Below are 71137 nucleotides of genomic sequence, written 5' to 3' on the forward strand. Positions count from 1 at the left end.
TTTTGTGTAAAGGACACCGCCTGCAATAATGTTCAAATGTAAAGGACAACCAGTGTATTATTTAAACTTAAAGGACACCGCCTACAAAATTACTGAAACGTATAGGACATAAAGTGTAATTTTCTAAAAGTTTTTATCAATTAAAGTGTTCAATCATGTTTTTATGAATTTTACAAATAACTGAAAATTCCATATAAAAGTACTAGAAAATCCACAGTAGAATGGCGGGCAAAAGAGCAACAAGTTGCGCCGCAACCCACTTTTGAATAGCAAATCTGATCTTACTTAAAACAAAACCTTGGTTCCTCGACATCGAGAAATTGTTGTGTGCGACCCTCTGCACTTTGTCTAGGAAACCGGTAGCTTTGGGACCAAGGGAACCAAATGTATCAAAAGCAAAGGGAATGGATACATGTGGGTTCTCAGCACAAGCCTTTTCATGCTTAGCAACTTTCTGTGATCGTGCCTTCAACACAGCCTGGCTAGCCACGAACCTATTTTCCCTAAGGCCAACAAAGGGGGACACTCCAGTAAGGTCTAGGCGTGTTTCCCACATGACCAACCAAACATGAGAACATCCGCTGAGCGAAGAGTGGACCTCCCTTCATGCGGGTTTGACAAAAAAAATTACAGGAGCCTTTTTTTGCGGAGATCCCTTCCCGATTAAGAATATCCAATAGGACATCCCAGTCCAAGTCATGTCTGTATTTAAAGCCTGACAACTCCTTGCAATGAACCGCATGCTCCCTAAAGTTATCCAAGTAAACCTTACTGCAAACTTGGCAAGGCTTATCAACGGGAAACAAATGGATCATTAACCAATATGTAAGTGTCACACCCCAACCAATGGCGGAAACATCGGGATGAGACGAAGTGTGAAGATTGCTAGAGTCATCATAACGCTATTTGTGACAATATTTAATAAACCGATTTCATTTCATAATTCTTTTGTCAACATTACAGAGAAATCAAATAACATCAAGTTCAAAGGAAATACAGTACAACATAATCAACATTGATACAACGATTAAACCTAAACGTCTATATGTGTATCTAGGCATCAACGCTACTTCATTTCATAGCATCATCGTCCTCAACCTGTAACATATTTAAAATAAAGTTCAATGCAAAAGCAAAGGCGAGTATACAAGTTTGATACGTACATAGCAAAAGATAAGTTTGAACAATTCCTCATAGCAAGCATGTGATTCAAGATAAACATTTAAACATGGCATGTGTCTAACATATGGGTCGTTAATCCTATAGCGCTACATATGTCACGGTTTGGCTCGTACGAAGTTAATGATAAGTTCAAGACATAAGAATCACCCAAGTTTAAAGTATCAAGCCATCACGTATACAAGCATGTTATAGGAATGTTCATGTGTTTAAGCAAAATGTTCATGTGTAAGTTTGTTGATAGATAAAACATGTTACACCCCAAAAGTGATAAAAGTAAAAGGGGAATACGAGTATACTCACAAAGTTTGCATATGTTTTCCGATTATCCAATGTGACAAAGTTGCCGAGGTTGGAAGGTTGAATGCGTAAGGGTTTAAGTTCAAGCATGTTTAGAGTCGAGATTTGGAATGAAAGTGACATGAAAATATTATATCAAAATATTCATCTTCACACATAACACTTGTATGACACTTGGTAACCTCATGGGTTATAATGATTTTATGAGTTGAACACCCATAAGAATCATAACAAGGTTTAGGTCCTTAGATGATAACCTACTACTTTGACAAATGAATATGATTTCAACATCAAAGATTCGAGTGTACATAGATAGTATGTAGGTCGTATATTATACACATATTATTAAGTCCAAATGTTCAAGTATTCAAGTAAGAGGTAGAAGATTACATCTTCATTTAGGTACCTCAAGTTGAGTCATGGGTGTCATGGATGGGGTAGGAAGACAAGGCTTCCATTTAGGTACCCCTTTGATGTTCACCACTACACTTGATGTAAAAACAACCAAGGAGGGTCATGAACTAAGGTCTTTACATGTATGTAAAGTAAACTAACTAATAGAAATCATCAAATCATGTGAGGATTGTATGTTTGGACAACCCAAGTTGTTCCATAATCACTCATGTATCAAAGACTATGTTTGACATGATTTGTGGGTTGAAACCCTAGACAAAACACCAAGTTTATGAAGTTTAATCCTCTGATTTCAAATGTCTCAACCTTGTTTTTAAGCTTAACCAACCATGGGATAAGTTGTAAGCATTAGGACATAGGCATGGGATGTGTTAGACACAAGTTGCATAGGTTTAAACAAGTTTTGAAGAACATAAAAATCAAACAGAAAGTTTATGGACTATTTCGGGGCATTTCCAGGTATGATTTCTCCAAGGAGAAGTCTAGGAATCGAACCCCATGATTATCCAAGCAAGTAGGAAAAAGAATCAAGTGAATCGGATAAGAATTGAGTGAGTTATGCTCATTTTCGTGAAGGGGTGTCAATCTGCTCGAACCTTTGCTTTCAGCTACGGTTTGGAGGATGTTTTGAGAGTTTTTAGTGTTGCAAAAGTGGTAGGGAGGCTGGTTATAAGTGGTATTTATAGGGGGAAGGATTAGGGTTTCAATGGGTTGGGCTTTGGAAGTGTTTAGAAGGGGTTACACCTTGAAACTAGCCCACAAAACCCAACTATATGGGGCTGAATTTTGCTGAATTGGGGCTGCCATATTTCTTTATTTTTTTTTTATTTTTTAAAACATTATAATGAGTAATTTTGTTAATTAAGTTGTGTAATAATATGCAACAATGTTTCCCCTAACTTGTAACAAGGTGAAATATGAAATAAAACATGATTTAACTAGGTAAAAAGTGTAATGTACAAGTATGTAACATGTTTGTAAGTGACAAGTATATGTCACATATTAGATGATTAACCGTTGTATAAATAAGCATATTATTAGGGGTTTTTAGGTATCAACAATATAAGGACAAGCGTGGACATGCATCGTGAATAAGTATAAGTATGAATTACAAATAAGGATTCGATGTACAATGAATTCGAACGTATGAACATGTATGAATATGTAGATGGTGAATTTAAAGAAATACGAATTTTATTTATGATCCAAGTCTCGGATTTTACAACGAAAAGACGACTACAATAATACAAGATTTCCAAAAATAGCATTACAAGGCGAGCTTTCTTTATTATGGAAAGTATGAAAAAGCAGGGCGTTACAGTAAGAATGGCCTGATATTCCACGGCTGACATGTGTTGCCTTTCAATGGGATAACAGTCAGAAAATCTTGAGCATGAGGGCCTCGTAGACATTCTAACACTCTTTTTGGCACAGGGATAGGTTAAACTTCTCTCCCAAACTCTGGAAGATTTTACTATATAAGGCACTCGCCAAAGTATTTTGGGCCTTGGGGGGGAGGGGCAGTGTCCTTATTAGTGAACTCGCCAAGATCAAGATCGGGAAGGGATCCATGCAAACTATCCAACGCACACCCATAATTGGAGCCTAACCCATCAATACAACTGTCCCACAGAATGTGGTCCTGTAAACTCCAAGATTGTGCCCTCGAGGCCACGAAAACGTATGTTGCGTAAAAGCCTAAACCCCTAGAACGAATCGGCAAGGATGCCAACATCCATTGAAAATCCCCGAAAAACAGACCCCCAGAAACCACAATATCCTCGATCGCATCCCGGAGGCCTTTGTCGAAAATAGTAACAACTTCTCAAAAAAAAAGAATGACAAATTCGTAGGCCAAACAACAACTTAGCAACCCCCATATAAGAGCGAAGTAAAAGGAGCTCGCATTAAGGGTCCCACAAATGAGGTAGACATTGCATAAGCTCCACTGTGCATGAAGTCCTTCTCACAGCCAAATTGCTGATATAACCAACGTCCTGACTACCCCCCCCCCCATACCAGAGAGAAGTAAAAGGAGCTCGCATTAAGGGTCCCATAAACGAGGTAGACGTTGCATAAGCTCCACTGCACATGAAGCCATTCTCACAGCCAAATTGTTGATATAACCAGCGTCCCGACTACCCCCCCCCCCCCCGAGGAGTTTCACACCCAACTCTGGCTTCCCAATTCCCCTGGGAAACAAGCCTTCCTTCACTTTCACCCCATTACACAATGACCAAAAGACCTCAGTTTTCTTGATGATATCCAAAGCTTTAGCCACTTCAGTAGTGTCTCCCCAAAAATTTTATAGCATTTAGGATCCATTTGAAAGAACATTCAATCATATATTTACATATTCAAACATCTTATATTTGTTATGCTTTGTTGAATTCTATTATACTTTTGCCAAATCATTGTAATCGAAAGTTTTCAAGTAATTATTATTTTTTATTCCCATTTCGATTTGTATCGTAGTTTATTTTAGCTATTTGCATATGATTATATATGATTTGTAGATGTGGCAACTTCAACCCATTTTCTTATGAACATGTCGATTTAGATTATGTGTTTTTCCTAGCGGGTCAAACGGTTAAAAATTAAACAAAAGTAATCTAAAATAAGAAGATAGATCGATTAAATTTTGCCTAAGTTAAACTTTAATACAAATAAATATATTTAGATTGTTATATTTTAATCGGAAAGTAAAAATCTTTACTCATATTTGCAATACACGTAACTTTTTACCGAACGATATATTCCGATCAACAATGGTACCATCATTCATTTTTATGGCTTTTGGTTTCGGTACGAGTCGCTTTCGATACAAAGTTGTGTTCCAAAAAACGAGTACTTCGTTTAAGTGTAAGATATAGAGACTATCGATACCGTACCAATACTGTGACGAACCAAACCAAACCAAAACGATACAGACCGAACATCGGTATTCGTATCGTAGTATCGGTATTTGTGTTTGTGGCTTTCGATCGATGTAAAAGACGACTTTAGTCATACAACTTTTGTGTAACGAAACCATCATAAATATTTTTTTTGTATTGTAAACTGTACAGAGTACCAGTGGTGTCACGAACCAAACAATATTAGTATCGTTATTGGTGTCACTGAACCAGTTGATTGCTTGTTTTTATTGTTTTCCAAAGATGTAAAATACATGTCAGTATCATTTTGAGCATATCATGACTTTAGTCTTGCGACACACGGGAGTTGGATAAAGATTTGCCTTTTCAAACGGTAAGTTGTAAGATTTCAAGTCCCACGGTTGTCAAAAAAAAAATGTAATCTACGAGTAGAGTTGAAGAGTGTGTGACTGATGTGAGTTGCCATAAAATAAATATACGACTTGTATACACGCATCGGGATGGCAATTGAAGCCAAGCCGATGGGTAAACCCGGCATATTTAGGACAAGTAATTAGGTATGGGATCCGGTTTGTAATTAGTTTTTATTTTTTTCGCGGGGATGGGATGGGTTTGAATTTGGTGATATACATGTCTACCCAACTCGATTACCCGATAAAGTGTGTGCGTTTACCAAATACAGTTTCTTTTATTTTTAAAATATATGTATATATGATATGATATATCAATTACCTATATATTAAAATCTCAATTGAATGAACAGTGTTTCACTAAATATATATAGTAATAAAAATATAATTGAAAGAATAGTAACATCACTAACGAATGATCAAATGGTATTGGGTATCGGTACTGGTATCGAATTTATCAAACCAGGTGTATTTTCGATGCCGATTCGGCACCGGTATTCATCGGTTTTTACCCTCAAATACCGTTGTCGTACCAGTACCAATCGGTACCGAGCTGTACCGTACCAGGTATATTCGGTACCGGTACCCACTTTTGGAGATTTCGGTAACAGTATTTTCGGTACCGGTTGGTACGGAGCTCATCAAATCCTGTAGCAATGCAAGTAATTGCACCGTTTAGATTACTTTTCGTACAATAGAATTGAATGAATAGTAACATCACTAAGGAATGAGCAAATGGTATCAGGTACCGGTACCGGTATCAAATTACCAAACCGGGTATATTTTCGGTGTCGGTTCGGCACCGGTATTCATCGGTTTTTACCCTCAAATACCAGTGTGTACCAGTACCGACCGGTACCGAGCCGTACCGTACCAGGTATATTCTGTACCGGTACCCACTTTTGGGGATTTCGGTAACGGTATTTTCGGTACCGGTTGGTACCGAGCTCATCAAATCTTGTAGCAACGTAGCAATGCAAGTAATTGCACCGTTTAAATTACTTTTCATACACATAGTAAGTAAACTGTATTTCGTTTGAATGAGGTTTCATACACAACAACTATTTTGCTTTATTTTTGTCTTTTTCTGTAATGAATGAATTATAACATGTAAATTAACTTGGATATTTAGATTATTGATGAGCAAATCGTATCAAATCCTGTAATCAAACCGGTATCGTATTGGTACCAAATTTACTATACCAAATCATTTTCGGTACCAATTTGGTACCCACCTTTTGGCGTTTTCAGGATCGTTACATTCGGTTCGACACCGGTCTAGCACCATACCTGTATTTATTGATTTTTACCTTCAAATACCATATTGTATCGTACCAAGCATTTTCGGTGCCGGTACCTAATTTCGATGATTTTCCGGATCAGTACTTTCGGTGCTGTTACCGGTACCGAGCTCATCCATATTTTAACGTGTTAGCACCGTAAGAACTGAAAACAACCAAATTTCCAACGTGTATGACGTGTGGGTCCTATTATTATATATTATGTTATTTAGAATCGCTTTTTTAGGACGAAGTGACTATCCTTTTCACGACATTTTTATTTATGTTTTGATATTCAGTATCTGCTTGCCGTTACCGACACACGTTTTGCAGTCATTGTGTCCCCGCCGCAACGCGCGAATAGAAATCAACTAGTTATTGATAATTTGGGATACATTGTTTTTGTCATCTTTGCATTTGAGTATTTACTATATATGCATTTAGTTATTTTATCCATATACATTGTATTTATGTGGTATTTTTTTTATTGTGGTAATGTTAAATGTAATTGATTGGTAGTTATCCGATAGATAATTGACGGGTTTTGGTTCGGGTATGCTAACAGGTTTACCTGAAACCCGTGGATACACATAATACCCAACGATAATCACCCCATAAAAAGTCGACATGTTTTGCGATGAGTTTGAAACAAGCTTATCTAATCAGGGGTCTGGAGTAGGGCTGTTCAAACCACGCGACGCTCGTTCGGAAAATGCTCGTTCGATTTGACGTTCGGTTGTAAACGAGCAGCTCTGCTCGGTTCTGTTTGTAAACGAGCCAAGCAGAGCATGAGCAAAGGTCCGCTCGGCACGGTTCGACTCGAATTATTATTTTTAATTAGAATATATATATAAATATACACAAACATATATAAACATGTATATACACATATATAAGTTATAAATATATATACACCACACCTATATATACACACATACATATATACTTAAATATAAATTAAACTTATAGTTTTATATATACCACTCTAGGTGAGGGTTATCTTGAGAACGCTAAATATTGCGAGAACCGTGAGAACGAATAAAAAAACCAATCAAAACCATTTTTTTTAATACAAATCTCATTGTAATTAAGATACAACATCAAAAAAAGAATTTACAACATCAAATAATTCATTTCTCCTTTCAAAATCACTTTTTTTAGATTTTTTTGCATAGGTGTAAATATAACAGATTTACACATGTGTAAATTTTCTTTTTTTTTTTACGAATTCACGTAAATTTAAACGTGTAAATTAAATTTCTAACATTGTATTCGAATAATAATGATAAGTGTCGAAAAAAAAATTGAATTTGATTCGGTTTTTGACCAAGTTCTCACGGTTTTTTCATTTGTTCTCACGGTTCTCACAATATTTAGCGTTCTCATTTAAATCCTCCCCTGCCACTCTATTATATTTCGGTCCACTATATACAAATTTACAACTATATGTATACTGACTAGCCAAATCACGTCAATAAAAAATTAATATCAAATCTAAAAGTTAAACCCTTAACCGATAAAGGACAGTTTGCTCATCGCCTCAATGTTTCATGTCGTTACCTTAAGTCGATCGTCTCCTGCTCTCAACGTCATTATTCGTGCAATACGATCATCGCCTTGTCGGCGACAACATTGTTATTCAAAAGAAAAATATTATGCTATAAAATGTATCTGTTTTTTAAAGACATGAAAACTTGAGACCCAACATTATCACTATCTCTCTCAACAAATTTAACTCGGACAACACAGTTGTCCAAATCGCTCGAACTTCACTCGGAATATTTATTGCTCGAAAAATATTCGCTTGATTTGAAGCTCGGGTTTAAATGATCCGCTCCGCTTGATTCGGTTTGTAAATGAGCCAAGCATGAGCAAACATCCGCTCAATTCAGCTCGACTCGTAGACAACCCTAATTTGAAGTTCGAATTACCTAAATATGTCCCAAACCCACCCCACCCACCCACCCCATCGGCCATTGCCATGGCGGTTGGAGGGTTACATTTGTAATTACGCTATTACCCCTTGGTCATCAACCGTGAACAACCAGAGCACCACCAACACAGCAGCAATGAGCAGAAGCAGATATTTTGGGCTCTCGAACCCCTTCACCTCCAATTCCACCACCACCATGTTCTTCCAGAGGCTCTTTGCCATGGCTAATTACTCCTCTTCTTCCTCACCTAAAACCTCCATTCAAGCTCTATACGACACCTGTAAGAACAACTTAACGCCCTCATCCTCACCGTCTCCTCAACTCATCCACGATCTCTCTTCTAAACTCGGTATTATCATTATTATGCCCTAATTTCTATTATGCATACCTCATTGTTTTCTTAACTTCGAATGATTTTGTTACAAGTTTATTATTTGTAAATGTGAATTGATATCACTAATTGACTGTGCTGATTCTGTTGCTAGACTGTTAGTGATCAATTTGTTGCAAATTGGAGATTAATTTACATTAGAAATGATTTGGTTTTCGATAAGTGATAGTTATAAGCTTTAAGAGAGGCTCAATTAGGCATGAATGTCTTTGTAATTCTTATCAAATGTTAATGTGTTATCTGATGATTGTGTGTGTTTATATCATTCATTTTCATCAATGTATTATGTATACAGGAGTTACATGATGTGTGATAACTATCACTATGTCGTGTTAGACTATTAGCATATTTGAGTAATTAATTTGATTGCATATCATCATTACATGCTTATATGTAGCAGATACTTCAGTCATAGTTTAAGCTCTAAGAAAGGCTCAGTTAGGCGGCATGTGTATCTTTGTAATTCTTGTTAAATGTTAGTGCTTTTTATGATAATTGTGTGAGTTTGAATTATTTGTTCAGATCGATCTAGATATGAGTTACATGTGTGATAGCTTCTGTATATAGTATTAGACTATGTGTGAGGTTCATTGGGGAACACTAAAAAAGGGGGGAACAGTGGGGAACCGACTCAAACGAACTCCGATTGGACTCATTCCAGCGGCGTTGGAACCGTCTCGTCGAACCCTAACTAGGATCTCTTAACCCTAAACCCTAAATTATAACCCCTAAACCCTAAATATATTAGGGTTTGGCTTTTAGGGTTTAGCTTTAGGGTTTAGCCTTAGGGTTTAGCTTTAGGGTTTAGAGTTTAGCTTTAGGGTTTAGAGTTTAGCTTTAGGTTAGCCTTTAGGGTTTAACTTTTAGGGTTTATAGTTTAGATTTTACGGTTTAGCTTAGGTTTTAGCCTTATTTTTTTAGCTTTAGGGTTTAGAGTTTAGGAGTTAGGATTTAGGGTTTAGGGTTAAGAGATCTTAGTTAGGGTTCGATGAGCCGGTTCCAACGCCGCTGGAATGAGTCCAATCGGAGTTCGTTTGAGCCGGTTCCCCGTTGTTCCCCACTTTTTTAGTGTTCCCCAATGAACCTTCCCCATTAGACTATTAGGCATTAATATATATGATTGATCAATTTGATTGCATATCATCATTACATGCTTACATGTAGCGAATACTTCAATGATAGTTATAAGCTCTAAGAGAGGCTCAACTAGGCATCAGTGTTTTTTGTAGTTCTTTAAGTGTGTTAGTTTGAATCGTTCATTTTTAGATCAATCTAGATAGGAGTTACATGTGTGATAACTTCAGTATACACTATTAGACTGTTAGCATATTTGAGTAACCAATTTGATTGCATGAGATCATTACAAGCTTACATATAGAAATATGGCATATGTACATGATTTATATGCAAAAAAATAGTTATCTCTTTGAGATATGTGTAAACGGATATTTGCATTTGACATTATTAATTCATTATGTTAATAATTGAGAAATTGGAATATGTTGTATCCTAGTTGTTAAAAGCCATCGCCTCTTGCGCCTAGGCCCATTTTTCAGGCGAGGCGAGGCAGTTGCGCCTTGAGTCGAAGAAATTGCGCTTTAATTCTCCAAGTGATGGTTCAGGTGCACATTCATGCGAGATTCCTAGATTCCGGAGAGTTTCCGGCCAAATTTTCTAAATTCCGGCAAGATTCTCGCCAGATCCGTACTTTTATCCAAGGAAAACTACTTTTCTACACTAATACACTAATAATATTTTAGAACCTTTGGTACTAAATAAATGATATAAAGTGTTATATAATAGATTTTGTTTATTTTATTTAAAGAATAGTATTCTTTTTCTAATACATAATATATTTTTAATTTTTTTTCATTATGCGCTTTATTTTTCTCAGGCCCTTGCTTTTTTTGTGCTTTGCGCCTAGGCCCCAGGCGAGGCCTATGCGCCTTGAGTGCGCCTAGCGCCTTTAATAACTATGTGTTGTATGATTTATTTCTGTTGGGGAAGTATTGATGAATAATGTTTTGCACTTTTGCAGATACGCTTGGTCCTGCTGATGTTGGGCTGAGAGAGGAAAACCAAGAGGACGATCGAGGTCATGGTTTTTCTATGCCTAATATTCCCAGTAGGATAGACCGTTGGGCCCAACCGATAACATATGTGGAACTAAGTGAAAGCGATAGTTTTACTGTAAGCCCTACTCTTTCCCCCCCTTTTCACTCACAAGTTCCAACTCTTTTTAATATGGGGTTATTAGATTTTATCAACCCCAACTATTGGCTATTGGCCGTTGCCACCCTTAAATATCACTTTGACGTCCGTCACCCCCAACTTAACACTTAGTGTGTTCTGTCACCAAGTCGTTAACTGATCACTAACTTTTGATCCTGTTACTATACTTTTGGGGGTGTCATAGGGATCTTAGGACACCCCAAAAGTATAGTAACGAGATCAAAAGTTAGTGATCAGTTAACAACTTGGTGACAGAACACAATAAGTGTTAAGTTGGGGGTGGCGGGCGTCAAAGTGATAGTTGGGGGTGGCAGCAGCCAATAGCCAATAGTTAAGGGTTATAAAATCTAATAACCCTTTTAATATGTGCTAGAATATCAATAACCGCTAATAAAAGATTATCAAAAACACCATTGAGAGAAAAAAAAATAGAGGTTTGAACTTGTTTCATAGTAATTTCAGGCATGTTTTAAAAGACGACGATTTTGAATGCAGATGTGTATGTTTTGCTTCCCCACTTCCTCAGTTATTCCGCTACACGATCATCCAGGAATGACTGTTTTGAGCAAGGTCTTGTATGGTTCCTTGCATGTGAAAGGTTATGATTGGGTTGAACCACCTTGCATCAAGATTTCAAAGGGAATTTCTCGAGCTCCAGGTCCTATTCTGGAACTTACCATGGACTTTCGTTACTATTAAAATTAACATGTTTTTTCTCCCGTTTGTTATTTCCACTCTCATTCGTTATACATCTTTTAGTACTAATTACAGTTTTTAATTACATGATACGAAAACAGCAGAGCGTTATTAGATTTCTGTAATCTCCATGAATTTTGGCTTCTTGTTAGAGGTGGCAATTTCAATCCCCTTACTTCTGAATGGGTTTATTTACGCTATGTTTTGGCTTGAAATGGATCAAATAAAAAAGTTAGCTGAACAGGGAATGAGTTGAAACATTTCCTAAATTGTATTTTGAGTAAAGTAAACGGATGGTTCCTGTGGTTTACCAAAATTTTGGATTTGGTTCCTGGCTTTCCAAAAGTACACGGATGGTCCCTGTGGTTTGTACTTTGTAACGCATTTAGTCCCCAGCCAAGTAGCCAACAAATCTAAAGGTTTTAGCAGGTCCAAGTTAGGGACTAAATGCGTTATAAAGTGCAAACCACAGGGACCATCCATGTACTTTTGGTAAAAGCTAGGGACTACATGCATCACAAGTGTAAACCACAAGGACCATCCGTGTACTTTTACAACGATAGGGACCAACTACAAAATTTTGGTAAACCACAAGGACCATCCATGTTCTTTATTCTTGTATTTTTAATGCATACAACCGGCAAAATCTGTTGTTAAAATTTTACATTATTACTTTAATTAATGATATATGTAATCATAGGGTAGGGATAGTGTACATTAATTCAGAAGTGTGAGAAGTGTATTATAACACTATATAACACCATATAAACACCGTATAACATTATGTAACGCCATATAACACTATATGACACTATATAACAATATATAACGCTATACATCTATCATAGACATGCTATCAGACAAACTATAGTGTTATATTTGTTATATAGTGTTATATAGTGTTACATAGTGTTATATGGTGTTATATGGTGTTACATATTGTTGTATGGTGTTATATAGTGTTATATATAGTGTTATAATACACTTCTCACACTTCTGGATTAATGTCCAGGATCCTCTACCTGTAATCATATTTAAGCATAAAATATTTATAAGAATAAAAAAAAAATGGACAAAAGAGGTGTTTGTTGGTCAAACTGTAATAATAATGCATTTTGACCTATAACCTCTTAGCCAACCGCCCATCTTGCATCTCAGTTTCTTTGAATGTCAAGAATTATTTGAACGGATTGTTGGTCTTAAATTTAATTATTTGTATATTATCATATACAACCTTCACATCTCAATTTTAAGTATAGAAGTGCCGAATGTTGATGGAATTCCTTTAATAGTTAGGTTAGCAAAGCTGTCTGTGGACAAAGTTCTTTCTGCACCATGTACTACTTCAGTTTTGTATCCAAACACGGGAGGAAATCTTCATTGTTTTACTGCTGTCACCTCTTGTGCTGTTCTCGACATTCTCACACCTCCATACGAAGAATCTGCCGGCAGAAAATGTACTTATTACCGTGATTACCCCTACTCTAGCTTCCGTAAGTTCTTACTCTTTTTTGCACGCGAATCTCATTCTTAGTTTTGTGAATTTTAATCAGATACTGTAAAGGTAGCAATTTTGACCCATTTACATATGAATTGATCGGTAGGGTTAAGTTTTACTTTTACGTCATGTTGTCCCGTTTGAATAAAATTCTGTTTCCATAGGAAACGGAGATGAGCCTATTGATGGAAAAGAAGATGAGTATGCATGGCTGGAAGAGATAGAGACACCGGATGATCTCTATATGCGACAAGGCATGTATGCGGGCCCACCTATTCAGATCTAGAGTTCATCAGTTACTGGTGGCTGGTGAGTGCTTGCTTCATCTGATACTAACTTTAAACTAAACTGTTTTGGTTTAGTTGTTCAAGTGGCGGCTAGGACTAACTGTGTACCTAACCCCTTTCGGTTACGTAGGTTTGTGACCATGTCGGTTTAGCTGAGTGGCTGCATAGGTCAGAGACCAAGGTGGAGGCTTTTTATTAACCATGGTTTATGGTGCATAGTCTACATGAGCCCAGTCAAGGGTGTGAAAAGTAGGAAGCGTGGTTACTAAAAGAAAAAATTATAAATGTTTTGTATTTACTAAGGCTTAAGTAGTAATACTTGTTTTTTTAGTCATTATTATTTCTTTTAACAGTGTAGAAAAATAGTGTGACATGCTGCTCGTTGTTCACTTGTTCATACTTATGTAGAACCCCCAGCGCCAGACTTTTCACCGCCCTCTTCTCAACAGTGGTTTATTTTAATTAAAGAGTGAATTTCAAAAATTGTCCTTTATCTTTATATCCATTTTCAGACGCTGTCATTTATGTTCAAAATTGACGAATTTTGTCCTTTACGTTTTCATATCATACACGTTTTGTCCTTTGGGCCTAACTCAATTAGTTTTTTCAGTTAAATTTGGTCATATGCTTTGCACATGAGCGCATTTTTGTCAATTCAAAGGTAAATTCAACGGCAGATTTATAGCTCAAAGCTTCTGCAACCTTTGAATTGACAAAAATGCCCTCATGTGCAAAGCATATGACCAAATTTAACTGAAAAAACTAACTGGGTTAGGCCTAAAGGACAAAACGTGTATGATATGAAAACATAAAGGACAAAACTCATCAATTTTAAACATAAAGGACAGCGCCTGAAAATGAGTATAAAGGTAAAGGACAATCCTTGAAATTCACTCTTAATTAAACTTTGTGCGATAAACCAACTTTTTTTTAACTAGATCGACAGATATATTGAAAAACAAACTTGACACAAGTATTCCTATTGGTTCATAAGAAAAGAATCCATGGCAATAACATTTTGTTCATCTCCAACAAAGGGGCCAAAAACAGATATCAAAAGTACAAATACAAAGTTTCAAGCAACAAAACATGCAAATAGCTTTTGTTGTCCACAACCCTTCATTTTGTTATTTTCGGAAATAGTAAAAGCCTAGTAAGGTTTACAACTCTAATTGCAGAGCTGGATAGTATCTTGCTCCATATTTTATTTCCGATTTGGCGTTCAATTCTCATGGAGATCTGAATGCTTCACCTGCATAGCGGACATTTCCAAGTTCCTCTTCAATGCGCAAAAGCTGCACACAAACGAATAAAATAGATTATTCGACATTCGAGAGGTTAATCGACTCCCATGGTAACCAACTCTCCAACGATGTAATAAAGAGATTACAACCTTAAAGCCCTATTTATAATTAAAGATCAAAATCCTAATACTTGAGGGCCAAGTAACCTGTCGCCCAAGTTTATTTTTAATTAAGGGTGTAAATTAGCGAGCCATTCATGAGCTACTCAAAATCGGATCAGTAAAAGCTCAAAACGAGCCGAACCCCGTGATAAAACTGATAACACCCTTGATCAAGATAAAACTTAGCAAAACCATACTAATTAAATTTAAGTCATAGCAGTGTTCCTTATGCTTGTATTTGTTATATATCCATAAGCTCCTTCGTAATCATATCTTTCAACAACTTTTGTAATTTGTAACAACTATGACCATATGTGGCAAGGCGAAATGGACCATCAGGTCTTTATTATCCATATTTTATGAATATTTAGTGCATTAATAGAATTACGAAAGTAAACTTCCGTTTTGCTCCATGTGGTTTGGTCACTTTAACGGTTTTGACCCAAACCTTTAAAAATAGTCATTTTCCTCCAATAGTTTGCTATGGTTTTTCCATTTTGCTCCCTGCGGGGAGCAAAATGGAAAAACGGACAATTTGGATGGAGTTAGAGGCGGGGAGCAAAATGGAAAAACTATAGCAAACTATTGGAGGAAAATGGCTATTTTTAAAGGTTTGGGGCAAAACCTTTAAAGTGACCAAACCACAGGGAGCAAAACGGAAGTTTACTCAAGAAAATATTATTACGATAAAAATTCAAAACTATGAACAAAATGATTTTGAAGGTATGCCTTAAAACCCTAGACTACTTTCACCCGTTACCCTTTTAGCCAACACTTTATCGACACATTTGACCCGTTTAAGATCAACACAATCCAAATGTAAACGGGTCGAACTTGCAACCTCTAGTTGATCACCATATACTATAACATATAAAAAAACAATACCTGGTTATACTTGGCCAATCGCTCACTTCGGCAAGGAGCGCCCGTCTTAATCTAAGAGTTGAAAAAAAAATATAATGTTTAATATAAATAACACTGAAAAAAATAATGATGATGTAGAGAAAAGATGAAATTAAATGACACCTGTCCGCTAGCCAAGCCAACAGAAAGATCTGCAATGAAGTTATCCTCTGTTTCACCACTACGGTGGCTAACCATCACACCCCATCCTGCAGCTTTTGAGTCAAGAGCTGCTTGGATAGATTCAGTTACCGTACCTATCTGGTTAACCTGAAATAATTTAAATTAAAGGCGTCATTAATTAAAACAAATTGACTTTACGCAACATATTGAAAACTGATGAAGCTATCAAGATCAGAGTTTTTTTTTTTTTTTTATGTGACAATAATATATAATTCTTGTACTTGCCTTTAATAGCAGAGCATTGCAGGCCTTTTTCTGAATACCTTCTGCAATTCTCTTCGGATTGGTGACCAACAAGTCATCCCCAACAAGTTGGATATCGACGGAAGATTGTAGTGAAGTCCACGAGGTCCAATCATCTTGGTCAAAGGGGTCTTCAATCGATACAATCGGGAAATCTCTCACAAACTCTCTATATAGATCACCAAGACTTGGAGCTGAGAGAACGTGAGCTCCATCATTTGGTTGTTTCTTGAAATTGAGATCGTATTTACCATCTTTTGTTAAGAACTCGGAAGCAGCAACATCCATTCCTATTTTAATCTGCAAAAATTCTTTTCGATCTCAACAAGTGTGACAGAAAAGATATGTAAATGGAATATGAAAACCGTTATATGTCGTTTACCTTGCCGGTGTAACCAGCCTTTTCGATTGCATCAATGAGCAACACGAGGCCTTCCCTGTTATCCTGGACATTGGGAGCAAAACCACCTTCATCACCAACATTGCATGCATCTTGTCCGTATTTTGCTTTAATGATCCCCTTCAGCGTGTGATAAACTGTAATTATAAGTCAGAAAGCTAGCACCATTAGCGATGAAGCATAATAAAAGTGATCCATCGGTCCATCCATAAGTTAATAGTTTAAAACTGCAGCCTCTAACCATGATGCATAAAGTAATGAACTGAAATGACGATTAATCCTAAAAGATTCATTGGAGAATATGCTAACCTTCACTACCCATACGTAGAGCCTCAGCGAATGAAGTTGCGCCAACTGGCAATATCATGAATTCTTGCATGGCTAGATTATTGCCAGCATGGCTACCTCCGTTAATCACATTGAATGCTGGAACTGGCATAACAAGCTCTTTTGTTCCTGATATCTCTTGAATGTGTTTGTACAACGGTATGCTTTTTGCTCCTGCACCAGCTCTGCATGCACTGAGGGATACTCCAAGTATTGCATTAGCTCCGAGTTTAGACTTGTTTGGAGTTCCGTCAATCTCTAGCATGATGCCATCAAATTCAGCTTGATTCCTTGATGTGAAAGAAAAGAATCAAATTATCATTCTATTACAAGCTATTCTAGTCATTTCATTTGCTTGCTAATTTCTCTATTAGGCGTGTAAACGAACACGAAAGGGTCTTGTTCGTATTCATTCTTTTAGATTTAACAGAACAAATGAACGGACACCAACACTTCAAAGAAGTGGTTTTCTAAACCAACATATACAAACGTAATGAACAAACATAAACAAAGAAAATGAATGTGTTCCTATTCGTTCTAAAATTTGATTGGGTTAATGAGCCGATTAGTAATACTAACAACTATAAATAGCATGGTTGTAGAAATCGCTAGTCGCTAGTCGGTCGGTGAGGTGGGGACTAGCGATTAATCGGGGGATTAATCGGATATATTCGGGATTAATTGTAATTAATCGAAAATTAATCGAGATTAATCGGTGATTAATCGGGGATTAATCGGTGCCTAGTGGGGATTTTTACAACCATGATAAATAGATTCAAATGAATATGTAAGCAAACATAAACAATCATAAACGAACACACATAAAGGCATGTCAATAAACAAATATAAATGAACTACAAAAATTGTTCATATAGTTAAATGAACAAAAAAAAAAAATTGTGCATGACTTCGGTGCTATTTTTTTTTTTTTTCTGAAAAGCTCTGCGCAAGCTCTTCTGTCTGCGCCGCGCAGACATTGCCACGCGCAGACTGTTTATTTTTTCAAAGACGTTTCATTAAAAAACGTCTGCGCGAGCTCTTCTTGGTGCAGACTTGGCCCAGCCACTTCTAAGATCTTCTAAGGTCTGCAGAGAGTTAAACACCACCAACACCGCCCATCACCGCCACCACCCACTACCGTCCATCACCACCACCACCACCACCACCACCACCGTCCACTGTCCATGTCCATTTGTTTATGTAAACGAACGTTTCCAGTAAATGTTCGATTCATTTACAGGCCTATTATCTGTTCCTACCTATCGGTTACAAATGTTCAGTACTAACTAACCAAAAGGAAGCATAATTAGGGCAAATCAAACAACAAATGAACATTATAATAACAAATTGAGAAGATAATCATATGTAAAATCAACATATACAATGCATATGAATAAAATAACCCTCACCTGACATCCACACCAATAAGTTTGGGTCCTAACACCTCATTAATATTCTTAACAGCATTAAGAACACCTTTTCCGCCATAAACACTCTTATCACCGTCTCTAAGCTCCAACGCCTCGTAGATTCCGGTAGACGCTCCACTCGGAACCGCAGATCGGTACAGATCATCAGTCACCAGATCAACCTCCACCGTCGGATTTCCTCTGCTGTCAATAATCTGCCTCGCCTTCACCGACTTCACCGTCGATGATTTCGCTGCCGATACGGACGGAGACTGCGCAACCGAAACCGAGTTCCGAACAGTAAACTTCGTAGGAGATCTACGTGAAACAGTCGGTAGGTTAACGAACGGTGATGATAAGGACGGTTTGGAGGAGAGGAAGGGGTTTGAGAGTGAGGTGGTGGTGGTAGGAGGTGCTAAGGCCATTGAAGGAAGCAGAGAAGTGTGGTGAGTAGTGGCGGTGAGAGTGTTGAAGAGGTTTATGATGAAGAATGTGTGTGTGTATTAATGGAGGAGGATGTATGGGAAAGTCCGCCGTGGGTGGCGGCGATTGCAGAGTGGTGTTTATAAGGTGTTGGTGGTAGGTGGAGGTGACGATGTTAGGTTCTTCTGAAAAGCCAAAGGCCAGCTGAGGTGTAATTTTTTAATAATACTCTCATCACACGTGGAAAATAGTTACTTGAGTGTGTATGATTTTTGAAAAATTGCATGAAATACGTTTGTTTTTTGACTTTTTGGTAAATGGACATATTTAAAATCAGAGCTAGACTATGTTACGGGCAATATTTTAAATACCGGTATGAACCGGCCGGTTATACCGGTTAAACCGGATATCGGACACGAGTCCGGTACGATAAAGGCCGGTAAAACCCGAATACGGTATGTCTTATGTACCGGCGGTAAATCCGGTTTAACCGGTTCAAATCATTGAACCAGTTTGCATTATCTTAAGATTTGATTTCTTAATTTCAATAAAATACAATATTAAGGTAATATTGATCTTCCATATTTTCGGTAATTGACCTAGTGACTTCTATTCCAATAGTTCGTCGTTGTTGAAATTGTTACTCACCTCATACAATGCAATATTGTTTGTAACTAATAAAAATATTCTTAAAATGCTTCATAGTTTACAATAAAAATAGTTGTTTTTAGATAAAACTATGATCTGTTACATAAATCTTAGTTGACATTGGATTATTTTATGAGATGAATTTGTATTTTATAGAATTTATATGGTTAACTAGTAGCCCGGTTCAACCGCCCTATACAATCCGGTTCAACCGGTTGAACCATTTTATAGCACAACCCGGTATAACTTAAAAACCGGTTTTTAAAACATTGGTTACGGGTCGATAGTTTGCAAGGGTGAAAGAGGGCATTTTTAAATGGCTCGGGATGGTACTCGGGTTGAAAATTTTTGCTAGTGAACTCGGGATGGTATTCGCGTCTGGTGAACTTGATGCTGAAGCCGAAGAGATGACCTTTACAATTTTGAGTGCTCTATACAATTTAGGTTCATCAAGTTTAATATGGGCAAAAATAAGGTGGCACTCACTCATTGGTGGGTTCATTAGGTTTAACTAGGATTGCCCATCACACTTTAAATGGATTAAAATAGAGTTATAATGAAGTTACAGACGTGGTGAACGGGTGGATTGATGAGGGTTTTTTTTTTTTTTGGATTATGTATTTTGTATCTTTTTAATTCTAATTTTAAACACATTGATGAGTCTACTTGTTTGATTTTGATATGATAAATTCCACCACAACTCAAACCCTGATTATTTCTATAGTAGGTTTGTATCGTCAATAAACCATACCAGTCAATTTCATGGATTCACCTCTTCAGATTGAGTCTTCATTTTAAAGCTCGAGGTCGATCCAGATCAATGAATCCATGAAATTGACTGGTATAGTTTATTGGCTCCAGAACAATGGCAGTATCAAAGTCTGAAGATGAAGAATGGAATGTTGAGAATCATGATGAGATGCATAACCATTGAGAAAAGTGGAGATGAATTAATGGTTTAGGGTTTTAACTGTGAAGAAAAAGGGTTATAAACATCATTTCACATATTACTAACAGTCATGCAACCGTTGACTTGACGGAGGGTCCAAGATTGATGCAATCAAGAAATGTCAGGTGTAAGGCAGCAAGATTTTGGAAATAGGGGGTTAGAGCAAGGTTGGAGAACTCGCTAGTCGCTAGTCGGCCGGAGAGGTGGGGACTAGCGACTACTCGGGATTAATCGGATCGGATTTTTTATATGTAATATTTAGTTTCATGTATACATATACACATTTTTAGGTAAATATGTTAAGTAACTAGGTTTTGACTCTTACTCAACTCATTTTTTAAGTATACAAGACTAATTGTTGGAATTCACATGGATTGGTTGGAAACTGGCCGAAATTTAGAGGTTTTGGCCGGAATATATAGGTTTTTTGCGGGAATCGCCGATTTTTGGCCGGCCGACTAGGTCCGACTAGGTCCGACTAGGCCCGACTAGTCCCGACTAGCGATTAATTGACCAATTAACGAATAATTACTCAGTTACTTACTGGCCGACTAGTGATTAATCGTCGACTAGTCGCTCACTAGTCGCGATTTTTACAACACTGGGTAAGAGTATCAGCGACCCCAAACCTCAGGGTGTAGAACTGCAGTTTACTCTTAAAATAATCAAAACAGTTACAGAAAAACCATATTAGCGTTTGTGTAATAAAGGAGCTTTTGTGAAATGAAGGTCAAACTTTTTGGTCTAAAAAAGGAAATTTAGTTTGTTTTAAATAATTGATTTTACATAAGAGTTGAATTAGTGGGTGTAAACAAATCGAGCAAAAATCCTCAAGATCGGTTAGTTAAAAGGTTGAATATTAAATGAGCCCAAGCTTAAATTGAAGTGTATTTGATGAACGAGCTCAAGTCCGAGACTAAGCTTTATGGGTGAGCAGAAAACCGAAATAACCGAACCGTAACTGAAATAACTGAAAAAACCGAACCGAAACAAAAACCAACGGTTCGGTTTTCGGACTTTTAATAACCGAAAATTTCGGTTTGGTTTTCGGATAATCATACCGATAAGTTATAATACTATGCCAAATCCATATATTTTTATGTTTAAGTTGTTTAAGTGTTTAACGAATGTTACTAAAAATATTAATTTTATTCTAGTTTGTTAAATATTTATAATAGAACATTAACATGTTTATTTATCATTAAAATGATTGATCTATTGTTTACAAGAAATAACAAAATTTAACGTAAAAATTAAATTGTTTTCAAAGTTTTATAAAAGAAAACGTCTTAACAAAAACTTTGGAGAAACATTAAAATAAATTAGAAAGTTGGGTTTATGTGAACAATTAAAAAGACTAAACGTTACTCTATATCTTAAATTTACTGGTCGGTGCACAAAAGACAAACAAATTTACATTCGACTTTCTAAATTGACAAATATAGCCCTTAAACTTTATAAAAAATTCTAAAAACTTTATAAATTATCATTTTTACCCATTTTGGTTCTAACTTTTCAATTTTACCTCCCGTATACTCAATTTTTAGGTTAAAGTCTAAAAGTTATTTTCTCACATGGTTATTTTAGGTGAGTGTCGGTATAGATTCATGTTTCTACGTAATTTTTTTCATGGTTATTTTAGGTAAGTGTCAGTATAGATTCATGTTTCTACGTAATTTTTTTCGAAAATGAGTCGGGTCAGATATAATGCGTTCTCATGCTTATTTTTATGTATGTTTAAATTGGTCTACGTTTTGACATTTTAATGTACGTCTTGGTATAAATTCATGTTTGAATGCAAACTACATAAATTCATGTTTCTGACATAATTTTTTCTGAAACAAGTCTGGTAAAATATAAAAAAGATTTCATTCTTTTTTTTTTGCGTACGTCTTTAGTTGGTCTACGTTTTGACGTAATATGTGTTCAGAAACGAGTCGAGTCAAATATAATAAGTTTTCATTCGACCATATAAATTCGAGTTATTGCAGGTTTCGATGTCGCTAAGTTTTGATGCAAAGGTAGGGGTGGTGTAGTGGTTAGGGGAAACCGTCACTAAACAAACCAACTCTGGTTCGACTCCATTTCTTTTGTAACCGCAATGCTTCAGATAGGATAAATAAAAAAACGCGTTTTCATATGGTTAACGCATCACATAACGTACTGCCAGCTATAAACAACTATGGCATGGTCGCCGCAACACGCGACCAATGGTAACAACCTAGTATTAACTTAAATATAAACATTTAAGAAAAATTCTTAAACTTTGAATTATACTTTTAATTTTTAAATCTTACATAATTTGTTTCAAAAACCGAACCGAACCGTTGCTAAAACCGAAATAACCGAAACCGAAAAAACTGAACGGTTTTCAAAAACCGAAAACCGAAATTTCGGTTACAGTTTTGGTTTTACCCAAAAACCGAACCGAAGCATACACACCCCTACTAACCTTCATATACCAAGCTTATCTAGAGGCTCTCAAGTCTAAAAGAGCCTATAATTTAAAAAAAAAAAAAAAAAAAAAAAAAAAAAAACATGCATCTTTAGTTTGAAAGTTGTGCATGAGCCAAACTCGAGCTTTAGACGGAGCTTGAAACAAGCCAAGCTTAACCTCTCTTTAAGTTAAAGAGAAGCTTGAGCTTAGGCAAAAACCGAGCTCTACTAGACTCGTTTATACACTACATAGAATGATAGAAGTGTTTGTTAAATTGGTTAAAACTGCAACGCATTTTTTTTTTTAATTTGCAACTCATACCCAAATTGAAATTCAAAGGGACACCAAGAGTTGATGTTATGCAAACAGGTAGATATAAGAACATAATAGATCAACTAAAGCAAATGGCAATTAATCCTGTTATAAATCATACATGTAGTCCAAGGACAATCAGGGTTTCACTTAAGAAAGGTGCATCCAAGAAACAAAAAGACGTATACTACCAATGAAGTCAAGAGCTCCAGGGTCCAAGTTGGTTGCAAAAGGGCTGCAGGTATCATGGGCACCACACATGAACCACAAATCCATCCAACCACTAGAGATCCAAATCTGTAACCAATGTCAAAATGGGTCATTATACAAACAATATACAATATACGACTTAGAGATTTGGATAAACCATGATAATGGTTATGTAATTCAACATTGCATGTCAAACTACGGAGCAATGTTCTTAATATTGATCATTAAAGAGAGATCAATGAGAGTGGTGATCATGTCGGGTTGGCAGGGTTGAAATTGATGAACGAGAACTTGAACCGTAAATTTGTTATGTGTGTATCATATCAACCCTAACCGGACACACTTAAAACCATGTAAACCAAATACAACGCATATAATATGTTTATCTAAATGGGTTATGAATGAGTGAGCCAACCAGTTAAGAATTTAACCTGCCTAAAACTAACTTTAACTTGTTTAAACCAAAAATAACATGCTAACCAAATTAAAAATCTAGAACTCAAATCTTAAAACTTTCTAAGTTATACCATCTAATAATGATGACTTTTAAAGAACCCAAAAAAACTTACAAACGGGTTAGCGGATTGACCCGATTAATTTCAATACAACCTGAAGATGTCCCACTTATTAAATGGGTTAGACAGGTCAGCCCAAAACATAACCTGATTGAACGGGTTAAGACTGTCCAGCCGAAACTTCCAAGTCTTGTCCCGGGTCGTGTCAGGAATTGACACCCCTAGATAGCATGTCCACTTGGAAATTTAACGTTTAGACTGCTTAAATATTACAAACTACTTTTTCTTACATGTAAAAGAACTAAATTACGAGTTTACGACATATGATCTAGCTTGTAGCACTAAACATCATATGGCATGAGTCATGACGTGCCAGTATGAAATTCCATAAAAAGAAACTAAGCAAAGGGTGAAACTGGTAAAAGAAAGTTAAAACTGTTGTTCACCAGGTCAGAGCTTTAATGCACGGTCAAATGGACAAATTACTATTCTTTTGCTGGTTTTATTGTTAGTTAACCCTAAAATCAATAGATAGATGAGGAAAATCATGAGGGCTTATTTGCCTTTCTTATAAACTCACCCAATAGCACATGCCCTTGCTATGCTCTTTGACTTGTCATTGAGGAAGTATATGCAAGCAAACAGAGACAGTGCCACCTGTATGATACAAAACAATCGTATCAAGATAAAATACCAGACACCACATCAAGATATAGATAACATCTATTAAACACGAGTTACACCCCCTCAGGTTAAATTATTTATTTTTCCACCATCATCAGTAAAATAAAATGATGACACTAATTTGTGTCCATACTCCATAGTATTATGTTTTCGATATTTATTAAACAGTAGTACGGATATTTGACAAAGAGAACAATGTACAAATAGTATAGTTGCTCTTTGATAAGAATTTGGTCATTTATCTATTAATTCCTTGAATAATAGAATTAAAAATTGTCAAACCCTCCAAAATATAGTTATCTGCCGCTTCAAACACTATCATCTACATTATGTTTATTAATTAATTATCCATCTGAATATTTAACATCACATAATCACTACCAAAGTGAATATCCAAACAGCCCACAAATACTTCAAAAAGTACTAGAAAAAAAGAACATCAAACCTGGAATGCGGGACCACCCTCGGCAGAGTTCATCACACTCCAAAACGCCATAAACGTAAACAGAAACAGTCTTCTGAGAATGATAATCTTTTCAGGGAGCTCTACAAAAGTGAGTAAACTCTGAACCCAAGGTGGAGACTCTTCAACCTTCTTCTTCAGCCGTGTCTTTAAATTTATTTTTGTTTTTTTCCTGTTCTCGAAGCTTCTCATAAGTATTTTCTCAAACGCAGCTTCTATCGACTCCGCACTTCTCTCATGAGCACCATACTGATCCAAAAGAAAGTTCCGAGAACTCCACACTTCTTCCTCAGAAGCATCACTAGTTATACCAAGACGTTTGTAAGGATCCCAAACGTTACTCCGAGGATATCTCGCAACATTACCTAACCAAACATAACTACATATTAATCAATCTTCACTATTGCAGGCTAATTAAACGAATTCGACGATACACAGATCCAGAATTAATTACTTACACTTAAAACTATCCAATAAACTTATAGATTTCAAGGTCAAAATTAAAACAATATAAAATTAGGCAAGCTCAAGGTCAAAATTACTAAATTAGGTTAAATAATCTATATCCATAAAACAACTAAAGTACCTCCATATGTAGAATCAGCAGCAGCACATCTAGGGCTTCTAAACGCCAACGGACACACTGCCGGCTTCCTTAAGCTTCCGTTAATCGAACTGGACGATCAAACGCACACAAATGTAAATAAGAAACAAACATCTCGAAGCATAGCAATTATCGTACACAAAATCATCAAATTAAGATCAATTTAAGCAGACAGCAAACATAGATAAGCCAAAAACTTCGAATATAGCAAAGATACCGTCAATTTCAACCAGAAATTTTGTTGATTGTATGTAGATAAGGCGTTACGAGACTTACAGATTCTTGCCGAAGAAAGAAGATGAGATAATTGGATTTGAAAGGAGAAGAGAAGCCATGGATTTGTAAACCCTAGATAACGCTATGAAGAATCACAGGTCATAGAAGAAGAAGAAGAAGAAGAAGAAGAAGAAGAAGAGCCGACAATTTGTTACGCCTGCGGGGAGAGAGGAAGAGCTTTTCGGTAAGCTTTGGTCTTATTTGGATGTGCTTATCATTCACCGTTTTACCGTTATACCCCTAAGCTTTTTTTTTTTTGTCTAAAGTTTATCCTCGTAAATAGAGTTAAATGTCGTTTTAGTCCATGTGGTTTGGGTCATTTTGTCAGTTTAGTCCAAAAGTTTCATTTTTGGTTTGTGGGTCCAAAAAGGTTTCATCGTTACCATTTAAGTCTACTGGGTTAACTTCATTCATTATTTCTGTTAACGAAAAGGGCAATTCGGTCATTTTATATGGCCGAATTGTCTTTCTAATTAACAGAATTACATGTAAAATGACTGAATTGCCCTTCTTGTTAACAGAAAAAATGGATAAAGTTAACTCAGTGGATTAAAATGGCAACGGTGAAACCTTTTTGGACCCACAGACGAAAAATGAAACCTTTGGACTAAACTGGCGAAATGGCTCAAACCATAAGGACTAAAATGGCATTTAACTCTTAACAGAATATTGTATGAATTAAATCGAGATCAACTTTTATTAAAACGGCATACTAGTATGAATGTAAGATACTAGCAGCCAATAGACAAACATACAATCAAAAAGAGAAATTCAACCATTGTGTTCACCTTGAAGATTTAAAAGAATATCTATTTTAAATCCATAGAAAGCCTAGAGACTTAGGGGGCGTTTGGTTCACGGGAATTAAATGGAATTTAAGGGAATTGTAATCTGAATTTCATCTCTTACTATGTTTGGTTTACAGAATTTGATAGAATTGGAATCTCAATTCCAATCTTCATGTGTTTGGTTGACAATGAAATTGAAATTGGAATTAGGCATGAATTCCTTCAAATTCCTTTAACTAAGGTAGCGTTCGTTTCATGGAATGGAATGGAATGGAATTAGGAAGTTTTTCTTTGTAAAATTGATCTTGGTTGGGGGAGGGAGGAATTTGAAATCCTTCACTCTAATGAAATTTGTGACTATTTCAACATTCCTTAGAAATCCTTCACTCAAATGAAGGAATGGAATGGAATGTTGAAATAGTCACAAATTTCATTGATTAAAGAAATTCATGGGATTTCAAATTCCTCCCTCCCCCAACCAAGATCAATTTTACAAAGAAAAACTTCCTAATTCCATTCCATTCCATTCCATGAAACGAACGCTACCTAAATGAAATCAAAATCCTTCCTATATGTGAAGGAATTAAAATAAATTCATTGGAATCTTCGACCATTTCGACCCGAACGGTTTCGATCCACGCCGTTTCAACTCGTACCATTTCGATACGTACTGGTTTCAATCCGAACTGTTTCGATCCGTATTGGTTTCGATCCGAACCGTTTCGAATCGAATCGTTTCTTTCCGAACCGATTCGACCCGTACCGTTTCGACGCGAACCGCTTCGACCCGTACGTTTCGACCCGTACCGTTTCGACCCGAACTGTTTCAACCCGTACTGTACCGTTTCAACCCGAACCGGGGGTTGTGGGTGCCGGGGTGATGGATTCCAATTCATTTGACAACCAAACACAACAAAAACGGAATTGAGATTTCAATTCCAACAATTTCCAATTCCAACTGGAATGTTTAAATTCCAACAATTTCCAATTCCAACTGAAATATTTAAATTCCAAATCCAATTCCTTCAAATTCTAAATCCTATTCAAAATCCAATTCCATAACATTCCGCGAACCAAACGCCCCCTTAATAGTCACCTTTGAACCTGTGATCTTTGTGTCCGAGAAGATTGTCTCGTTTCTTGCCTTCTAGATGCCCTAGCAAACTATCGTAATAATCCCTTGAAGTACTTTGCGTTTCTTCTTATCTAAAGAACTGGACTTATGAAAGTTCAAAAGATCCAAAATAGAAAAAGCATAGATGGGGTCACATAACACTAATTTGAGATCGCTTGTCAAACTTAAGTTGCCAAAAAAACATGAAAAAAGCAAATGGGAGGATGATTCGGTAATCGGTATCATAATTGCATATCCCACAATCCCACATAGATTCGAATCCAAATGAATGTTCTTGTTTGCAAAACCTTCCTTTGTCGGGATACGATCCAAACTAGCTCTCCATGAAAAATGTTAATTTTTTTAAGAACCCAATTGTTCCAATGTGTCGAGTGCATGCAAACCGAACCGTCTCAACAATCTTGTACATAACTTTTGTCATTGAGGCAACCAAAAAACTGACATCCCTTTCCTAAGTCCAAATCCATTCATATGCTTATTGCTCGTTAACTGGACCGGTTGTAGCAGTGCAACAAGTGATTGGTATTTTTGTATAGAGAGACAGGTCTAGCTACATAATCCAAACACTCCTCAACCGTTCATTTTTATTGGAAGCACTAGAAAAAAGATTAGGGAATTCGTCTTTAAGCGGCTGAGAGCAGACCCAAGTATCCAGTTAGAAATGAACCGAATCACCTTTACCAACCTTTCCTTTAATAAAAGACCCAAGATTTATGTCAAGAAGAGAAATTGCACCCCATATGCCCGGAAACCTGTTGGAATAAGGCAAACCATTCTAAACTCGAGACGAACTATGAATTGCAACAATAACTTTGATCCAAAGAGCATGTAGCGAGGTGAGACCCAATCCGCCCGCTACCAAAGGAGAGGTGATTTTAGACCAACTAACCCAATGTATTTTATCATTTTCTAAAGAAGAGGCCCAAAAGAACCTCCGTCTTTTCGCTTCAAGTTGTTCTAAAAATGCTAATCAGGGCTTTATAACGTGAAAAGAAATAAGCTGGTAATGTTTCCATAACCGACTTAAGAAGTGTTAAACGACCACCTATCGAGAGAGTGGCCACTTTCCACATAGAAAGTCAGAACATCAAACTTTTGAATAACAGAAGTCCAATTAGCAATCTGATTCATTTTAACACACACTGAGAGGCCTAGATAAGAAAAAGGCCTAGATAATTAAGTTTAGTCTATCATATCTAACATGTTTAATTAGAAGGCGGTGTCCGGATGTACATTGTTAAGATGTCTAGTTAAACATATCCACATGTTTAACTCATTGTTACAATATGTTAACCTGTTTATAACATATTTATAACTTGTTTACACATATTAACAGCTTGTCAACCCTATTGGAAATTTTAGATGGATGGGTTTAATAGATTAGTTTAAGTATATGTCTAACTCAACTTGTTATGTATTTTTAAGTTTGGGTTGGCACCTTTATTTTATTTTCAAATATTTAATTATTTTATTTATGTATATAAATGTTTAATTATATATAACAAAATGTATATTACTAAGTTATTTTCATCACATTTTTGTTTATAATAATATTTTGTTATGTTAATATGTAACTGTTACATAATATAAAAATTATTATATTTATAGAGATAATAGGTTAGTTTAGGCTCTCAAGCCTAACTAAGCTTAGTAATTAGTATATGAAGCTTAGGCTCAATTCGAGCTTTTTACAAACCAATCTCGAATATATCACGAGCAAATTGACTCGTTTACACACTAGCAGTGTCGTGTGTGTAAGTATCACAGCCACAAAAGCTTAGAGAATAGGAAATATTGCAATGCAAGACATAATAACATAAATCTACCAAAATAAGAAAACAATAGGAAATATTGCAACGCAAGACATAATAACATAAGTCTACCAAAATAAGACAACTATAGGAAATATTGCAACGCAAGACATAATAACATAAGGCAAATTATTGTACGTAACACATAGCCACAAAAGCTTAGACAATAGGTAATATTGCAATGCAAGACATAAGCCTACTAAGATAAGACACAAAATTACAACTTAAACAACCAAAGTAACAACGGGACTTGGTGTCGAATATAATGTTTCTTTCAATTGTTCATCGTAATTAGCCCCCATCCAGTGAATCAAACGTTAAGTTAGGAACGTGTGATGAATTAACTTAGTTGTGATGCATCGTAAAAATGAACCAACTAAATCACTTTGAGGACTCCATGAATTACATGTAATAGCCATTTAATCAGGTAAAAATAACACAATTCAATCCAGTTAAAAAAATCCCTAAAGTTAGCTTTTTTTGTTAACCTGATTCAACACAGCAATAAAAAAAATAAAATAAAATTCGACAACCAACCCGCTAAAAATCTGGACCGAAAAATTAGGAACCTGTGAAAAAATTTCTTGGGTCGACTACTCACTTAACTTGCAAATGCTCCAGAAGCTGTCTAACCCAAATTAAATGTCACATTAAATTGGCATTTTTAAAAACTGGTATGACCCGTTACCCCGCTCTTCCTGACCCACTTATTTTGCGATGCATGTATGCAGGGGGATCAAAATTTACAGCGGATATGTGAAAGAAAGATCGTCATCGCTGTGGATATTTTGACAGAATCTATGCAGTCCTAGAAAGACGTCGCACATACAAATCTTTCTAAAACAACTATTCAAGTATTCACCTGCCTTTAAGTAAATTTAGATCTATCCAAACGATCAGTACCCAACAAGAGTATAATGAAGCTTTAAAACTCATTTCGACACCATGCTACTACAATGGCTAGTGATTTGGAAATCGCGGTTCATAATTTCAATGTAGTAGACCGATGACGGGTATGGAAGATTGGAACATACTTCACGATTTGTATTCATATGCTATGCTCATTTGTAAAGTTTTCTTCTTCAGTCTCTCCTTTTCCTCCTCTCACTCTTGCTATCGGGATACTCTTTATCTGCAGAATGTCGAGATCTGCTAGATGATTCATGATGTCTATGCTTCGAGTGTTTTCTGTGTTCCTTTTTTCTTCCTTTACGTCTTGAAGAACTATGTCGGTCCCTATAACCATCAGACGAGTCACTTGCACTATCGTAATCCCGTTTAGATCGTTTCCGACTTTTTTCATCATCCGAAGAACTTTTGTCCCTTTTAGCTTTCGTCTCCTTTTTTCTTCCTTTATGCCTTGAAGAACTATATCGGTCCCTATAACCATCAGATGAGTCACCTGTACTACCATAATCTCGTTTGGATCGTTTCCGACTTTTCTCATCGTCCGAAGAACCTTCGTCCCTTTTAAACGTGGTCTCCTTAAGCTCTTTAGTATTTTGTCTACTAACATTTTTATGTGCGTCATTATCGATTGGTTCATGTTTCTGAGGGATGTCCTGAACTGTCGGTTTTTTAATCGCTTCGGGGGGGTTGTACGGTTGATCAGGGGGAACCTCAAGGCCTAACTCTTTTCCCAGTGATTCCAGAAAATCACCAGCCATTAAACGACTTAAAGCCGTATTCGCAACTTCTATTTTCTTTGTTGGATCTTCGGGTTGATCGGTGTTAATATTTTCATCTTCATCATCCGAATCATCAGAGAATATAGCCTGCAACCATACCAAATTGTAAGCCTTTGAAGGATTAGATTATCAAAATAATTCATTTTGACCTGTTTATCTAGAAACTAGTGTGTGGTCGGTCAAACAGGGCCGTCTCCGAAAATGTTCGAAAATCTTTAGGCCCTGTGCGAACAGAAAATACGGACCCCTTAGATATAAATTTTTAAAAATAATATATATATATAAAAAATTTAAATATATGAAAATGAATTAATGTCATTTGAATCAACACCAATCATTTAATGCAACTTGACAAAATTAGGCAATTAATGTCATTTGCATTTAATACATAGATAAGAAATAAAAAGAAAAACAAAACTGAGGACGCCGGGATTAGAACCCGTGTCTTCTTATTATTAAAGTGACTTTCAAACCACCAAACCAAGTGTTTCAAGATAGTGTAAAACTAATACAAAAACAAAAAAATGGGCCCCCGATGGGTTTGGGCCCTGAGCCGTCACCCATCCCGCACAGCCTTCGGGCCGGCCCTGTGGTCAAATTTGGATTGTACTTTATTGATAACAATGAGTGGTAATAGATCTATAAAGAATATATATTACCTTATAAAGGTCGACAGGTCTCTCAACGTTTTCAACCTCTACATTTTCAACCTCAACCTTATCTTCAGCATCCAAAACATTCGTTCTCCTGTTTTCGTCTACTTGAGGTGATGAGATATTCGAGAAGGTATTTTTATCGTCTGTTGCAGCCTTAACATAATCTGGCATAAAGATAAGAGAATCCAACTTGCTCCTTGACCTAGGAGGAGGTGGCGGCTGCAAAATATAATTGCTTATTATCTTATGTTATAGTTTTTTTCTTGAACGCCTTTTGTATTAATATTATTTATAGAATTATTGCAAAACGCATAAGATATTATAGTAGAAGAAAATGAAAAAATATACCTTTCCCATGTAAGGATCGATTAAATCAAAGCGCTTGCATAAGATAGGTGCAGGCCGCCACTGAAATTCTTCACGCTTCGGGAACATACTCTTTGTTGTAACTTCTTCAGTTTGACTAACTCCGTTCATCTGTTGATAAACTATAATAAGATCACGATATCCATACAAAACAATGTTATTGAGAGTTACGAGTAAAGATGCAGAAACTATATACATACCTCTGATCCGCCAGAAGTGAACTGTAACCCTAGACCTGTTGATGCACCCAATATCTGTTGACTGGAAAGTTGACTTTCTTTTCCCCATTTTCCCTGCGTTATTGCCTCTGCGGCAGTATCAAATTCCAATCGTTCACGAGCACGAGCAGCCTCTGACATTTTACTTGATCCACCAGCGTCTATTGTGCGTAGACCTCCACGATATTTCTCCTTTAGGTACTGCTCAAATCGTTCTTGCTTTGCAGGGTCATGTTGGAATGGTTTTGCTATTTCGGTAGGCTCCACCTACAATCAAAATTCTTCAAAAGATTAGGTGTATGCTACTTTATTTTGTTTAGGAACATAGTGTGCAATAAAATCCAGATGCGCAAGAATCTAAGAAGATCAAAACAGCCAAGAAGCATGTCAAAATAACCTAGAGGTGGCGGTTTTGACCCATTTACTTACTAACGGGTTGATTTGGCTTGCGATTATCTAAAACAGGTCATATGGAATTGATACTTAGCTACAAATGGAACAGGTTCTAAGTTCTCAAAAGTCTATCTTTAATACATACAACACGCCAATGATCCGCAGACCAATTGGTTTGGGGGGAGGTGGGAAGGTTTACCCACTTATGTGGAGTTCCTGCCCGAGAGGTCTCAGGGTCGAATCTTGCGGGGGGCGAACTGTGGCACCGGTTCAAATTGGCAATAATATGCCAATCGCAGGATTCCTACTCGTGACCTGGGCGATCAAAGGCCAAAGACCTAACCGGGTGATCTAGCCGTCCAAAAAAAAAAAATACATACAACACACTAAAGCTTTGTTCGCGTGATCATATTTACCACAATAGTAATTTATAATTTTTTTAAAGAGTCAAATGCCATTTTTGTCCCTGAGGTTTGGCCAGTTTTGCGACTTTCGTCTAAAGGATTGTTTTTCCGCATCTGGACCCAAATTGTTTGAAATTTTGCCATTTTCATCCGGCTCATTAACTCCATCCATTTTTCTCCGTTAAGTCCAGAGGTATTTCCATCTTTTTTGTTAACTTAAAGGGAAATTCGGTCTTTTTCACTTTATGTACAAGCATTTAGCATAATGTACAAATATTCAAAAACCGAATGGCCCCTTAAGTTAACAAAAAAGATGAAAACACCCCTGACTTAATGGAGAAAAATGGATGGAGTTAACGAGCCGGATGAAAATAGCAAAATTTCAAACAATTTGGGTCCAGATGTTGAAAAACAAACCTTTGGACGAAAGTACGAAAGTCGCAAACGTAGCCAAACCTCAGGGACGAAAATGGCATTTTACTCTTAAAAAATATAGAAAATAATGTTTGTGGGTCAATTCTGGACCCTGTATTGACCCCGTTACACACCCAACCCATCGTGTCGCATCTAAGACAAACAAATAAGCAAAGAACTTAGTGACTCACAAACAATGCAGGCTCGGTGAATGTATCAGATAAATGAAACTGAAGGTTAACATTATCAGTGGCAGGGGCAACAGGTTTCAACTCCTTTGTGGTTCTGTTCAGAGGTTTTTCTCCTAAAATGTTTCCACGCGTTTCTGCGCTCATCTTTTGCGCGTTTGGAGCTACTTTTTCATTCAACAATGGTTTCGTTTTGTCTCCGTGTTTTTGTCTTGCCTCCCATAGCTTCCGTTTATAGTAATCGTTGCCATCTCCACCGTTAAGAAAGTTAAATAACGGATTTGACTGGTTTTTCTCTCTAGAAAGTTCCTCGAATAATGTGCCACAACGAGCCACCAGAGTTGCAACTCCTTCAATCAAAACCTTCAAGTTGTTATCCACGGGTGGAGGAACCTCTGGTGGAGGTGCTTCGGTCAACTTTTGGTTGACCGATAGTGTAGTGGGGAACTTATGATGTGGCACGAAATCCTTTGGAACTACTGGAGGGTCAAATCTGAGAGCATGAAGTATCCAAATGTAAGTAATCAAGATTCAAGTTTTATATAGCTAAAAATGAAAAGACGTTTTCTTTTTGTCCTGCTAATGTTAAAGAAGTGATACTATATTAAAATGCCTTTGATTATATCTCTATCCCATTCATGGAAAACGTTACTAGCTTTTTGAGTAAAGTACAAGGATGGTCCCTGTGTTTGACCAAAATTTTGGATATGGTCCCTAGCTTTTCGAAAGCACACGGATGGTCCCTGTGGTTTACACTTTGTAACACATGTAGTACCCAAATTTTGCCAAAGTTACATGGATGGTCCCTGTGGTTTGCACTTTGTAACGCATTTAGTCTCTAACTTGGACCTGCTGAAACCTTTTGATTTGTTAGCTGGGGACCAAATGCGTTACAAAATGCAAACCACAGGGACCATTCGTGTACTTTTGAAAAGCTAGGGACTAAATCCAAAATTTTGGTTAACCACAAGAACCATTTGTGTACTTTCTTCAAGCTTTTTAAATAACACGAACCAAGTAACATAAATACTGTTTGAAGAACTATAGATAACTAATTTAACAATTCAAATTGCGAAGATATGAAACGAGAAATGTCACCTTTCTAACTGGTAGTCAGTATTGGATGCGGCTTTAAAACCGGGCAAAACACCATCGTTTTGTTTTGAACTGGGCTTCTTTTTATCCTCTATTGCCAATCTTGAAGGTTCCTCAACTTCTTCAACAAAAGCTTCAAAATCATAACCTGTTACCCAAAAAATTTTACTCATTTAGAAACGACTCAACGAGAATCAGATGCAAATTTATCTATATCAAGCAGGTTTTTCTACTATAAAAGTATAAATTAGCTAGAGTGAATTTCAAGTTTTGTCCTTTATCTTTAGGCCACTTTGCAAGTTTTGTCCTTTATGTTTAAACTTGACGAGTTTTGTCCTTTATGTTTAAAAATCAAGCACGTTTTACCCTTTATGTTTAAAAATCAAACACGTTTTGTCCTTTATGTTTAAAAAATCAAGCACCTTTTGTCCTTAAAAATCAAGCATAAAGGACAAAACGTGCTTAATTTTTAAGCATAAAGGACAAAACTCGTCAAATTTGAACATAAAGGACAAAACTTGCAAAGTGGCCTAAAGATAAAGGACAAAACTTGAAATTCACTCAATTAGCTAATAAACATTTCCTTTTCCGCCATGGCCTATCCAGGTATGTTATATTTCATATTTTTTGTTTCCTATGTTTTTATGTTATTGTTAAAGAAATTACAATATAATACTGTATTTCTTTTTAACAGGCATTAGAAAAATCTTTTCAATGTGTTCAACGTGAACCTAGGAGTGAACTTTTTTATATCTTGTTTTTTTTACTAACGAAATATCTTAAGCTATTTTACAATCTAATTTATATATTACTCCCTTTCATAATCAACTAGTTACAAAACAAATAGAAATAATACACTATTTTCAACTTTGTGAGATAATTTGCCACTTACTACATATATCAACTGATAATTTCTTATGTGTACGTTTTTATACAAATATACTCTCTATATAAAACGAGTGAATTGTGTTTTGACACATATAAGTTTTGTGATGGTTTCTCGTGAATTTCCAAAATTTCATGAAGTTATTAAATACAACACTTGCTAGATGAATGATGTATTAATTTCAGTTTTTTACTTAATATGTGTAAGCATAAAAGCACAACATTTGATACTATAAAAAACAATAATAATGCGGGAAATAACCTGACGCGTATACATCCTCATCTTCTGCATCAAGCTCTTCAAGGGCTCCAATGCCAAAACCAGGTGCAACATTTCTTGCTGATGAAATCAAGCCAACACAAGTTATTAACTTGAAAAGTTTAACTTACACAACAAGCAATCCATACAGGTAATCACATGCAGATAATAAACAAGAAAATACTTTCATTAAAACAGAATGCATCAGATAATACGGGTACCATACGTTTGAAAGAAAAGAGCCCGTCTTTCTTTGGATGCGATTTTTTGTGCCCCGACTCTCTATTCCCAGGTAAATGTGACCTTTTGTTGTCTGAAGTAATGACAAAAGTTTGTGAGTGAATTAGTTTTTGAATAACAAATCAGCTGGCTAGTTTCTGAGTGTTACATACCCCTAAATTCAGGAGCACCTTTGAACGGATCATAGCCTAGACCATACATATCCTGCTTTGGATTTAGCACATAAACCTGAAAAGAGAACATAATTAAGAGACTCGGTTTGGGAATAATTTAAAGCCACTCATAAATGATATGATAACTACAATGTCAGAGGTCTTAACAGATTGAAACATATATGATAACATTCGAAGCTGAAGATACACATGAAAAATCTAATGAAGTCAAAGAAACATATGCTTAAGAGGTTATATATAGCCAGATTGGCGTTAATGTCAGAAATAATACAAAAGAAATGAACATCAACTGAGTGAGAGGATGCGTACTCCTAAAAGGAATGGTCCGGTCCGTTCTTATCTACTAACAGAACACGTTTTTTTCTCATTCCATAGTTACTTTCAATATTGCATATGGAACATTAAAGAATAGCGGAACGTAAGCATGAATGAATGAAATAGGGGAATCCATGACACATGCAATATGGTAAGTGCCAATAAAAAAGCATAAGGAAAATTTACGCACCGGAGTACTTTTCTGAAACCGATTAAGATCATCAGTAGGGAGCTCTGCAGCAGTTTCCATGGCATCTTCAGCTTCAGCATCCTCGGGACCCGCAAAAGCAAGAAAAGCTTTTCTTGCTTCTCTCCGAGCATCTGCAGTTAGGAATGATTATAGATGAGCATCTCATTCATTTTCTTGTGACTGCAAGTCTTTATTAGATAGAGAAAATACAACTATCTATGTCAAGCAGGTTTTTATATGACATGATACTGACAATTGAAAAGCATACCATAATGCGTACTCTTTGAACTTTTTATTGATTGACCACGACGCCATCCCATTTTCAGCATTAATCGGACACCTAGCCATCAAAAGCATGAAGATACATGGAGACATCATAAGAAATGATATATATATATATGTGTGTGTGTGTGTGTATATATGAGAGAGAGAGAGAGACGGAGAGAAGAAAGTTCAATTGAAAACCAAAAGTCCAAAAAATAAGTTGAGAACCACAGGAACCGCTTGTGTTGTATATATTGCCGGATTCACTTTTGCACAGCTCAAAAAGGACGAGGAGGAAATTGGTATTTTACCCAAAAAGGACGAGGAGGAAATTAGCATTTTACAGCCTTACCATTTTACCCCTTTCCTTTATTTAAAATTAATTAATAAAAACCACGATTGACAATTGAAGCACTACGTACAAGTGCTTAAACGGTCCTTGCAGTTCTCAACATATTTGTGGTCCTTTATTGAAAGTGTGGGTGCCCTATGTGTGTGTATGTATGTTTGTGTGTGTGTGTATTAGTAGAGACAAACCAATGGAATCCGTGGCTGGAACAACTAGTTCATCAGGAGCAGGCCCAGGAATAGCTGATGGCCTGCATTTTTTTAAGATGGTATTTCAGACTCAGGATCATAAAGGCGTTATGAGATCCAATGACAAACAAAAATAGAAAAACTAGCAATAGAGTATAAAATTTTCATCAGAATGCACATTTACTATGTTATCAACTATCATGACCATAAATACATACACAAAAATTCAATCTATGAAGAAGCGTAAACTAAACACAGGAACATCATGTTAAGCTAACTTTATGTTGGGGTCGGTAGCAAAAATATCAACAATGCGTTGCAATGTGATTACAGAGCAGCAGGAATTTGATCATTGCAGAAATTTATGATAATTTGAAACCGAAAATTAATCAAACCAAATATTGATTTTACAGCCTGCGATAAGAAAACCAATCATATGTTACCTCTCATTTTGTTCCTTCTCAGACTGCTTCCTAGCTATTTCTGCTGCAGTAAATCCGAAAGTGTCAAACTGCATAGATGTCCCCAAAGAATTGCCTTCCAATTCCTATATTGAAAAATATATACCTCAAAAGTAAGTAACAAACTAAAAATAAACCTCAAACTTCTATTGTAAGTTTGAATGCATGGTCATCAACAATTTTAACATTGATGGCCACTCACACTATAATCATAGAATACAATGTACTTGTATGTTGCATGATTAAGTTCACAAAGCTTCACAACAAAAGAATCATTCTTTGTATAAAGATATTAAGGTCCACGAAAAACAAAAATCCACATACAGCTTTCTCATCGTCGTCCAAAAAGTTTGAAAGGTCTTGTTGCTTAATTTCAGCTCTTTTCTTCCTTGATGATGTAAATGTTTGTGGTGTCCACCCTGTAAATTTGTTCATAAAGCTAAGTAAGACCAAAAAAAACTTAATACTTATTCAAAGAAAGCATATTGTTTTAAAGCTTGTAATTATTTACCCTCTTTAGAGCCCACAGTATTGAAGTAACCAGCAGAAAAACCTCCGCTAAATGCCCCATGAAACCTTCTTCTTCCTTCTTCGTCTCTAACCTATAAAGCATATTACATAATAATTAATTTTCTATGAAACACAACACATACAAAAGTGGTACATGCATCAAACTCTGTTTGAAATGCTACATAACAAGAATGTCATCCAACTTTTTGCTTGTTTTACGGTGACCGTGACAACTTGTTAGTTGTTACCACAAAAGTCCCCCCCCCCAAACCAATGGCGGATCTTGCCCGTTGAACCTGCCAGGGCCGAAAGACACGGACACTAAAATTAGCACTACGGCCGAAAAAACTTGCCAGGGCCGAACATAGTATATATACAAAATTTCGATCGAAATGCGGAAAACTAGCACTACGGCCGAAAAACTTGCCAGGGCCGTGGCCCTGCCACGGCTCCACTAAGATCCGCCCCTGCCCCAAACTAAACCCAATATCCTGCTAACCAACGGGATCAGGTAAAACGCAACTTGTTTTGCTTTTGCTAACCAAGCTGCCAATGCGTGAAATTCTGAAAGTCTGTATCGATTATTTAATAGATTTTAGTAGACCGTGATGAGTTATGTTTACGCGTACTACTTGCTCAAGTGTTTATCCATTTCCGTTTTCATAAGTTAATGATCATATGAATCTTACATCTTACGAACTCTACAAAATAACAGAATAGTAAAACACATAGCCCATACTCTGTATCGAATGGCATCACTAGGTTATTAATCATGATAAACTTCCTAAACCTAAATGTCACAAAACGCAACAATAACAGAACCAAACCCTAACTGAGTCTCTAACTCATTCCAAATCAATGCAAACCGATAATTTGTAACGAATTAACGGAACATAAACAAACTTTGGCTAAATTGAGGATGCACTGAATATAATTGTCGAACCAAACCTCTTGTTTCCAAGGAGCGAGGGTTCGTAGCTGACCAGAAGCTTCTGCAATCGATTTTTTCTTCCGGCTGATTGTATCTTCTTCCCGTTCAATCGGTGTTCCGAAGAACACGAAGTCTTCTTCGTCACTCGCCATTTATGTGTTGGAGGTTTTGAGGATCACCAATGGTGTTTTATGTTCGGTTTGCAAAAACCCTATTGTGGTTCGAACAAATAAGCCATGGTTCATTTAGGGGGTGTTTGGCCTAGTTTTTATTTTTTGGCTTATGCTTATATTTTAAACTAGCTTATAGCTTATTTTCTATCATTTGATAAGCTCTTTTTAATGTGTTTGGATTAGCTTATAGCTTATTTATATCATTTGCCCTTACACAAAGAAGGTTTCTTCAAATAAGCTAAAAAACCATCATCAAATAAGCTTATTCAAATTAGCTTATATAAGCTAATAAGCATAAGCTTAAAAAGCTAAACCAAACATCAAATTAAGCTTATTTTGTAAAAAAAGCTAAAAAAAGCTATAAGCTTTGTTAAAAAAGCTAGGCCAAACACCCCCTTAGAAGGTTACAACTTACGATCGATCTTAATTATTGTTTTGTTTGGCTAAGCTTTTTGTAACAATTTATTGACTTATTGGCTTTTTGAAAAGTTATAAGCTCAAAAATGATGTTTGACAACGAGGGTGTATGTGAATGGGAAAGGTGACTTTTCCAAAAAGTCACTCCATACTGACTTTTCAAAAAGCCAATAAGTCAATAAGCACTTTTCAAAAAGCTTAGCCAAACATGCCCTGAATTATATAAACGATAGTTGTGATTTACATGTTATTATTACTAGCGGGAATTCGACGCTCGTGTTGTGGTGGGATACGATTTGATTGGTATCTGTTAGGTTTGTTATGGTATGACAGTCCGCACCGCAGATGTTATTGCAAGCAAACGAGAAAACTAAAAATATAAAAATGTAACGTAACCAAAACGATATCTACATGTGTTCAATTCGTTGCGGAAAAAATAACCACTCAATAGTTACAATATTCATACATTTTTCATAAACTTTACATTAGGGATGGCAAAAATACCCGAGCCCGACGGGTATACCCGATACCCGACGGGTATTGGGCCGGGTATGGGATTAGTTTTAAAAAATTTTGCGGGTATGGGTCGAGTATGGGATTGGGTGATACCCGACCCGATTACACGAACTATATACCCGATCATATACCCGAAGTTTTTAATTTATATTTTTATTTTCAATCAACTCTTATCTATTATTGATTTATTTTAGTATGTTAATTAAAAAATAAATTTTCTTTTAACATGTGTATTTGATGATAGTATTTATATTTTGTATGTTGTGAAGTATATACATATAAGTGTATAACTATTATAAAGTTATTATTAATTTATGACAAAACTTATATGTATGTAATGTATATTTTTAATTTATAATAGTTGTTGCATAAATAAATTTATATAATAATTATAATAGTAAAAAATGTATTTAGAAATCCTAATATATATCTTTCAACAAACTAATGGGTATACCCGATACCCACGGGTATATCCGGTACCCGACGGGTATTGGGTCGGGTATGGGGCACGATTTTACAACCGAGTATGGATGTGGGATTACCAATACCCGACCCATTGTCATCCTTACTTTACATCAGTACTAGGTTTTAATTGAAATCAACTGTATATGTCTCATTCTAGTAACCTTTAAAAAATTAACATCCAAACCCAATCTTCATATACCACCAACAACAAAATCTCCACCTAGCAAGAAACTTGGAGAAGACCATACACCAAACAGAGTTCGAAGTACATCCCCAAAGACTTGGTACAAACAAAACCTACAAATAAACAAACTAAAACCTTTAAACTTAATCAAAGCCAAGACCCAAGAACGATGACCAGTTTGCGATAACTTTTGTTATCTTTGATCTCTTTAGCATCCACCGTAGAGTTACTCCTTAATGTCTTAAAACATTCTTGATTGTGTCATATTTATCCCCTTGAACACCTTATCATTCATCCTAAGCCACAATCTCCACACACTGTCATCAAGAATATGGTATGAATCACCTTTTTCTTCCCGTGCAGCTTTTAAATTACAGCCATGACCTTTTTTTTAGGGAAAATGCTACATAAATGTAACCAAGTTTGCCTAGTGTTCCAATTAAGTCATCCAAACTTTATTTGTCTCATTAAAGTAACTAAACTTTAGTTTAATATTCTAATAATGTGTAATTACCAGGTCACCAGGTTACTTTTTTTCTTTCTATTTTTTTTTATTTTTCTTAATGCTTATTTATATACTATTCATATTAGGAAAAGAATATTTCAAACCCTAAAAAACCTAGACATACTATTCATATTATAAAAACAATATTTTCAGTTTCAAAATCATCTAGAGATCAATTATTTTTTATCAACCACCTCTTCCAAATCTTTTATTTCCCAAAAAAAAATCCATTCGTCTTTCTTTTGGATTAATCACCTGTTCCAAATCTTCCTACACCATAATTGTTTTGATTGATTTGCCGATGATTAAAAAAAAAGGGGTTTGAGGTTTTGATAAAAATCAAGTAAGGGTTTGGGGATTTGATGAATATAAGTTGGGATCTTAATAAGAACAGATGAAGTCAAAATAGATTGGAGTGTTGGTTCAGTTCTGTTTATGCATAAAGGAAAACAATATAATCATACCTGTCACAGCAGATAGTGCAGAGGAGAATCCTGTGAGAGAGTTCGACATGCCTGTCATCTTGATTTGGTTCCTCCTTAGGGTGCTAACTGATGATGGTGCTAAGAAAACCGAAAAGGGATATCGGCTTTGGAGAGGAGGCCGAAACTAATGATGTTATGATCTAATGGGGTGTGAATTGTGAAAACTGAGTAACCCTTAAACCTCCACATAACTCTCCTTATATAAGCACCCAGGAGGAAACCTAATTAGTTACTAAGGGTAATATGGTCCATCAACAATTACCAACTAATTAATAATAGGTTCTAATATATTTTGATCTCTATAATGTAAATGATTAAGATGGCTATAGATTAAATATTAAACATAATATATTTAATCTTACATTCTCCCACTTAGCCGAGTAATCATTTACTATGAGTATTAGCTAAGCCTGATCAGGAGTTAACACTCATTTTAGCCTTAAACAAGTACTATAGCAGAGAAATACAGCCGTTGAATCATTATGCGACTCAGGACCCCCATTAATCATACTATAGCCTTAATTTAAAACCTAGTCGTTATGATCAAAATACGCGTAAGCCCTTTGTTTGATTTGTAACTTTTATTTGTCTATATGCCATTATACCGGTTGAACATATTCTAATAGACATACAAAATCAAACTTGAGGAAATTTCATTAAACATAAAACATAAGCTAGTACAATATGCTCAAATAAGGTCTTTACATAATCCCATATTCCGAACATGTTCTTCATAAACCTTAGGAGGGAGACCTTTAGTCATCGGATCCGCAAGCATATCCTTAGTACTAATATACTCGATACAAAGATTATTTTCCTCAACACGTTCACGTACAAACAGATATTTCGTATCGAGATATAAACCAGCTCCAGTCGAACTGTTACTGTTCGAGAAACTAACGGCAGCTGAATTATCACAGTAAAGCTTCAATGGTCTAGAAATGGAATTAACGATTTTGAGTCCAGTGACCAGATTTCTAATCAACATTCCATGACAGGTTGCGTTATAGACAGCAATGTACTCTGCCATCATTGTGGAAGTTGTGGTCAACTGTTGTTTATGACTCTTCCAAGAGATAGGGCCGCCTGCTAACATAAAGATATAGCCCGAAGTGGATTTCTTGTCATCTTTGCATTTGGCAAAGTCAGAATCAGAATAGCCCACCACTTCTAAATGATCACTTCTTCTATAAGTCAGCTTATAGTCTTTCGTCCCTTGCAGATATCGAAGTACCTTCTTAGCTGCTTTCCAATGATCTAGACCAGGATTAGTCTGATAACGGCCTAGCATTCCAGCAATATAAGCGATATCTGGACGAGTACAGACTTGAGCATACATCAAGCTCCCGACTACTGATGCATAAGGTATCTGGCTCATTTGCTCCTTCTCAACCTCTGTTGTCGGACACTGAAACGAACCGAAAACATCTCCCTTAACTACTGGAGCGATGGAGGGTTTGCACTGTTGCATGTTGTATCGTGTAAGGACACGATCTATGTAGGCCCTTTGGGACAATCCTAAGATCCCTTTGTTTCTATCTCGGTGAATTTCGATGCCAATGACGTAAGATGCATCTCCGAGATCCTTCATGTCGAAGTTATGCGAGAGTAACCGCTTCGACTCATGCAACATGTCTAAACTATTACTTGCCAATAGAATGTCGTCAACGTAAAGGACAAGTATAGTAAAGTTGCTCCCACTCATCTTGAGGTAGGTGCATTGATCCACTTGATTCTTCATAAAACCTTGCTTCTTCATGACTTCATCAAACTTGAGGTACCACTGACGTGATGCTTGTTTTAACCCGTAAATGGATTTCTTCAGCTTACAGACTAGATGCTCCTGACCTTCAGGCTCAAAGCCTTCAGGTTGCTTCATGTAAACATCTTCGTCCAAATCTCCGTTAAGGAAAGCAGTTTTAACGTCCATCTGATGCAGCTCTAAATCAAAATGAGCTACTAGGGCCATGACGATCCTTAATGAATCTTTACGAGAGACAGGTGAAAACGTCTCTTGATAATCAATTCCCTCTTTCTGAGTGTAGCCCTTTGCAACCAATCTCGCTTTGTAGCGTTCAACGTTCCCATTCGGATCCAGTTTTGTTTTGAACACCCATTTGCATCCTACGGGTTTGACTCCGTTGGGTAATTCTACCAAATCCCAAACGTCATTTTTCTTCATGGAATCAAGCTCATCAATCATTGCTTTATTCCATTCAGAAGACTGATCACTGCTAATGGCTTCATTGTAAGAGATAGGATCATTGAGCTTTCCGGGATCCATTTCAGTCAGGTAGGTAACATAATCATCCCAATTAGGAGGCCTTCTTTGCCTGGATGACCTCCTGAGTGGATTATCGGGTTCAGCGTTGTCTTGGTTTTGAGCGTTTGATGTGCCTTCGTCATGAGGTATAATGGGTTCTGATTGTAGAGGTGAATTTGGAGTTGGTGCAGTAGCTTCAGGAACAATAGTTGCATTGGGTACAAGAGGAGTAATCGGAGTAATGGTAAGCGACGAGTCTCTCCCCCCCGCGTCTTGTACTTCTTGCAATTCTTCGTAAGGGTTGGTACTGCTCCCACTGACCTTGAAATTCTCCAGGAACGCGGCACGCTTGGTTTCAACAATACGGGTGACATGGGAAGGACAATAGAAACGATAACCCTTAGAGTTCTCAGGATACCCGATAAAGAAACAGGTAACTGTCTTAGGGTCAAGTTTCCTTAGGAAAGGATTGTAAAGTTTTGCTTCAGCAATGCAGCCCCATACTTTCATATATTTAAGACTCGGTTTCCTTCCTGTCCAAAGTTCATAAGGAGTTTTAGGGACAGACTTAGAAGGAACTCTATTGAGTATATGAACAGCTGCTTTTAACGCTTCAGTCCAGAGGAATAATGGTAAGTTAGTGTTGGCTAACATACTACGCACCATGTTCATAAGGGTACGGTTTCTTCTTTCAGCGACACCGTTCTGCTGAGGTGTACCAGGCATGGTGTATTGGTTTACAATCCCCTGGCCCTTACAAAACTCATAAAATGGACCAGGAGCTTGACCCACATCAGTATGTCTTCCATAATACTCACCGCCTCTATCTGATCTCACAACTTTAATCTGACGATCTAATTGCTTTTCAACTTCAGCCTTATAATCTTTAAAAGTTGTTAGAGATTCAGATTTCTCCTTAATAAGATACAAGTACATGTAACGAGAATAATCATCAATAAAAGTGATAAATGAAGTATGTCCTGTTATGCCAGCGATTTGGTAGGGACCACTAATGTCAGTGTGAATGAGTTCTAATAAATTAGAACTCCTAGTGGCACCTTTCTTATTCGCTAATGTCATTTTACCTTTAAGACATTTGACACATGTTCCAAAGTCAGAGAAATCGAGAGGAGGTAAGACTTCATCCTTTACGAGACGATTTAATCGCTCTTTTGAAATGTGGCCTAAACGCTGATGCCACAACATGGATGAAGTCTCTAAGTCTCGTTTCTCTTCCATCTTTGTGAGTGATTCATTAATGTTATATGACAACAAAGATTTGGAAAAGCCATCATCTAGTTCTAATCTATAGAGACCTCCATCCAGAACACCAGTACCATAAAGAACAGAATCATAATGGATAGAGAGTTGGCGATGACCATGGGAAACAATAAAACCGTCCATGTCTAACTTTGGTCCTGATACAAGGTTCCGAGTTACCTCAGGAACATATAAGGTATCATAAAGTTTAATACATAAACCAGTTTTCATAACTAATTGTAATGTTCCAATGGCCTTCACTTCTAATTCTCGATCATCCCCAACCTTAAGCGTTCTTTGGTTTCTTTCCAGCTTCCGGATTGAAAGGAATCCCTGAGTAGAATTGGTAACATGAACCATAGAACCAGAATCAAACCACCAAGAATTAGCAGGAACACTTAAATTATAGGACTCAAGTATCATAAAATAATCGTTACCTTTCTTAGCCAGCCACTCCTTAAAGTCAGGGCATTCCTTCTGCATGTGTCCTGTCTTTTTACAGAACTTGCAGCGGATACTGCCTAAGGAGTTCTTAGAGCTGGAAGGTGCACTTGCATTAGTGTTAGGATTAGACTTATGGACTTTAGAAGCATCCTTCCTCTGATAATTGTGCTTCCTTTTCTTAGGATTGGAGGTAGTGAAATTGGCAACATCAGTATGGCGATCCATCCTCATACGCTCCTCCTCCTGTACGCACATGGCGACCAGCTCACTCATCGTCCATTTTTCCTTCTGAGTGTTGTAGTTGATCTTGAATGCTTCAAAAGAAGAAGGAAGCGAAGTAATGATGAAATGAACAAGGAAACCATCACTGATTTCCATTTCCAGCCCCTTCAGCTTATTGGCCATGTCGTTCATCATCATGATGTGCTCGCGAATGCCGCTCCTCCCATCATACTTAGTTGTCACAAGCTTGAGAATAAGAGTACTAGCGTGCGCCTTAGACGTCCCTTTGAACTGAGCCTCCACATGTTCCAAGTAGGTTTTAGCATCTTCAGAATCAGGAATAGCTCCCCTGATTGCATTGCTTATGGATTGCTTCATAAACATGAGAGACATGCGGTTACACCTAGTCCACTTTTCATGAGTTAACTGCTCAGCAGCAGTGCTTTGAGTGGTAAGGTCCGCTGGCTTTTTCTCTCTTAGAGCATAATCGAAATCAAGCAATCCGAGAGTAAGCATGAGAGCATCCTTCCATGCAGCAAAGTTATCACCAGTTAAAGGTGGAATCCCGCAGTTGGGTGCTGATAGTGGAAATAAGATGAGCAAGTTATGATACTAAGGAAGAAAACTAATGTGATCTATGGGCACGTTAAACTAAGGCAGGCAAAATAATGACCATTTTACATAATGAAGCTGTGATAATGTCTATTACTAACATCAAAATAATAGACTTAACTAAAAATTCTACTTAAACGAAAACAAAACAGCTTTGGCCAGAAGTGTAATCATTTAAGCATATGTGCAAAGTGGTTGTAACAAATCAGCTTTGGCCAGAAATTGAAACAATCACTTTAGTTATGCACTTGCTAAGTATGCCATCTATGAAAGAATTAAATCAGCTTTGGCCAGATATTAAAACATTCATGCTTATGATGCACACTTAGCATAGCTTTCGTAATACTTGAATGATAAGTAGATGTATCAAGTCAGCTTTGGCCAGAAATGATATATCAAAAGCTCATTCAAGTTAAGCTATTTCTGGTTTTGTAAAACATTATCTGATTCTGATTAATTAACTAAGTAAATTACAAAACCATTCATTTAATAGCAAACCACCCGTTAGCGCGGATCGAACTAATGACGAGATTGCGAGTCGCAACCACGGTTTCGACTAATGACGTTATGGTTGCGAGTCGCAACTACGGTTTCGACTAGTCACGTTATGGTTGCGAGTCGCAACTACGGTTTCGACTAATCACGTTATGGTTGCGAGTCGTAACCTCATGGTTGCGAGTGATGACATTCTGGTTGCGAGTAGCAACCTCATGATTGCGACTAATGACGTTATGGTTGCGAGTAGCAACCTCATGGTTGCGAGTCATGACGTTATGGTTGCGAGTAGCAACCTCATGGTCTCGACTAATGACGTTATGGTTGCGAGTAGCAACCTCGTGGTCTCGAGTAGCAACCTCGTGGTTGCGAGTAGCAACCTCATGGTTGCGAGTAGCAACCTCGTTAACAGCTGTAATTGTGATATCATAACCGAAAATTCGAAATCTAAGGGATTAAAAGATATCCTTTCCTGTTTAAGCTGATCTAATTCTGTTAACTGATTTCGAAATTTCAATCTCTTTATCTTTTAACAGTTTTCTAAAAAATTTAGAGGATAAAATTAGATCAAAATCAGGAAAAACACTTAATAATCCAAATCATATTCCAAAACATAACAGAATATTCGAATTTTCACATAAACATGATGAACCCTAATCATAAAAAATAAAATTCTGGAACCCGAAACCTGAATTTTTAATAATTTTACTAAACAGATTTCGGTTAAAACATGATCTAGTTAATTCGGTGAACAAACAATTAATCCTTTCATCGAAAATCATGATTTCGAGTCGATTCTTATGACTCGAAACCGGCTGTCAAGTTCATACGGTTTCAAAAAATTCCGTTTTCCAAGTTTCAATCCCAGAATTATGGATACGAAAACAGAACTGACTAATCAACATATGCTCTGATACCACATGTTGGTTCAGTTCTGTTTATGCATAAAGGAAAACAATATAATCATACCTGTCACAGCAGATAGTGCAGAGGAGAATCCTGTGAGAGAGTTCGACATGCCTGTCATCTTGATTTGGTTCCTCCTTAGGGTGCTAACTGATGATGGTGCTAAGAAAACCGAAAAGGGATATCGGCTTTGGAGAGGAGGCCGAAACTAATGATGTTATGATCTAATGGGGTGTGAATTGTGAAAACTGAGTAACCCTTAAACCTCCACATAACTCTCCTTATATAAGCACCCAGGAGGAAACCTAATTAGTTACTAAGGGTAATATGGTCCATCAACAATTACCAACTAATTAATAATAGGTTCTAATATATTTTGATCTCTATAATGTAAATGATTAAGATGGCTATAGATTAAATATTAAACATAATATATTTAATCTTACATGGAGTTCTAATGAATCAAATTAAGAAATGGGTTTGTGAAGGGGTAAGGTCGCAAAAACATCATATCAAGTACTTAAGACCATTCCACAACCTCGTCTTCCAAACCTCTTTAGGCCTTGCGCGGCCACGTACTGGTCCTACAAAAAGTTAAGAAGAAAATCAGCAGATAACACCCGCGCGCCAAAAGGAAGTAAATAAGTCCTTGCGCCATTTCTCTATAACAAAGGGGTAGAAATCCCAACAAATACTTCCACTCCAATAATACCAAGACTTGGATATTATTTGCTAAGATGATACCACACAGTAAGAGTCACACTGGATTATGGCAATAATCTTCTAGAAGACTAAATCATGCACTACCAGACGGTTATAACCGCCTGAGCCACGTGTCATCACCCCGTTCTCCTTAGAAATCACGATGATGGCATGGAATTGGAGATAAACCTCCACTTGCCCACTTTCCACGTGGCAAATCCCCAGCCTTCGATTAAGATCGCGATCCGTGTGCTATCACAATCCGATCTAAAGGATCAACGGAAGAAAAATAATTGCTTCCGTTAATATTTCAACAACGAGTTTTCCCGCCCAAATTACCGGCTATAAATAAGAGAATAATTCAGGTATGAACTCCAAGTTACACACACTTCGTCAAATACTTCTTCTTCTTGAATAAACACATACTTATTCTCACGCTGGAGTCGGGTCAAGGAGAGAACCTCCCTTCTCCCCTTGACGAGGCTAACCCGGTGTTTGTTTTGCAGTACTCACCGGAGAAGAAGATCAACTCATTCGAATCGAGCGAGAGAGAATTACCCCCTTTATGCAGAACCTAACCCCTAGATAATTTGATTCCGGTCATTTATCTAGTGTTTATTCAGTTTGTGGATTTGATTAATAGAAAATAGGTTTTTAACAATAACAATTGAAAGTTACTAATTTGTTGGGAGTCGTTGAATTAAAAATAGGTTTAATAAAAAAATATTACATATTTTAGGACTAAAGAAACAAAGGGAAAATATTTTTCTAAATATAAAATAAAAAACTGGCATTTTAATTAAAAATCCGTCATTGTTTAGATTTTCCACATCATATTATAGAATAAAAAAAATTAATGAAACATGACACATCATCATTGGTAACATGATAAATACATAGTATTAGAACAATAAATGAAACTTTAACGACTTTAGTGAGACAAAAAGAGTTCGAGTAACTTAACTAAAACAGTCTCCAAATTTGGTTATATTTCAACGAAGTTACCCCATTTTTTTATGTACGTCCTAACATTTAAAACATACCCCATCAATATCACCACTGCCACAATACGCATCCGCCAACATCACCACCTAGTTTACAAAAATCTCACATCACAGATCCAAATTATCTACCACATGTGACCTTTTCCTGCTGGACATTCACCATGTCTTATATTTTTTTTTAACTAAAAACAACTACAAAAAACAAAAAAAAAACAATATAATAACTAAAAAAGAGAAAAAGAACAAAAAAGAAATGGCAAAATCGTAAATAATGCATAAGGAAGCGATTATATCACATCCTACGGCTGGCTCGACTCCATCACTAATCTCGCTTCTTCACTTTCTCCGCCTTTGTCTGAACTCTCTCTCTCTCTCTCTCTCTCTCTCTCTCCAAGCTCGGCTCCGATCCGGCTAAGATCCAGCTCCCACACTTTCTCTCTCCTCTTCGATCTCCCTCTTTTCTTCTTTCAAAACTCTTACAAACTTTCTCAACACACGCATCACCTTCACCCTCAAATGTACGTACCATCGATCACTTTAATTACTTCAATTTACAGCCTCGATTTCATGTTTTTGTTTCATTCTCGATGTTTTCAACGCTTTTGATTTTGCTGATTTCAGATTGTACAGGTTGAAAGTGAAGATCCGTACAGATTGTTTCGAACAGTTGGTAGCTCACTTTTGACTGACTTCTCATGCAGTTTGGGGTAAGATTGTACTGGTTTGTTGAGTTTTGATTGTTAATTTTGTTTGTGTGTTCATCTGTTTGGATTATTGAATTAGGTTATGTAACATTTGTGGATTATTTCTTGAGCTGGTAATTCCTGACTGGTTTGAGAAACTATAACATGTTTAAGAAAAAGTACACTAGGCAAATTTTATATACTTTTAAAATGAGTAGGAGGTTAATATTGTTTGATACCTGTGTTAATTGCGTCGTCTCTGACCTGTTAACTAAGCACTCAAATCGCGGTGCTATAGCGGTTAGCGGACCTCAGGGTGTGTGTAGTGGTCCAAATAGCGGTGGCCTATAGCGGTTCCGCTATTAGCGGCGCTAAATACCGCTATTTGGAAACCTATATAGCGGTTATAGCACTAGCGCAGTAGAATGAGGCAACACAGTAACGCATGTAGGTGTTTGATTGTGTTAATTCTTAAATTATGTTAGATTTGCAACAGGTTTTTGATAATGGAATGATATTACTATGAATTTTGATATTACTGTTAATATTTTTCAAAGATATATTTATATATATATATATAAATGCATAAATTATGCATGGTATAAAAATTACCGCTATATCACCGCTATACCACCGCTATAACCTATATATCATATAGCGGACCTTGACCGCTATTCGATTTTGGACCGCTATAACTGCATAGCCTGTTAAACACGATAAGACCTGTTTTACGGCCTTAAATTTTTTTTCATTATATACCGGTTCCTTGATTTAGTTATGTTGAACCTTGATTGGTAATTCAGTTCAGTGTGTTTATTTGTTTGAAGGTGTTTGGATTATTGAATTAGGTTATGTAACATTTGTGAATTGTTTTATCAGTATACCGGTTCCTTGATTTAGTTCTGTTGAGTTTTGATTGTTAATTCAGTTTAGTGTGTGTATTTGTGTGAAGGTGTTTGGGTTATTGAATTAGGTTATGTAACATTTGTGAATTGTTTTATCATTTACTGGTTCCTTGATTTAGTTCTGTTGAGTTTTGATTGTTAATTCAGTTTAGTGTGTGTATTTGTGTGAAGGTGTTTGGATTATTGAATTAGGTTATGTAACATTTGCGAATTGTTTTATCAATATACCGGTTCCTTGATTTAGAGGGTGTTTGGGGTTGAGTTTTGAAAATAGATTATGCGTTTTGAATAATCAGAATCAGATAATTAACTGTAACAAAACTTGATGTTGAATGATAGTGTTTGGATTTGATTATGTTGCTTGATACTACAATAATCAGATAATCAACTATTTGAGTGTTTGGCAAATGTATATTTAAAAAAATAAACAAGTGAAAATCTTTTTCTAAACGCAAATAATCAATTTTTGGAAAACTGCGTTTTGTTGCAGGAGGAGGCGGAGGGGGGGGGGGGGGGGAGGGGGGAGCTGCTTTTGGAAAACTGCGTTTTGTAACTTTCTAAACGCAAATAATCAATTTTTTAATTTTTTAACCCAAACACTCAAAACTGATTATTTACGATTTCAAAACTGAATAATCTAAAAATCTCCTTCAAAACTCAACCCCAAACACCCTCTTAGTTCTGTTGAGTTTTGATTGTTAATTATTCAGTTTAGTGCGTGTATTTGTGTGAAGGTGTTTGGATTATTGAATTAGGTTATGTAACATTTGTGAATTGTTTTATTATGTGATTAATTTTGTTAGTTGATGAGTTAATTATGTTGATGTATATGTTTAACATATTTATGCCAAACACTCTAAAACTCAAGTTGCAATAATCACTTTAGACACACATCCAAACACCCATGAAAAGTGTTTTTATTGCAACTTTGGTTTTGCTTTACTAACTTCGTTAATTCAATGGCGTTGGAATCTAAGTTTCTGGTTATTTAGTAATAACTTCTTTTCACTCATATTATAGCTCCAGGCAAGTGTTGTTGGTGGGAAAACTGGAGGCTTAATGGATTGGAGTGTAAACAACTCATACAAAAACCTAAAAGGTAGCTTGATTTCTTGCAGTATTTATACCTTTTTTATTTTTCCTGGTTGTAAGTTTGTAACAGTTTAAATCATTGAACTTGATTGGAATCAAACAATAAGCCATTCATGAAAAATAGCGTAAATTCAGATGCTTTAACCAATGGCCAAGTTGCCTGTATTGGAAAATCAGATTAACCATTATTTAACACCAATTATTACTTCATTTTGCGGGCCCCATGCACAAGATGTTAGACTGGTTGTGGGTAGGGGCCATGGGAAAAACATATTTACCATGGAAAAAAATAATGCTATAATAGTGCATCCCCTGGAAAAATTTGTTATTATTATGCATACACCGGTCAATAGGGAGCATGACCAGTTGATTGGTTTTAGAAGAAATACAGATGGGACCCACAAATGGATAATGGAGAGGGAATAAAATGATATAAACAACTAGAACCGGTAAAGTGATCAACCAATGAAGGTTTGATGTCTAGAACATAGTTAACATGTACCTTCGGCTAACCCACACTCTAAATAACCACACATTGACCTGGGGGCCGGGGTATCTTTTCATATATTCATATGGATAAGTATATGGCTTCTTGTTTGAAGCTTTTATTAATGGAAAAGTGGATTTCAACTCCCATCTATACTTATTGGCCAACAACAGTCCCAACTAACGAAATGTTTTGTGACAGTCCGAACTTTTAACCTATTATCTCCCAGCGAGCTTTTTCTAACTGGGGTCTAACCCAATTAGTTTTTGCTGACGTGGACTGCACATAAGCATTCCACGCCATCAAAAGTTTGACTTTTATGCCACATAAGCAGTCCACGTTATCAAAACTTTGACTTTTGCTACATAAGCAGTCCACGTCAGCAAAAAACTAACGGTGTTAGACCTCAGTTATAAAAAGCTCGTTGGGAAAAAATAGGTTAAAAGTTGGGACTATCACAAAACATTTCATTAGTTGCAACTGTCGTCGGCCAATAGGTAACAGTTGGGATTATTTAAATCCAATTTTCCTTTATTAATCTAAGATGTAACCAAGTTCAGTTTCCTTGTAAGCTATGTAGTTAATATCCCGATATATCGGTTATCGGTCCCCTGCCGAGATATCGGTACAAGATATCGGTAAGAATATCGGTACCGATAATATCAGCGATATTGACCGAGATTTGACCAATAAATCACCGATTTTCCCGATATCAGTACCTTTCTTCTTAGTTCTATTATCTGTCTTTTTTCTTATTGTTGCTATTAGTGTTTTAAGTCTTAATTGTTAGTTGTTATTGTTAAATGTTAGTGTTTTAAGTCTTGGTAAGTTCCTACTTACTACAATTGTTAATGTTTTGCAAGTTGCAAAAGGTTAATTTGTTAATGGTAAGAGAGTATACTGAATTGTTAGTGTTAAATTGCTATATATATATAAATTTAGCATGATATTAAAATTACCGATATCCTACCGCGATAACCGATATCTCAAATATCGGTTCTTGACCGATACCCGATATTTTACCGCATTAACTACTCAGCTTGTAAGTTGTAACTGAGATGTATATTGCAGTAGGAACACAAGATGATTTTGAATTACTAGTGCTCCCCCATGCCTATTAGAACAAAGACGACATTATCTTAATAATTAGGTAGTTTGACGTAATCTTTCATCTCCATATTGCTTGTTACCACATATAGCATGCTCATCTGAACTTTCAGTTTACCATTTTTAAAGACATTTAATTATAAAATTCATTATATTATGATTACAGTGATATATTTCTGTCTCATTATTTGGTTTCTAAACTAAAGTAGATATGGAACCCAAATCTGTGATGGATGTGGCACTCATTCCAATTATGGAACCAATAGACGGTGCACCTGGCACTTCAGACAAAGCGGATCATACAACAAAACCGAGAAAGAAGACAATGACTTCTATTTACCTTAAATTCTTTGAAACAACATCAGATGGCAAGAATCGAAAGTGCAAGTTCTGTGGTCAAAGCTATTCAATTTCTACAGCCACTGGTACTTCCTTTGCATTATTTCTAGATTATATAACTTTATTTTATATATAAATTACAGGTGGCATAATGGGTGGGGTGGATAAGAGCATTCACATCCCTTCCACCAAATATTTGTGAGTGTGTTTTTTATATTATAAAAAAAGTGGTTGTAAGTGGAGAAGAGTGAAAATGTTACTGTTCATATGTATATTTGAGGGGACACTGTTCACACTCTACAATTTTTTAATATATTTTGAAAGTGGTTATGAGTGAAAGAGAGAGAAAAGGTAATGATAAAAGTATAAAAAATATTATTTAATTGAAAGGGAGAGAAAATGTAGTGATTTTTAGTGTAATTATAACTATTGTTTCTACCTTATAATTTATAAGGTAGAAATGGTGGAAGGCATCCAGCTCCCTAAAAATATACATACATTCCACTAAAAAACAACTCTTATATCAATATATTTTCACTAAAAACAAATATTTTTTCTCTCTCCTTTTCAATTAAATAATATTTTTATACCTTTATCATTACATTTTTCTCTCTCCTTCACTCACAACCACTTTCAATATATATTAAAAAATTATAGTGGGTGAACAGTGTCCCCCCAAATATATAGATGAACAGTAACATTTTCTCTCCCCTTCACTCACAACCACTTTTTATACTCTTTATATTTTAAAAACCCCACACACAGATTTTGATTCCCAGGATGTGAATGCTCAACAGATCAAAACAAGTTTTGATACGGTTAAAACCTTTTGTCCAAAATTCTGAATCTATATATACAACTAGTCGTCAAATATGATTGCAAAAATTACATTATTCTATAACACTCTAATTTTGTGGATAAAAAGGATGAGTAAAGTACACGGATGGTCCCTGTGGTTTACCTAAATTTTGGATTTGGTCCTTAGTTTTCTAAAAGTACACGGGTGGTCCCTGTAGTTTGCACTTTGTAACACATTTAGTCCCCAACTTTTTCCAAAAGTACATGGATGGACCCTGTGGTTTGCACTTTGTAATTCATTTAGTCGCTAACGTGAACCTGCTGAAATCTTTAGATTTGTTGGCTGAGGACTAAATGCGTCACAAAGTGCAAACCATAGGGACCATCCGTGTACTTTTTGAAAGCTAGGGACCAAATCCAAAATTTTGGCAAACCACAAGGACCATTCGTGTACTTTGCTCTAAAAAGTGTTTAGAAGGTTTTATGCAATAAAAATAACTCTTTGAGCAACTGTTGACCCACTTCTTTTAAGGCAATTTTTTACTTTTACCCCATTGGTCCGTTTAAGCTAGGACATAACCTGAATCACCCATTGCCACCTCTAGTAGATAATCTAATCTAACTGTCAAGTTTTAACCCACACATTTCTGTTTTATTTTATTATTGAAGGCAATTTGGGCAGGCACCTCAGCAACCGTCATCCGGGGTATGATAAGTCCGATGATTCTGTCTCCACCCCAGTCTCGCAACCCATTGTAGTAAAAAAGCCTCAAACCCAAGCCAAAGCGTCCCGTGTTGACTTTGACCATCTAAACTGGCTGCTCACAAAATGGCTCATTTTAGCATCTTTATCTCCTTCAACATTTGAAGAAAAATGGCTATCAAATTCCTTCAAGTTCCTTAACCCAAACGTCCACATTTGGTCTAGCGAAAAGTTCCAAGCGGTGCTAAACGAAGTTTTTAAAAGCATGCGGGAAGACATACGGTGCATGTTAGCAAACGTTACTTCAAAAGTCTCTATTACCCTCGAGTTTTGGACATCATACCAACAAATCTTTTACATGAGTGTTAGTTGTCAATGGATCGATGAACAATGGTCGTTTCACAGATTACTACTCGATATTTCTCGCGTTCCTTCACCGTACGGCAGTTCAGAAATTTATCACACGTTAACCAAAGTTTTGAAACTTTATACTCTAGAGAGTCGTATTCTTTCATGTACTCATGATAACAGTACAAATGCGTTTCATGCTTACCATACTCTTAAAGAGGATCTTGCTAGCCAAAAACCGAACCCTTTTTGCTACGTTCCATGTGCTGCCCATGCATTGAGTTCGGTTATAGATGACGGTTTGAGATCAACCAAATCGGTAATCGCAAAGATTAGGGAGTTTGCTTTGGAGATTAATTCATCGTCAGAGATGATAGAAGAATTTAATCAGTCGACAACAAATTATCAAGAAGGTAGCTGGAAATTTCCTCTTGATGTTTCGGCTAGATGGAGTGGCACTTATCAAATGCTTGACATTGTTCGTAAGGTATATACGCATATATTAATACTAATCTTCACCATATTGGTTAATTGCATAAAAAGTAAAAGAGTAAAATGTCATTTTCGTCCCTGAGGTTTGGCCAGTTTTGCGACTTTCGTCCAAAGGTTTGTTTTTTCGCATCTAGATCCAAAAGGTTTGAAATCTTGCCATAGTCATCCGGCTCGTTAACTCCATCCATTTTTCTCCGTTAAGTTAGGGGTATTTCTGTCTTTTTTGCTAACTTAAAGGGCAATTTGGTCTTTTTCGCTCTATGTAAAAAGACCAAATATCCCTGAAAACGACCGAATTGCCCTTAAACAAAAAAGACGAAATACCTCTGATTTAACGGAGAAAAATGGATGGAGTTAACAAGCCGGATGAAAATGGTAAGGTTTCAAACCCTTTGGACGAAATTGGCCAAACCTCAGGGACGAAAATGGCATTTTACTCAAAGTAAACAGTTGGTTGTTTGACATGTAAATTTGACCAAGTTTGTTACCTTTTTATGAAATTGACCCTAATCTTTTGCAACTTGTTTTCGTTCTTGTAATTATTCATAACATGCAGGCAAGCAAAACTATGGAAGCGATTATCAGGAAGCATGACGAAACACTTGGTAGGTTGCTACTAAACTCAACAGAGAAGAACGCGATAAATCTGATACACACGTATCTTGAACCATTCTACAAAACCACAAATGACATATGCACAAACAAATTACCAACCGTCGGATTAGTTCTCTTCTTCATGGATCACATTTCCGAGACTATAGCCGCATGCAGAGAATCCCGTCACAGTCCAGACTGGCTTAAAAATGCCGCAATCGACATGGGTACAAAAGTCAGATGCTACAACGATCAAGTTTCTAACATTTTCACCTACATGACTGCAATCCTCGATCCCCGTATTAAAATCGAGTTGATTCCCGAAAGTCTAAACTTAGATAACTATCTTGAGGAAGCCAGGAGTCATTTTGTGCGAAATTACTCAACTACCCATTTCTCGTCAGTGGCTACATCTTACGGAAGTACCCAAGAGTTAGAAGATGGAGGGAACAATAATGTGTCGTTTGCTGAGGAAATCGCGCGTAAAAGACGAAGGGCAGCCATGGGGACGGCAACCGATGAGTTGACTCAGTATTTATCCGAACCCACGGCTCCCATACCGACCGATGTGTTAGAATGGTGGAAAGTAAATAGCACACGGTACCCACGATTGTCTGTAATGGCTCGGGATTTCTTGGCGGTTCAAGCCACGTCAATGGCACCGGAGGATTTGTTTTGTAGTAAAGGGGATGAAGTCGAAAGGGCGAAACAGTCGATTCCATATTCGAGTATTCAGTGTGTTCTTTGCATTAGATCATGGATCGAATCTGGGATGAAACTAAAATATAAATCGACCGAGATTGATTATGAGAGGTTGATGGAGTTAGCAGGTGTGGGAGAGGATGTAGCAGGGTGTTCTGAGAAGAAACATAAATAGGGTCAAATGGGTTGGTTTGCTTTTTAGTGTTAACTAGAAATACAACCCGCCGCAATGCGGCGGAGATTCTTTAGTTATAACTAAGTCGATTTAGGACGCGCACGTTATGTTGAACCTATCAAACGGGAAAAAAATAGACGATGTAAAAACGTTTACCCACACACGCACGCATGTTGCGTCATGTTAACTCGCAAAATTTAGAACGAAACGTGAAAACGTTAAACCAAAGACGCATGTTGCGATGTGTTAAGTCACAAAATTTAGAACGAAGCATAAAGCGAAAATTTTGCGGAAAATGAAAACTATAAAGGACCAAAGTTGAAAGTAAAAAAAGTTGTGAGGATAGATTAAAAAGTTTTGTGTTAAAGTAAAAAAACAAATAGTTTTGGGTTAAAAGTGATTTATGAAATACTTTTGGGTGAAAAGTAAAAAATCAATTTAAAAAAAAAAACCCAAAGCTAAGGTTACAAAAACCATATGCATAACCATTTTTTCTTTGAAAAACCCTCAAAGCCAAGATTACAACACATAAGTAAAAAAAAAAAAAAAAATACAAAATGGTTAAATCGCAAAAGATGGAAACTTTTGAATTGAAAAATCAAATTAATCAAAGTGGTTAAATTGTATAAGATGGAAACTTTTGAATTAGAAGTGAAAAATCAAATTAATCAAAAGGGGTTAAATTACCAAAATTGAAACTTTAAACTTAAATTGTCAAATATTAAAACTTTAGGGTTAAAAAGGAAACAAATATTAAAACTTTAAACTTAAATTGTCAAAGATTAAAACTTTAGGGTTAAAAAGGAAAATTTCAATTTTTTTTTGAAAAACACCCTAAACCAATGTTACAAGTCATATATGCATAAACATGTTGGTTCTTTATAATGTTTAAATTTTAATGTAAAATTAGGTTTAGTAATTTGTTGATGTACAGATTGTAGAGGATATTGACGTTATTTCTAACCCATTTTATTAGTCTTTGGAACACCAACTTTTATGTGTGTGTTTTTGATGCAACGAGTTTAAAAGGTAAAATCAAACATGTATTGGATAAATTAACCATTGCATTGTATGTATTGTATATCGAGGGCTGTAAACGAGCCAGGGTGGGGTCGAGCTCAAGTTTGAAATTAATCCAGGCGGTTAAACTTGGCTTGAGCTTTACGTCTGAGTTAAACGAGCCTAAGAACAGCCAGCGAGCCGAGCCAAGCTTAGCTCGAGCTGGGCTTGGTTACAAAATGAGCCAGCTTGGTTCACGTCATCTCAAATTGAGTTTTTTAGCTAGTTTTTCTCGAGCTTCTTTCGAGCGAGCTACAAGCCGAGCTACGAGTCGCGAGCTTTATGAACATATTGTTGTGAATAATTGGGTACAATTGCGATTTATATGTGTGGATAAATGCCTTTTAGTCTGGAATAATTACGGTAGGATATCTAGTCTAGCACTTTGCGAGCGAAGCTAAGTTCTCAGAAAGAGAAACCAAAGGGTTGATAGCCGTTTCGTGAAGATATCGACTTAATCCGCTCTTGAAGATATTAACTTAATCCGTGCGTGAATTTTTTTTTTTTTTTTTTTTTTTGAATTTGCACAGCTCTTCTAAAGCAGCTTAAATCCAAGCAAAGTCAGTGTGCCAACAGGCACTTGTATCCAAACTCTGGTGAGGAACAAGAAACGACGTGTTGTTTGTGAACAGGATATGAATCAGGATCTAGAAAAACGATTTTGTATGTGCGTCGATTTTCCTTTTATGCGAAAAACATGCAATGAGAGATTATATACCGGGCATTAGATATGTCCTGTGAGTTCCTACATCATGTTTAGCCGAAGGTGAATAAGGTGGTTTAACCTTAGTTGATATTTAGGGATTGTAGTCTACATGCATGAATACGTTTCGGACTGCCTATGGCATCTTGCCTCGTCTTACAAGGTCTTATATATTACAGAGTGCATGTGAAGTACTGCCTCGTCTTCTTCTTACAAGGTATATGCTGAACACTTGATATGCATAGTGAAACCATATGTATATAAATTATATGTGAAGCCGTGGTGGTGTGTTTTCTATCACATGAGTTGTGATAATTCGGCAACCAAGGATTAAATCCCCATTGAAGTCTTCTTGAGAAAATCAGTCACTTTCGAGTGCAAATGTTGGATCAAAGCAAATGTGTTATATGTGAAATTCGTATGCCAACTTGTAGTTATTTTTGTTTCTTGCACACTTGTTTGGAACCCTTATATGTTGGTCAAACATGGGGCATTTTCTTAGGTATAAAACATTACAATTACTACAACGTTACACTTGTTCCAAGGCCTTTATTATCTATAGGAGTAGGATTAAATACAAATCACTCATACAAACTATAAGAACCATTTAAAAAGTGTCACATAGCACCCAACCAATTATAGACAAATAATAAAATAATATCCTAAATAATATCAATTATATTGAACTCCCTATAAATATGCTAACAAGCAATTAATTCTTTATTTGAATCTTTCTTTTGTTTTCAATGTGCTAATTAAGAAAAGTGCTGATATCATTCAAATATGTGCTAAAATCAATTATCTTGATTAATTTTCATGTACTAATATAATTCAAAAGTGCTACTTTTATGTATGTATTGTTTTGGTATGTGCTAATTTAACTTTTTTTAAGTGCTAGGATCTATTCTTACAGTTTTTAGGATAAATATGGTTTGTACCAGAACCAACCCCTTATTATCTACATAGGCCTCATTTGAGGTATTTTGTTAGGTATAAACCTTACATTTCTATTACTAGTGTTGAAATAGAATTTAATATATGATCATGTTGCATTTGATTACAAAATTAGAAAAATGAAATACAATTTCATGTCATAAGGTGATCTAGACTGATTTCACTGGCAGAGATGATCCCCAAAAAATGGCATGTTACCCATGGTAGGGGTTATGTATAATTTCTACGGGAGCTATGCTTCTCACCTGACTAAACCAATGAATGCATTTTAACACCAAGAAGTCGCCTATAGGCGACAACCCCCTAGTGAAACAACTCCAAGAAACTACCCTGATGTGATGCTATACAAAAAGTTTGGAACCCCTTTAAGATCCCTCGTCTGGGCGTCAAGTTCTACACAAATGCACATGTGTTATCCTCACTTACCAAATATGTCGATTTGAACTATCATCCTCCAATCAAAAAGAAACATTGAAAGCTACAATCTTCCACCGGGGTTCGAGCATGGAAAAAATCTTACACCACAATATCTCTTGTAAAGACGACAATCACAAAAATATCTACGCTAGTGAAGCCTATCTTTTGTCTCGCACATACAAAACACATCGGCTTGACACACTTTGTTGCAACTTGCAAGCATCACGTATAACACATTTGCTTTGATCCAACATTCATCATCATCATACTCAGTAAATCCCACCAATAGCAAAGCTAAGCTAGGGTCTGAGGAGGGTAGATGTAGACAGCCTTACCTCTACCCCGTAGGAATAGAGAGACCGCTTCCAGTGAGACCCCCGGCTCGATTGTAGTTTTGTATCAAGCCTTGGACCTAAGACACATAACACTCAAACAATCGGAACAGAGACTGATTGGTGCATGTACCCCCGTGTTTTTCAGCTATCAACGTCACCACATGATGCATGATTAACCATCCGCCGCTTTTAACGTTATTTTCACTAAATTAGTAAAATAACGTTAAAGTTAGTACCATTTCACTTTTGCCCCCCGAGCGCCCACACATATATACATTATATGTGCACACCGCAGGCGGGGCACAACTTTGATCCAACATTAAGTAATCAATATAATCTTTGAAACATAATTTTGTGTTCAAAATTTAATATAGTGTATTCAACATGCACAACTTAGCAGCCACACAAAACTACTTTAATAAGACGTACCATTCGGTTATACACAAAACAAAACCAAAAGATCAAGTATGTATGTACTCAATCAGCACATAAGAAACCATTTTCCAAAATATCTTATCTGCTAAACGAGCCACAATAATGGGTATAAAACTGTAGTATGTAATAAATAAGATTATAAATACTATTTCTGCATTTTAAATACCATGTCAGCAAGTCTTATTTGATGCAATCAGCAAACACTCCACCGTTGAATCCAAATTGCGATTTGAAGTTCTATATTAGTATGTGCTCGCGCCCATATTCCCTCACAATCACAGGCACGCTTGTAGGTGGTATCTGATATATTATCCATACAAAAACAAAAATGTTGAATGTTATGTTTAAAATGGCCTGATAAATGACATTTATATATTCAGAAAAAAGAGAGCAAACGTACCAGCCCATACTCGGTGACTATCGTAGAGACATAATCCGCAGGAGTCACATCATAACTGTAACAATTATGTACATATTCAAAATCATTAGTAATAATAATAAGATGGGGAAAGTTCTTGTACAAATAATCTTAACATACTAAACATACAAATTGAAGGAAAACTCAAAAAAGACAAGGTGGCATTTTTGTAATTATCAATAACTATCAAAGTTACTCTACAAATATACCTAAAAAACCTAACCCCCCCCCCCCCCCCAAAGCTAAAATGCTAAAAACTAAACCCCCAAAAAATCTAAAAAAATAAAAAAAAACACACACAAAATTATTTTATTTTATTTTTTTAACATTTTTTATTAAAAAATCGCTACATTTTGTTAGCCAAAAAAAAAATTGTGTTTTTTAGGTATTTTTGGTTGAGTTCACATTTGTATAGTCACTTTGATAGTTGGTGGTAATTACAAAAATGCCACCTTGTCTTTTCGAGTTTTCCTTCAATTTGTATGTTTAGTATGTTAAGATTATTTGTATATGATCTTTTGCCATAATAAGATAACTTCACTTTATTTCAACTGATAAATTTTCTGAAAACTCACGCCAAATTCAGGAGTTGCAAGTTTTCCTTACTAGCCCAATCATCCAAACAATTTTTCTTTCTTCCGGGAACCTTTGCTATGACATTTGGATCACCTGAGAAAAAGATATTCACGTATGTTTATTAGCCCGAAAAAGTAGAGGTTGCAATTTGGACCGTTTTTCTTATAAATGGGTCAATCTAGGTTATGTTTTGGACCGTTACCCAACATGTCTGACTACTAGGCCTATAAATGAACCGAGCGTACACGTTCATATAATCAAATACATTTTTTTGGTCATGTTCGTTTATTAAGAAAATCGAACACATTTTTTTGTTCCTATTCGTTTATTATGAAAATACGCATGTTTGTGTTCGTTTATGTTTGTTTTTAAAACCCAAACGAACTGTTGACGAACGTAAACGAATATAAACAAACTTATACGAACATAAACAAACAATAAAAAACACAAATGAACCTAATTGAAGAAACACAAATGAACATAATTTACTATACATAAATGAAAATAAGATATTTTTTATATAAATTAGTGAATAATTATGATAAATTCCATTGGAAAATCCATTTTTATTACTAGAAAGCCCAATTACCAATATTTCTTCTATAAGTAGTTAGAAAGTTCCTTTTACGTGTAATATTTATATAAATATAACTACTTATTTTTTTTTAAATTAAAACAAACATAAACGAAAGAACATAAACAAATGTAAATAAATGAACGAACATAAACAGATAAACAGACGTTCACGAACATTAATGAACGAACAAAACATGTGTTCATATTCGTTCATTTAATTAAATGAACAAAAAATTGTGTGCGTGCTCGTTTGTTAATTAAATAAACAAACTTCCCGCAGAACAAGTTCACGAACAGTTCATGAACGTTCGATTCGTTTACAGGCCTATATCTGACCCACACCCACCAATATTGTCACTTGTGTGAAAAGGAAACAAAGAGACTAAAGAGGGTATCAATACATCATACATACCTAGTTCATTTGAACATATTGAATCAAGTTGTACCCGTTCATGAAACTTGTACGATTCACAACAAACCAAAACCGGCACATGGTAAGCATGTCCCACCATAGCAACACATGCAGTTCCAATGGTCGAATATACCGTTCCATTAGACAAAACAGAAGCAGCCCCCAAAAATATTTTCGTAACTTCAGGCATGATATAAGAAACACCGTTTATATGAGTGTACGTACAACTCAAACCCTTTTCAACCAACTTACGAAGCAACTGTCGACCTTCAAGATTAGGGCGTGAGTCAACTATCACCACCCGAAATTGCCTCCTGAGTTCATGAGCATGCAGTAAAATCATTTTGATTAAAGACGATGAACCATACGTGAGTATAACATCACCGTCACAGATCTTTGTAACCGCGTGTATGACTATTTGTTTGTCTGCAAGAACTATCTTGGCTTTTATGTAATCGTCTATTTCCGTGCATAAAGATGTTTTTGCTTCGGGTTCGGTTTGGGCCAAGGTTATTTTTGCAATACGGGCTTTTAGGAAACGAATTGCGTTTCCCATGCTGATTGAAAGGGGTCTGCATTCGTTTAAAAATGAGACTGATGTGTTGATCTTCGCGGTTAAATCTCTAGCAAGAGTTTTCTCTGGTGGTGTAGAGTAGTCCTCGATGACTTTCTGGAATGCTTGAAGCATTGCTATGCAACGGGTATTGCTCCACATTATGTCCCCAGCTAAAAATTGTAAACCAACCTAAGAAAAACTCAATATACAATCGTTAGTTTTACTTGACCCGATAAGTAGATTTTGACCAGTTTACTTATAAACAGCCCGATTCTGGGTATATTATATACCTAATGGATCAAATAGGTAAAAAAAAAGTCAAATGATCATACACTCCACCATTGAATCAAATAGGTAATTTTTTTAGAGTAAAATGCCATTTTCCCCTGAGGTTTGGCCAATTTTGCGACTTTCGTCCAAATGTTTGTTTTTCCGCAACGGAATACAAAAGGTTTGAAATCTTGCCATTTTCATCCAGCTCGTTAATTCCATCCATTTTTCTCCGTTAAGTTAGAGGTATTTTCGTCTTTTTTTTTTTGTTAACAAAAAGGGCAATTCGGTCTTTTTCAGTTTATGTACAAGCATTTAAAATACCCCTGACCGAATCCATTAGACCGAATTGTCCTTTAATGTAACAAAAAAGATGGAAATACCCCTGACTTAACGGAGAAAAACGGATGGAGTTAACAAGCCGGATGATAATGGCAAGATTTCAAAACTTTTGGATCCAGATGCGGAAAAACAAACCTTTGGACGAAAGCCACAAAACTGGCCAAATTATGAATAAAACAAGCACCAGCTTTAGGTTTAAGATTAGTATAAATTATAAACAAGTTCAAATTGCATACCTTGTAAACAGTAGGGTGCACATCATCAATTTGGAAAAACGACGACCCAAGATCGGAAAGCTGATTTCCGCGTTCGTATTGCGGTAAATGCCTAAATAACTCTACTCTATTTCTAGCCTCAGTCTGCTTAACTACTGACCGTTTCTTAGCCTTTTCAACCCGATTTTTATCATCAAATTGCATGCGTGGAGGTGGCATGTCTTTTTTTCTATCTTTTTCTGGTGGTTTATCACCGCCTTTCTTCTCATGAACCACACTAGAAGAAGCCAATTGAGGAACATCTTTCTTCTGGTTTGCCTGTTTTACGGGTTTACTTGTTTGCGCTGGAGCTGAAAGAATAACTAAAATAAGATTAATAAATAATAAACAGAGTACAGTTGAGTACAATTAATACCTAACACATGATACTATGCAAACAAAACTGATGATTATGAATGTCGAAAATAAAATTAATAAATATAGCAAAAGAATATATGTACGCACCATATATGATAGCAACTGAACCTCTTGGAAATACTCCTACATGACTTCTTACAAGTCACCCGTGGAATTACAAACACCAAATGTATAATGAATTACTAGACATCTTAAATATACTTGATAACATACAAACAAAACTAGAACCTTTGCGACTTTAAAAAACTAGCATTTTGAATGATGCACATTCTATATAGCAGAATTGAGAACCCCTTTCAACAACAATCTATTTTTTTTTTTTTTTGATAAAATGATTTAGATAAATTTATATATTAAAATGACACTTTGAGCAACTTACAACCCATATGATTCGTTCACTTTTAAGGTCTTTCTTTTAAATTCTTTTTACCCATTTGATCTGTTATAAACTTATAACCAAATTGAGCCATTCATTAGTAAATGAGTCAAAATTGTTACTTCTAATTCATGCATGATTGCGTTAAGAAAGTCTTAAAGGGAAGCTAGATGTGACACAACAAAGAGATGGAAGGAGCACTAAGTAGCTCGTCTTAATACTTGTTTCTTACTCTAACCCTCCATTGAAGCATCTATATCGTGAATATTTGTAAGATAGTATTGTAAGATAGTCCTAGGTGAATATTTGTATGGTGTAAAATCAAACAGTAATGCAACAGGTCATCAAAAAAGAATAACTAATAGGCAACCAAGTCTCCTTAGCAGCAAAAAAAAAGAGAGCCCAGATTAATGTTACACTCAGGTCAAACAATATCGAATATCAGATATGACCTAATACCTATGAACTCAGAAAATCATAGTTCATAAAAAACTAACACTACCAAATGGTCCAAATCCTCTATTTAATAAAACACATAAAAATTACCTTTAGCAGAAGCTTTCGCAGCTCGTTGAGCTTCCTGTAAAGCACGCCTCTCAGCCTTAGTGGTTTTCGCTTTCAGTGGCTTTGAATTCTTCTGCGACGCCCCTTCGCCAACATCTCCACTATTATCTGCTTCATAAAAACACACACATTATGTTCATCAAGAAAGAAAAGAAACATTGCACACACACATACACACATGTTTATGCACGCATACAAATATATTAACCAATAAACCATACACACATGCACATAACCTATAACCTACTTCATAATAATTAAAAAAGCCAGATTTTCACAAAGTAATTAAACAAGGTTATACACTCTTATAAGCCCTAGAATGAAAACATGTCCAATGCAACATACAACTATTACTAATTTCAATATTATGTATACCATCATTCAATGCTTCAATTGCTTGTTTCAAATCAGTTCCTCCAGTAGTAACAACAGCCGGTAATCTTCCAGAACCATCCTTCTTCATCCAATTCGCCGAATCCTCTGAAAACTCGCCGTCAATTCCAATCCTACTCGACGGAGATCGCGTTGGAGAAGCCGTAAAAACAGAATCAGACAGAGTGTAACTCCCAACCTGCAAGCTATCCACCGGCGGATGAGCAAGCGTCGGAACAGGCACGCCTACGGCACGTGAGAGGTTATCGGAAGCATGACGTGGCGGCGGAATCATGACCGGAGAAAGTGAATTGGAGATCGGAGATTGTGCCGGAGTTGTAGCGGCCGGACCGGATTGAGTGCGTTCTGGCGGTGGACCGGGAGTGAAGAAGCCGACCTTTCGGACTTTCGGATCGATCACGCGCGATGGCCGGCGAGGATCCATCGGTGACGGTTAGTTGTTGCGGCGGCGGCGGTGGTGGTGGTGGTGAGTTGATGGTGGAGTTTTGATTGATTGAGTGTAGGAATTTGAAGGTTTCATGGCGGATTAGTGGTGGTAGGGTAGAAACGCCATTGATGAAGTGGAAGCTTGAGGGTTTTGAGGATGAATTGCAGAAGTAGGGTAGAATTTTGTCATCGTTTTGTATTTTTTTTTTTTTTTTTTTTGTATGGATGATCGAATAATAAATAATATGTTGCGTCTTTGTAACGGCTTTTCAGTGAAAACCCTACTCAAAATTATAATAGGAATCACAGCGTACCGGGATTTGGCTTTGGGGCTTGGGTTAGGGGCTTGGGTTGGGGGTTTGGATTGACATGTGGTGAAGATTGGCTTCACCCCAAGCCATCTCAAAAAAAGTGGGGTGTGGAGGGGACGTGGGCCGTGGGTTGACATTTGACAGCTATTTTTCTTTTTTCTTTTTCTTTTTTTTATTTTAATCATAGAATTTAAAATATTAATTTTAAAAACACCTATCATCCCGTGGAGACCATTTCATACAGTCTAAACATCATCTCGGGGAGACCATGATATTCAGTGTGATGTTTCAAAAGTTGTTGCATATCACTAAACGTCGGTTTTCTCAAATATCTTTTCATATATAGTTCAATGATATAAGCACAAAAATTGTGAAGATTTTCCCTACCCACCCGTCCCGACATTTTTAAATACTCGTCCATTATGTCGGAACTATTCCCGTAAGTCAATTGTCTTAGGGTGGTCGTAACCTTTTGCCACGTGGTAAATCCTAAATTACCACGTGCATCGGGTCTTTGTCGGAAAAAATCGTAATTATCCTCTAAATCCTTTGATATTCTTAAAAATAAATTTTTACTCATACGAGAACGACGCCTAAATATTTCTGCATCATACGTTGGTTCGGGTGACAAATAATCACTTACCAGCAAATGGTTACCGGTTTCGCGTTCAAGAACGATATACTTCATCCGTTTGGGTTTGGGTTGGGGTTGGGGTTGGGAAGTCCCTTCTTCTGAATCTTCAACGATAGCTTTCAGGAGCGTCGCCACTGTTGATAATAATATTTTCGCCCCATCGTTCGATGAGGATGACGAATCACAACTATCTGATGAATCGCTTGAACTTGAAGAATTCATTTTATAAAATAGTCGTTGGCCAACGGCTAGCCCAAGGGTCACATGAACTCAGCCAATCCCATCCATCCACATCAGCTCCCCAACCCGCCCCACGCCAGAGGGGCAACACCGCTACCCAAGATGGCCCGGTGTGACTAAAACGGCGTTGGTTTGGTTCCCATGCCCCAAACCCAAACCCAAACCCAAACCCAAACCCAAGCCCACACCCCGCGGTCTAAAAGGTTCAATATTCGATTATAAATTGACTAGATCGAATAAACACCGTTTAAAATTGAAGCAAATTACTTATTTTATTTCACTAGTGGTTATCACCCGTCGTAGAAAACCGAAAAATCAAATCGAAAAAATCGAACTTAAAAAAAAAACGGTTTGGTTTTCGGATTTTTAATAACAAAAAGTTTCGATTCGATTTTCGAATAATCATTTTCAATAACAGAAAAAACCAAATCGATAAATTACAATAGTAGGCTTAGTCGGTATATTTTATTTTTAAGTTTAAGTTGTTTAAATATTTAACACATGCTGTAGAAATTATTAATTTTATTCTTAAATGTTAAGTATTTATAAGATGAAAGTGCAAATTGTCACCCTGTTGTTTTGGTACACATTGCATAATAACACCTTATCTTTCACTTTTTGCAGAGTGAATTTAATACCTGAAAATTTGAAAACCCTAAAGTAATAAATATATGTTAATGATGTCAAATCAAAACGAATTTAATACATTTTTAAATTTGACCAAACGAGCCTCGCTACTAGTTGTAAGTTTTGTTTAGTAAAGCTTACTTGAGAATATTGTATATCATTTTTATAAAACAAATAATTAAGTAAATATAAAAAATGTGTAATAACATAAATTTTATCTAATGAGAGTTACAATAATAGTTTAAGGTTGTTTAAAATTAAAACTAAACTAAAAGATTCATTTTGTAAAATTTCTAATATCCTAGAAAGAATTGAATTAAAAGTCCTAATGACTTTCTTGAAGAGTAAATTTCTATTTTCGCCTATATGGTTTAATCAGTTTAATTCTTTCATGTTAAAAAAAAATCTTTTAACATATCAGACATTGAGATTGCATTTTATAACGGGACCTTGAGATTGCATTTTATAACGGTTTTGACCCCTAACACTAACTATGTTACTTTTTCTAGTTAAGTCTAAGGGTATTATTATGGTCTTTTTATAGCTTAGGGGTTGATTATGTAAGTTATAAAGTTCTTTTAATGTTTTTATTTATTTTTTTATTTTAATATTTCACTATTATCATTTTACAAAATACGTTTTAAATATACGAATAAATACATATTTCTTTAACAATTTTTTTATCTATAAATGTCGTTTTAAAAAAAGTTTTTTTAACCTTTATAAAACCATCTAGCATTTTTAAGATCGTTTCTTTTTAAACTACTTGTTTTTAAAAATCGTTCTTTAAAAGAATGTTTTTAACCTTTTTAAAACCGTCTATCGTTTTTAAAATCGTTTCTTTTTAACTATTTGTTTTTAAAATTGTTCTTGTCACACCCCAACCGATGGCGGAATCATCGGGGCGCGGCACTGAGCGAAACAGATTGTTCAGAAGTTTCCACAACAACTATCATACAATTCAGTTATATAACACGTCCCATACCGTGTCCCA

The 71137-nt window shown here is 36.2% G+C and overlaps 6 protein-coding genes across 12 annotated transcripts; 2 read left to right on the top strand and 4 right to left on the bottom strand.

Annotated features, from left to right (window-relative positions):
• Positions 1-8418: 8418 nt before the first annotated feature.
• LOC110941946 (plant cysteine oxidase 3) lies at positions 8419-13928 on the top strand. The gene is made up of 6 exons (XM_022183646.2): positions 8419-8742; positions 10823-10974; positions 11512-11674; positions 13005-13205; positions 13375-13519; positions 13628-13928. Exons 1-5 carry the CDS (start codon positions 8529-8531, stop codon positions 13494-13496), a joined length of 852 nt encoding a protein of 283 aa, XP_022039338.1. The 5' UTR covers positions 8419-8528; the 3' UTR covers positions 13497-13519; positions 13628-13928.
• Positions 13929-14461: 533 nt separating this feature from the next.
• Positions 14462-19023, bottom strand: LOC110941945 (enolase 1, chloroplastic). The gene is made up of 7 exons (XM_022183645.2): positions 18368-19023; positions 16941-17248; positions 16614-16768; positions 16214-16531; positions 15929-16075; positions 15788-15838; positions 14462-14792 (listed from the first exon to the last, which is right to left on the bottom strand). The coding sequence occupies exons 1-7, from the start codon at positions 18790-18792 to the stop codon at positions 14727-14729; spliced, it is 1470 nt and encodes a 489-aa protein (XP_022039337.1). The 5' UTR covers positions 18793-19023; the 3' UTR covers positions 14462-14726.
• Positions 19024-23196: 4173 nt separating this feature from the next.
• Positions 23197-26086, bottom strand: LOC110941944 (protein CHAPERONE-LIKE PROTEIN OF POR1, chloroplastic). Its single transcript, XM_022183644.2, has 5 exons — positions 25889-26086; positions 25595-25683; positions 24991-25373; positions 24442-24518; positions 23197-23433 (listed from the first exon to the last, which is right to left on the bottom strand). Exons 1-5 carry the CDS (start codon positions 25945-25947, stop codon positions 23283-23285), a joined length of 759 nt encoding a protein of 252 aa, XP_022039336.1. The 5' UTR covers positions 25948-26086; the 3' UTR covers positions 23197-23282.
• A 4293-nt stretch (positions 26087-30379) lies between these two features.
• Positions 30380-40070, bottom strand: LOC110941943 (G patch domain-containing protein TGH). The gene is made up of 16 exons (XM_022183642.2): positions 39827-40070; positions 38880-38970; positions 38693-38787; positions 38351-38454; positions 37908-37969; positions 37375-37446; positions 37107-37237; positions 36581-36656; positions 36415-36501; positions 36192-36269; positions 35048-35192; positions 33953-34442; positions 32533-32817; positions 32315-32443; positions 31970-32185; positions 30380-31397 (listed from the first exon to the last, which is right to left on the bottom strand). Exons 1-16 carry the CDS (start codon positions 39959-39961, stop codon positions 30705-30707), a joined length of 2889 nt encoding a protein of 962 aa, XP_022039334.1. The 5' UTR covers positions 39962-40070; the 3' UTR covers positions 30380-30704.
• A 10710-nt stretch (positions 40071-50780) lies between these two features.
• LOC110941942 (zinc finger BED domain-containing protein RICESLEEPER 2) lies at positions 50781-59005 on the top strand. Of its 4 annotated transcripts, none has more exons than XM_035990381.1 (6): positions 50781-50980; positions 51093-51169; positions 53071-53149; positions 54946-55161; positions 56543-57411; positions 57973-59005. In XM_035990381.1, exons 2-6 carry the CDS (start codon positions 51158-51160, stop codon positions 58885-58887), a joined length of 2091 nt encoding a protein of 696 aa, XP_035846274.1. In that variant the 5' UTR covers positions 50781-50980; positions 51093-51157; the 3' UTR covers positions 58888-59005. The 4 variants fall into 4 exon arrangements, with proteins under 4 accessions (XP_035846274.1, XP_022039331.1, XP_022039333.1 ...); XM_022183639.2 differs by having other exon boundaries at positions 50785-50980; positions 51084-51169; positions 54943-55161; XM_022183641.2 differs by having other exon boundaries at positions 50785-50980; positions 51084-51169.
• Positions 59006-62693: 3688 nt separating this feature from the next.
• Positions 62694-68592, bottom strand: LOC110941940 (translation initiation factor eIF-2B subunit delta). Of its 4 annotated transcripts, none has more exons than XM_022183638.2 (7): positions 67888-68592; positions 67495-67620; positions 66177-66505; positions 64773-65517; positions 63784-63877; positions 63191-63245; positions 62694-63090 (listed from the first exon to the last, which is right to left on the bottom strand). In XM_022183638.2, exons 1-7 carry the CDS (start codon positions 68327-68329, stop codon positions 63028-63030), a joined length of 1854 nt encoding a protein of 617 aa, XP_022039330.1. In that variant the 5' UTR covers positions 68330-68592; the 3' UTR covers positions 62694-63027. The 4 variants fall into 4 exon arrangements, with proteins under 4 accessions (XP_022039330.1, XP_022039328.1, XP_022039329.1 ...); XM_022183636.2 differs by having other exon boundaries at positions 66177-66517; XM_022183637.2 differs by having other exon boundaries at positions 67495-67623.
• Positions 68593-71137: the final 2545 nt, after the last annotated feature.

Source organism: Helianthus annuus, chromosome 5, assembly GCF_002127325.2.
Source record: "Helianthus annuus cultivar XRQ/B chromosome 5, HanXRQr2.0-SUNRISE, whole genome shotgun sequence".
Classification (NCBI taxonomy): Eukaryota; Viridiplantae; Streptophyta; class Magnoliopsida; order Asterales; family Asteraceae; genus Helianthus; species Helianthus annuus.

Excerpts from the sequence above, each read along its gene's own strand:
- LOC110941946 (XM_022183646.2), top strand. The coding sequence starts at position 8,529 with ATGAGCAGAAGCAGATATTTTGGGCTCTCGAACCCCTTCACCTCCAAT. Across the intron at positions 8,743-10,822 it reads CGATCTCTCTTCTAAACTCG|ATACGCTTGGTCCTGCTGAT; the intron begins GTATTATCATTA and ends GCACTTTTGCAG. Across the intron at positions 10,975-11,511 it reads GTGAAAGCGATAGTTTTACT|ATGTGTATGTTTTGCTTCCC; the intron begins GTAAGCCCTACT and ends TTTTGAATGCAG.
- LOC110941943 (XM_022183642.2), bottom strand. The coding sequence starts at position 39,961 with ATGGCGAGTGACGAAGAAGACTTCGTGTTCTTCGGAACACCGATTGAA. Across the intron at positions 36,657-37,106 it reads GGTTTCAGAAAAGTACTCCG|GTTTATGTGCTAAATCCAAA; the intron begins GTGCGTAAATTT and ends TTCTCTTTTCAG. Across the intron at positions 32,444-32,532 it reads TCACTTCTGGCGGATCAGAG|ATGAACGGAGTTAGTCAAAC; the intron begins GTATGTATATAG and ends GTTTATCAACAG.
- LOC110941940 (XM_022183635.2), bottom strand. The coding sequence starts at position 68,329 with ATGGATCCTCGCCGGCCATCGCGCGTGATCGATCCGAAAGTCCGAAAG. Across the intron at positions 67,624-67,887 it reads AATTGAAGCATTGAATGATG|CAGATAATAGTGGAGATGTT; the intron begins GTATACATAATA and ends GTTTTTATGAAG. Across the intron at positions 63,091-63,190 it reads TAGTCACCGAGTATGGGCTG|ATACCACCTACAAGCGTGCC; the intron begins GTACGTTTGCTC and ends ATAATATATCAG.
- LOC110941945 (XM_022183645.2), bottom strand. The coding sequence starts at position 18,792 with ATGGCCTTAGCACCTCCTACCACCACCACCTCACTCTCAAACCCCTTC. Across the intron at positions 16,532-16,613 it reads AGGCTGGTTACACCGGCAAG|ATTAAAATAGGAATGGATGT; the intron begins GTAAACGACATA and ends GAATTTTTGCAG. Across the intron at positions 14,793-15,787 it reads GATTGGCCAAGTATAACCAG|CTTTTGCGCATTGAAGAGGA; the intron begins GTATTGTTTTTT and ends GTTTGTGTGCAG.
- LOC110941944 (XM_022183644.2), bottom strand. The coding sequence starts at position 25,947 with ATGGCTTCTCTTCTCCTTTCAAATCCAATTATCTCATCTTCTTTCTTC. Across the intron at positions 25,374-25,594 it reads TGCTGATTCTACATATGGAG|GTAATGTTGCGAGATATCCT; the intron begins GTACTTTAGTTG and ends ATGTTTGGTTAG. Across the intron at positions 23,434-24,441 it reads GCAAGGGCATGTGCTATTGG|ATTTGGATCTCTAGTGGTTG; the intron begins GTGAGTTTATAA and ends CATTGGTTACAG.
- LOC110941942 (XM_022183639.2), top strand. Across the intron at positions 53,150-54,942 it reads CTCATACAAAAACCTAAAAG|TAGATATGGAACCCAAATCT; the intron begins GTAGCTTGATTT and ends TCTAAACTAAAG. Across the intron at positions 57,412-57,972 it reads TGCTTGACATTGTTCGTAAG|GCAAGCAAAACTATGGAAGC; the intron begins GTATATACGCAT and ends CATAACATGCAG.